Below are 72,089 nucleotides of genomic sequence, written 5' to 3'. Positions count from 1 at the left end.
TAAGGTAAGGCTGCAATGTTATGCATGATAATAAGCTGTTCTGAGCACACTGAACCTTTTATTTGTGTAAGGACACATAGGAATCTATTGTTAGTTCAACTAATGATTCCTCCAACTAATTAGCTGAATCTGGATCTTTAACAAGTAGGAACCTGTTAATGTGAACATAGTGTTCTGCTTGTCACTGGTTTTGTTTATGATATATCTAATATATTATTTTGATGAAATAGATATTGTATCATACTGGTCATACAGCTTTGTGATTTTAGTAACCAGTTGGCATAATGTTTTATATATACAGCTTCATTTTGTTGTCCTTTTTGGAATATTTTCTCTATTTCAGTGGTTTTCCAAGTGTGGTCTGGGGACCCCTAGCAGTCTCTGAGACCCTTTCAGGGGGTCTGCAAAGTCAAATAAATATTTTAAAATGTCTCCATTTTAATTTCTAATACAGTAACTATCAGTAGATATAACCCACATATACCAAAGCTCTTTGGGGTCCTCAATCATTTTTAAGAATGTAAAGGGGTGACCAAAATGTTTGAGAACTGCTTCTCTACTTAATTTAGAAAAAAAAATTACATTGGGTTTAGTAGCACTTGCAAATATATATGCACTTAAAGGAAAAAAAATTGTTTGGAGGAGTGAAGGAGTAACCAAGACTTTTATAGCTACAAAAACTTTATGCTATATTGTACCTTAATATATTGAAATTAAAAGCTGGAGAAGTAAATCAGACAATGCTAAATGTCTTGGGTTATACTTATTACTTATTGGAGTCATAAAGGATGCTTATAGTTGACTTCTTGTTACTTAAAAGCCGTCATAATTATGTTTTTAAAGAGGGACTCTAAAGGAATGGTTATTACAACCAACTCTCAGGACTTTATATAATAGCCTAACTTTTTTGCTTCTACTCAGTTTTTATACTAATAAGTTACTCTATAAAACTATGAAAATGGAAAACCTTCCTCAGGGTGGTTGACACCAAAGTTCACTGCTGCAAAATATGACTTTGCATCATTGCTAAGTGTGTCCTGTCTTCTTTGTGATTGAAAAGCTTGATTCACAGAACACTCTAATCAGCAATATGGTTAGTTTGGCTTTGACTTACTGTGTTACATAAACCCAGCCACTATAGTGTGAAAACCATAGTTCATGGCTTAGCCTATTGTATAGATTAATTCATTTGTGATTTATTCAGTAAAATGTGGTTAACCAGGGAGAAGCAGATAAGAGGTGTATCTGAACATGTAAAAAGGTTAGGCTTATGTATTTCTGGTGTCAGCAAAAACATAGAAATAATAGGGTTAAAAGAATATTAGAATGACCCTTTTCCATTTTGACACAGGACCTGTTTACATCAGAGGAGCTACATTAAGAATGTGATGGGACTGATGACACCATCATGTGTGTGTGTGTGTGTGTGTGTGTGTGTGTGTGTGTAAAGGCTCCTCTAGAAGTTGAATTTTTGCAAAATAAACCTCTAATTACTCGTCTTGTGTCACAAGAGAAGTAACTGATTTACCAGTTTAAAAGTGATTGAATAAATGTAATTAAAAATTCAAGACAAAAAAACTTCATTAAAAACATCTTATTTTGGAAGACTTAAAGGCAATAAATGAAGGGGTGGAATGGAGGAATCTAGCTGGAACATTGCGTCAAGAAGAGTGAGTGTACTGTATCCTTCTAATAGTAAAAGTTTTTGTCTTATGCATTCAGGACCTGTTTCACCAGTAGATGTCATTGTAGCAATGGCAATATAGAGATAACAGATGAACAATTACAGATATAAAATGAGCCTAGCAAAATCATAGGCCAAATATATTTTATATGTACTTTCTTTAAAATGCAGTTTACATTACTTAGCAACTTTTAATAAAGGTTTTAATAACAGTGTAATTCATACATTTGTAAATCCTTTTATTACATATAATGTATCTTTTAAAATCTAATGCTTGTTTAATTTGAGTTTATTTTTAATTAAAGGAGCAAATATTAGTTCTAACTGTCCTGTTTTATTGTATGTAAGTATGAATCATCAAAATGTACAAGAAAAATATATTACAAATAAAAGATCAAAACAGAATTGAACATATAAATGAACAATCAACTAATAATAGTAATTCTAATATATATGTGTATTGCAAATGCAACTTCATATTCAGTGTACCATTATCCTGCATAAATATAAAGAAGGTGAAAATGCAAGATATGGAATGATTTTGATCTGTAGAATTATTTTTCTTCTTTTAAAGTTCAGCACAAGGCTTTGAAGGAAAGGCAACAATATAGTAGTGCTATGGCAAGTATGATATTTATTTCATTTATTCAATATTCCATTACCAATTCAAAATTGTTTTTCCCTCCATCCGCTTTATAAAGTGACACAAGGAAAGTAAGTGTGTATTTTATACCTTAATTTAGAGAAGAAGCTTCTTTGGCTGCAGTCAAATGCATATTTAACATGGGAATAAATTTCACTATGATTATTAAATGTTACATATATCTTTGGCATTGTACAAGTGTTAAGTAATAATTTCAAGGTGAAAAGTGAAATCCTTAGAACAGGGATGAAGCAACAGTGCTCTTCTACATGTTGTCGAACCATCTTCCAGAAGCTTCAGCCACCATGGGTATTTGGAAGGACTCTAGGAACTCTTGATTGCCATACAGTATGTCCCTCATCTCTGTTTTAGAGCATGTCAGAAAAGGAGCTGGTCAGTGTTTCTTTGTGTATACACACAAGAACGAGCACTCAGCAAGAGCATTACCAAATAAGCCATTGCTGTCTGGCTATTATACAGAGAAGGAATGGGTTCCTGGAAGTTCCAAGTACAAATCGATACCGCATGACACATATTAGAACCTAATCTTCTAAAGTTTATTCTCTGTCCTGAATTCCCTCATAAGGCTGGGATCCAGATACTACAGATTCTGTGCTTTCACATCTACCCCTCTCCCTTGTTTAATGTTAATTAGATAAGTCCTAGAGAACTTTTTCAGAACATTGTGGTTAATCTTAAAAAAGATAGTACTGGAAAATGCATTTCATTTAATACAGTTTATGCACATTTATCTTAAAAGTTCAATTTAATATGTATATACTTGTCTCTATCATTATCATATTCTGCAGGCTGTGCATATTGAAAATCCCACTGTACTCCAAGGAGCTTACTCCTGAGTAAGCATTCACATGATTGTAACTTCAGCTACAGGTTGTAACTGTTCTTCACAAAATACACTGAATTAAAAGCATTCTAAAAATATACTCTGAAAATGAGCCTTCATTAAAATGTTTTTGTATGGTTAATAGTACACACAGGCACATACACCAATTTTCTGCAGAGGCAATCAAGCGGCCTTGTTGGCAGCTCTCTACTTCCTTTCCATAAGTCTCTTGGCTCAGTTTGGTTAAAAACTGGTTACGTAGGTCTTCACACATATTCAGAGTCTTAGAGGCAAATATTTTTCAAGCTAAAAATAGCAAGGGAGAAAAAGGCTGGGCAAGGATTGGCCCCAGAGTAAATGTGCAGTACTACTGTGGAAGGGAGAAAGCAACTATTACATCAAAGCAGTCAGATTTTAGAAAAATTGAGGAAACAGCCAGGTATCAATATTTTATGTATCACCATATAAAATCTTGTTTGTTTATTTATTTGTGCAAATGCATATGGAGCCCATCATAAGAGAACCATGGGCAGCTAAAAGGAATATAAACACAATGTAAAATAGGAAAACTACAACTAATTATAAACTCAGTTGAAGCACTTGTATAATAGCATAAAAACAAAACACACATACTAGGCTTCACTAACATACTGGCCCTAACACCAGAAGGAAGAGGTGTCCTGAAAAGCCGGTGGGACTGGGGCCATCCAAGCCTCTGGGGAAAGGCTATCCCATAGGGGCAGGTGCCGCAACAGAACATTCACCTCCTGGGTCCCACCAAGTGACTTTGGTTCACAAAAGGGACCCAGAATATGCCTATAGCCCCTTGTAGCCCCTTGGCTGATTTCAGACAGCTAAGCAGGGTCAGTCCTGGTTAGTATTTGGAAGGGAGAAAAAGCCCAGGGCAATAAACAAAAAACCCTGGAAGAATACATTGCCAAGAGAATTACAAGGACACGTCATGAAATCAGAAGCCAAGCTCAGCTGGAAGAAGACTTGACTTTTAGTGTAGATGAATGTGTATCTGCCTTCCCCAATTTATACTGACTGTGAATTCTGTATTTGCAATTTTAGCACATTCTGGAAGGGCAGTTTATAAGGTTGGAGCTTAAATGGGAAAACAGATATAAGATATACATTTGTATTAAGTTTGGATTGAACTATAACAAATACATTATCCATCCTCAACCTGAGGACCTCCAGATGTGTTTGAGACTATAATTTCCAATGTTTTTCATCAAGATGGTACATGCAATGTTAGGGATAAGTACCAAGGTAACTGCCCCCACCTCCTTTGTAATTGAATAGTATTTTTCATTGCAATGGTATTCTGAGAATTATAGTCCCAGCACACGTGGGTGGTGCCAGGTTCAGAAAAGTAAATGATATACTTTATGTACTGCGTGTGCACGGGTTGTTGATGAAATGCTTTTGTATGGGAGAAGAATCCCAGATCCAGTTTAAAGTTTTGGTTAAGACGTGCAGAGCCCTAAACAGCCTGAAGCCATAATACTGCAAGAAATTGCTGCTTCTGTCATTGTGTTTCCTTTGGTCTTGAGCTGTATCTCTGCTGGGTTTCTTTATGGCATGAAATGACGTGAGGATCTTTGCATGCTTTGTATCCAGACTTGAGATACAATCATGCCTGTCCCTTCATTCTTGCTTTCCAACTCAGTGTATGATGAATTACTATCTTATTCTCAGGATAAATATAGCACGATGCCCAGAACTAATTTGAATTCAGTGCTATGTTTCTCTTTGTTTTTAATTGGTTTTGCCTATCAGACTTGTTTTTATGACTGGATTTTATATATTTTTACAAATGTCTTTGTTAGCTGTCTTAACTGTTTGGCAAAACCTAAAGCTCAAACATAAATGTCTTTAGATTATTCCATACTACAACAGCTTCTATTCTTTTACTCAGTTACTTCTTTCAATGTGTGTTTTGTTATATGCTGAGGATTCTGATAACAGTTTATACATAGATGCATGGCTAGGACTGAATTGTAAGACCCATTCAGATAAGAGAGCATAATTCTGGGTCTTTAAAACATGGGTTGCATTTCTTAGGCTTGAAGTGCATCTTTCATTAAAGATGCAATTGCAACCAAAAATAAGCATGCTTTTAGTTCCCTCTATTTAATATCTAGGGCAGCTTATCTATATGTCAACATCACAGCATTGTGCATTTTTTCACTTCTGTACCAGCACTGAGTGGAAAAATATAAAATGTGATGTCCAGACTTGGAGAGAGAGATGAATTCCTGAGGAGATGGGGAAAAGAATAAAAATCACGGATCCTTAGAATGATATGAAATGTATATACCTAAAGCAAAGGGCTAAAAACCTGGAGCATTAAATCATGATTTGGAATTGATCTATCCTGACTCATTACAATGAACCTGTTTCAAGAAGCAAGTAAAAAATAGGGAGCAAATTTTCCCTTCCTCCCCCAGCCAAAGATGGTCTTCCCTATCAACTGATTGGTAGGGCATCCTAGAGCTTACAGAGGGCCACTCTACTAAGTGGCCGACTTTGGTTGTGCAATCCTGTGTTATAAATTCAAGCTGTGCATCTCCTTGTACTTGCAATTCAATCAGACTTGCTTAACAACTGATTGCATTATTAGCATGTTTTTAAGTGCTGTCACGTAGAAGATACAGTATCATTGGTCAAACCTTTTTATCTAAATTGGAGATAGCCAAATGATATCCTGCAAATTGCCTCTCACTGCATTCTTACTCTCTCCAAATACTCCTTGCAACAGATTGAATGTGCAGTGCTACTTTTAATTTTTAATTTTTTAACAAGTATTGCTAAATCACCTTGCAAATGCCAAAAACCATGGTCAATGAGCTTTATAAAATAAAACAATAATGAGCCACACAAAATAAGGTAATATTTAAATAATGTTATGCTGATAACATCATCAAAGAGGATTATGAGTCACAACTGCTGCTTTAACTCCATGGATGTACTGTTCTATTTTTTATATACTAAGTTGGATTTTAGATAGATATTTTACTGACAAACTCTGGTTAAACAAAAACAACTTTGATAAATATTTCTGATTCAGAGGCCTCACACAAATTATCGTGTATTGGTCTAGACATTCTGTGACTAAGGTTCTTCAATAAGAACTGGTCGAAAGGAATAATGAGCGAAGAAACATGGCAAATTATTAAACAAGCAAGGAAGTTAATTTTGATAGAAGACTCTTGTGTAAAAGAATAAAGCACTTCCAGCATTGCTTAATAGCTTGAACAACAGCAAATTACCTTTGCGGAAATTCAGCCTGCTCATGTGAGAGTTAAAAGTGGGGGAGAGATATGAATGCATTTGCAAATCTTTACTCCAAATATTTCTGTCCTCTCAGCATCCTATATTCTTCCCAATATTCCCATGATGAGCAGAAAACTCTGAAGAGAACTTCAAGTCTTGTTTGTTTGGATGCAAATGGAAGACACTGTCTATCAGGAAACTTGACAAAGAAAGGTCCTGTACAAAGACTTTTCCCATTCAACAGTACTTTTCAGTTCTTCCTTCAATATATGAAGGGGACTAAACTGGCTAGGATGTTGGAGGGTGGATCTTTGCAAGCCTTCACATGGCACATTCTTTTAGCTGTTATGTATAGCGTGGAGTTACAGACCTGAGGACAAACTCTGATTTAATCAACTAGGGAGTTGTATCAATTGTACATTCATATATGCATTAAGCCATGCATTTAAAAACATATCTTTCTCTTGTTTCAGAAGATGTTTGGACTTGACCTTTACCAATTGTTTTGGATTTATGCTGCTGTTTTGGATTGGGTGGCTACTTTTAATGTTGCTGTTTGTTATTTATGTTTTGGGAGAGATGCTCAGATGACACACTAATTTATGGTGAATTATAATTTATTGAATTAGCCCTGCTTTCTGAGCTAGCATGACATAGTGAACCATAAGCTATCCACAGAGTCTGAGTATGCACAAAGTGCTGGGCTGAATGTAAACACTGTGGATGTTTTTAAAGTATTGAATACCTTCAACTAATACACTGAACCACAAATTAGCTTATATTATTGTTATGTCTGTATTGCATATGGGTAGTGAGACTACGGCCTCTTTATGATAAATTATGAGAACCAAAACATCTCAAACTACACTGTTACTGTACAATCTGATGCATCTTTGCCCAGGAGTAACTACCACTGTGTTCAGTTGGGTTTACTTCCAGATAAATATGCTAAGAATTGCAGAATTACTGTATACTTTTACTAGTTACTGAGCTAAACTCAGTTTTTGGAATTTGTATTTTGATTGTCAACATAAGAAACTAGGTCATCCTGTCTACTTAGCATCCATGCTGTTGATTCCAATAGTTGCCCAACTTACCTTCAGATATCTCTCCATGCTTTGACAGAACTAGTCAGATGACTTTTCCTTTCCTGGAATATGAACTCAATTGATATATTAGCGTTCCTGTCCACTGGAAGAGTATCAGAGATTTTTCTCTTCCTGGTAAACAACAGTAATATGTAACAGTAAATTGCTTGACATCTTTGAACAGTTGATCAATCAGCATGTTTCTGAGCCCCTGGATAGGCATGCTACACTTAACAGAAGCCAACATAGGCCTCTCATCAAGAGTGCTCATGAATGGTTCCACTTCTGATTGGAGGGAAGTATCAGGTTGAGTGCCACAGGGTTCTGTTTTGAGCCTTGTGCTCTTCAATGTTTTTATCAATGACTTGGATGATGGAGGTGAGGTGACAGCTATAAAGTTTGCAGATGACACAAAACTGGGTGGCTATTACTTTAGTTGAAAGAAGATTAAAAAATGTAGATAGGCTTGAGCAGTGGGCTGAAATGGGATGGAATTTAACTGAGAGAAATGTAAAGTGTTTCAGCTGGGTAGGAAGGCATAAAGCACAAATATAGGATGGGGAAGACCTGGTTTAGCAGTAGTACATGTAAAAGGTTCTGAGTGTCTTTGTTGATCAAAGCTTTAACAAGAACCAGCAGTGAGATGCAGATGCCAGAAAGGCAGGTGCTATCTTGGGGTACATTAGCAGGATGATAGTTACTCTGTCCTGGTCAGAACCCTTTGGAATACTGTGTCCAGTTCTGGGTAGCAGAGTTCAATAAGGACAGTGACTAATTGGAGCAAAAACATAAGAGAGCTATCAAGATGGTGAATGTTCTGGTGTATATTCTACCAAAAGGACTGTAAGTGAATTATTATAATGAGTGAGGGAGAGAAGAGTTAACTCCAGTTTAAACAATGATCCTAGCCAGGATTCAGAATAGTAGCTATGGACACGTTGCATCTTTCCACTTTTGTGTCATGTATTAAATTAAACAAATGATTCATCCTCTTATTACTAATCCTCAAAAATCAGTGAGGGAATATTGAAAAGATTAGTGTACAAGCTTTTAAAACTCTTTGCAATATTTATGTAAGATTAATGGGTGTAACAATAATAATGTACACTCATGATAATATATTACATTTTAGAAATATAATAAATGAAAACCAACAAAGAGGTCAGTTCTCAATCTGTTTTTATGCAAAAATACAGCACTATCATTACATATTAGAGAAATCAATTAAGTCCATGGTAGGGGATGCCAGATGGTTTTTCTTAGTAAACTTATAATCCTTTTTAAAGAGTGTTGGCTTTTTTTCATTTCCAAAGAAGTTTTATACTGCCAGTTGTCAGCATTTGTGATGTGGAAGAGAAAAAAAGAATGGAGCTTTTTGGTAGAAACCAAGTATTCAAAATTATGAAAGAAAAGATAATATTGCTAACTTGTTAACATTTTGAAAGAAAAAAATTAAAGTCTGTCAAAATTAAGATTATTAACAATTTGACAAAATTATCTGAGATAGTGGTTGTATAACAATAAATACTTTGTCCTTCATGGGTTTTGGTTAATTTTAAGTTATTTACTTTGATTTAATTTCTAAGCAGATGCTATGGCCATAATTCTCAAAATGCAAGAATGGCTTTTATAAGAAATTTACCAATTGGTGATTCCTTCCTGATTTCTTCCTGTTTACATGCATTTGTATGTGCTAAGTAGAGGTGAAGCTTTACATAGATGATGTGTCCTGCTACTTATTTTAATTGATGCTTTGGATACCATGGAAAAACAACCTTCTATTCTCATATTGTCTTTTTTCAATGCCTTATTATGAAGCCAAGTGATCCTTCCCATTTATTTCCTGCCTGCCTGTTTCCAAAGCTGGAATGAGAATTTGTACTCTCCATTTATCCTCTCAACAAGCTGTGAATTCAGACTAAGAGATGTTGACTGAGACATCACCTGTTGAACTCTGAAAATGGATTTTTTAAACACTAATTTAATGCAATAGTATCCTGCACCATTTTGAACCACTGCTAATATGGGGTTGGGTTTACATGTTGTATGAATTGTTTAACCATGGTTTATTGACTAGCAATTATGTCAAACTGTATAACATGCTAAGCTATAAAGCATGATTAATAAGCTATAATGCCTGGATTTAGATATATGCCAAGTCAAAATCAAACAAACCTCCTGGCCTAGCCTGATGTATGAACTTAGCCTCAAACTCATGTGTCTTTTAATGTCAGAATACATTATACATGTATTCATGTTGGACATTCCAACACGAATAGTAAGGCTATACCAATTTGAATAGTAAAGGCTTAGCAAGTTAGAAAAAAAAGGCTTAAGAGTAATTTTCTTTAAATTTAGGAAACTTATAAATATAATGTGTTGTGTGAATCTAGCATAAACCAAAATGTGAACCCAGCCAGTGTGTATTATGACTTAGCATTATGTATGAATGCAGCTACTTATGATTTATTCACCAAACAATGGGTTAGTTCAACATGCAAACCTAGTCAATGGGGATAGGCATCCATGTCCATATTGGGGGGAAACAGCGCAGGATATTGTGTTAATTAAAAATTAAGGGAGAACCACACTGATGATCCAGCTGTATAAGACAAGGCTAGTTAGCATAAAAAATGCACATGGATTAGAAGTGTTTATTGCATTGAATCATAATGATCAGGTATAAAATGCTATATAACAGGCTGCATAGGAAAGGGCCACAATGATACATTGAAAATCATTGTGGGCTGCAAAGGAATAACTGGCCCACCAATCAGTTATTCTGTGGCTAGCAGAGTGGCAGCAGGGCTGGAGCTGGCAGCAACAGCAAGACTTGGAAGTACTTGATAGTCTTTCATGGCAGTGGTGAATTTATCACTTTTTTACAAATGCCGGTGGGCCTTACAAGACTGCTTGGTGGGCTGCATGCGCCCCATATGTTACACAGGCCTGCTACTGTATATAATATGAGATATAGAACACTGTGTAAAAGTTCAGCTACTGCTCCAGAGGAAAAATACACCCCAAGTTGTATACTACAGAACAAGTATTTTGAAATCAATTTCAGATGCTTTCCACAAAACTTTCTAGGCACATGATTCCAATATTGTATCTTTATTTCAATGATACTGCCAGCAATACATAATAAGTTCCTATTATATATAGACCTTCTCCAGGATGATCTGTCCTTATTATAGCCCTTCACATCTTCCAATTGTTGCCACCCATTGCCACTGTAATTGAGTCCTTCTGTCTTACTGCCAGTTGTCCTCTTCTCTTTGTCCACCTTTCCCAGCATCTCAAGAGAACTAGGTCTTCCCATGTGTCCAAAATACGATGATTTGAGCCTGGTCATTTGTGTGGGGAGAACTCTGGATTTGTTCTATGATCCATTTATTTATTTTCTTGGCTATCCATGGTATTCTCAAGAGTCTTCTCCAACAGCAAATTTTAGAAGTCGATACTCTTTCTGGGGGAAGGAGCCAAGATGGCAAGGAGTAGACACTTGTGGTTACTATATTTTTATCCCACCGTTTTTATATATAACTCAAGGTGGCAAACATATCTAATCCTCCTGCCTCTTACTTTCCCCACAACAACAATCCTGTGAGGTGGGTTGGGCTGAGAGAGAAGGACCAGCCCAAAGTCACCCAGCCGACTTCCATGCCTGAGGCAGGCTTAGAACTCACAGTCTCCTGGTTTCTAGGCCAGCACCTGCACCACTGCATCAAACTGGCTCTCTCTTCTCTTTGAAATGTTGCCTAAGTGCTCTTAACATTTTTAAATTTTATCCTACTTTATCTTGGTTTTATTATTTCATTTTATACTTTATTTTGACTAAAGACAGTAGGACACGCTGTATGGGTTCATCTTTCATAGTGAATGCTTTTAAACACTTTGTGGAACAAGGGGGAAAGGAAGAAGTGACATAGAATGAACTCAGGAGTGACTGTCACTTCAAAGCCTCCAAAACAACTGCAAATTGCCAACTATTTAGGACCCAAGTATGACTTACCAGTAAGTAAATCTAATAGTAGTAGTAGTAACAACAACAACAACAATAATAGAAACTTTACAAGCATGAAGTGACAGGAAGTTTTGGAATGGGATTTGCAAACAGAGATTGTTCGGTTCTTAGATCTCAGAAGATTACCAAAATGGTTTTACAACACAGTCCTTTCCTGAGGCTGCTACTGTCCCTCCAGCAACTCTTGCTTTCACTAGGGAGGGACAGGTCAAGAATCTCACAAAGGGAGTGCCTTGGACTTTATATCTAGGCAATGCCTTAACAGTACAGACAGTAATCTCTATTTTTGAATACTTAACAATAAACAACAATATGGATTCCTTAAAAGGTTTTTTGAGGCTTTTACCCAACAACAATTAGACAAACTAACTGCACTTATGGAAGCACAAACTAATGTTAAGAGAGAGCAGCCTGTACTTAACAGAAAGAGATATTTAAACACCAACAGAAGGGAAGACGCTCTATTACTGTGCGATGAAAAGAAGGAGAAGGGAATTAAGAATAATTGGATCCTTCCAACAAACCAGGTCTCCCTACATATTTACTTTGATGGAGCTAATAAAGGTTGTTTTGTCTAATAAAGAACTATTGTTTTGTCTAAGCCAACTTCTCTGTTCTTAACTCCACCTGATAGACTTACAGGCAGCCAAATGAAACTACCCAGTGAAAGAGGACGTAAAAGAGTTTTGCTGACATTCAAATGCCCTACAATCCCTGGCATGCTGCTCAAAATGAAACCTTTTCTGGCTACATTTCAAATATTCCCATTACATGTGTTTCAGGATGATAAAATACACTCAATTTTTCACTCCTCTACTCAAGCCAAAGGTCTCTCTCTAGGCACTAGGAATAATAAGCTGCCCGCTGCAAACAACCTTGAGAATTTAGCCTTGACAAAGAGCAGCTCAGATAAACACCTAGAGACAATTAGTGACAGAAAGATTACATATGAAGCCCTAGAAGTACAGCTGATTCATTCTTCTGGGGCACTGCCAAATTGTGAGCCAGATACAATATTGAGAAAACTAAGGAAGTTACAGTAGATACTGTTAACAACATGTATAGCAGCAGGACCTCTGGTTCACTTAATGGCAATACCTCCTAAAAAGGGTTGCAATAATAACAACCCACATACACCTCTGATGCATTTTGACCTGAAGATTCTCAACAGAAAAGTAACCAGAAGGAAGATGATGTCCAGCCCTAATAGATAAAGAGGAGGTAGATTTGCAGCATGACTATATCTCCCCTGATGTCAGATCTGGTCCATGGCATTCTAATGCTTTGCTTCTCTCTAAGGCTGCAGTTCCACCAAATGGACTTCAGGCTATAGGGACCCTATAGAAGACTATTTTCAACACCAACCACCATGAATAGTTCAGCAACATCTTTGTTCTGGCAAACTTAACCAACTCTTAGGGGCTTCCATATCCTCAGGTACACAGAACCCAAGATGGATGACCCAAGTACCAGTGCATTGAAGTGTAAAGTGAAAACTCACATGGATACTAGACAGAATATTACAACAAAAGGGAGTCAATTTGGTGATATGTCTTATAACCCTGGCAAGCTGTCTCAACCTGTAGTGACATCAAGGAAAATTCAAACCGCTAATCAGTGTGTATACCTCAGTACTTCAGATTCCCTTGACCTTATATCTGTAGATGAACGACTGAATGGGGTATGTTACAAGCCAAACCTCTTGTTTCTGTTCCTGCTGTCCTACACTTATGATAAATGATACAACTATTCAAATATTAACTTGGAATCTAGCAAGTTGGAAGAATGAATTATATGACATAGGATTTCTGTCCAATTTTAGTCTGATTGCAGTACAAGACACCTGGCTTTAGGTCCTGGGCCAACCTGGCATGGAAAGTAAAAGAGAAAGGCTGGGCAATAGGGGGATTGGCCCTATTGATCAGGGAAGAGCTACACTGGAAGGGCACAGAATTGATGCTGAATGTTTATATACTGTACCTCTGCAAGCATCTACTTATTATTCCTCCGATATATGGATGAACAAATCTTCATAATCACAAAAATTCTGGTGTGAGGCTGGGGCCTTCTATAAAAGAGCATATCAGTAACAGCAACATTCCTGAAGAATTTCATTCCATATGGTCATTTCATGGTCATTTAAGGACCAGGAAAAAAATGCTGCTGGTACACAGTTGTTAAACCTGATGTGCAAGTGTAACCTGCAAATTCTAGGGGGCAAGGACCAAAGAAATTACCCCTACTTACCACTGGGAGAAATCTAGACTATAGATTTCTATAGACTATAGATGTGTCTCAAATATAAAGTGTCTTTTCTTTTCTTTAGGATGAGATGTTCGAGGATTCCACTTTTCGTTAAGGATGTTCCACAGCTTGAGATGGAAGCATGCATATATTGTTTAAAAGAAAAAGAGTGAAGCAAAACAAGTGCATTGAATAGGACTGTAAAACTTTAACAGTAAGCTTAAGCCAGGCTTCCTTGGCCGAATATTGTTCAGCTACACTGGACTACAACTTACACACCAATTTACACACCTCCCAAACAGTACTGCTAATAGCCCTACTGGATGGAATAAGCCCATTGGGCAATGATTTTGGGAACTGCAATTTAAACCCATCTGAAGAATCAGGGGTTACCAGTTCCTGCCTCAAAAATGACTACAGTATCTTTGGAGGATTACAACTAATTTCTAATGACACTATGTGTTTAGTTCAGTAAAGTTTTACACATAGCTTAGAATCCCAAACACTCTTATCTTGGAATATTTCCCATTAAATACTGGGTGGCATTTATGTTGAAGTGCGCTCTGCACTGTTTCTACCACTTAACTTTACAAAAGCTACTTTTGTTTTCAAGAAGCCAAAGCGACTTTGGAGTTAAACCTATATTAATTAATGGAATGTAGTAATACGGAACCAGGCTAATAATTTTGCAAAACCTGAGGCCATAGAGAGGGGACGGATGAGGTTCGCCGCAGCATGCTATGATTCGCAGCGAAGCCGCAGCAGCAGGCCGAAAGGATGCAAACCTTCACCTCTTTTAACCTCCGCTAACTCAACTGTAGTCTTCTATTGTCAATCAGACGCTGACAGGACAAACAAAATCCCTCCCCTCTAGCATTATCTCCAACGGCGCGTCACAATTCATCTCTCTTCATGAAGCGGCGGGACCCACCCCCTTTGGTAAAGGAAAAAAAGGCGGACCCCCTTGAGTTCCCGCCTCTCTAACGAATTTCTATTGGTGTCGTAATTGGTTGCGGCGTTACTATTGGCTGACTCTGAGGGCCACTCAAACAGCGGCTCTTCTGGGCGGGGCAGGCATCCGTCGTGCCCCGAGTCTCTCCGTCCATCAGCTTTTCTGTCTTCCTCACACTTTTGTGAGCTCTAAAGCGAGTCGTGCTGAGGTCGGCGACGCCAAGGGGAGAAGCAGCGGAGCTGGAGGGGCCCTGGCTTGACCCAGAGTGAGCCAGGAGAGCGGGCGTGTGCTCTGAGGGAACTTTCTTTTCTGATAAAAGGGTAAAAAGGAACATCTCTCTTTGTGTGTGTGCGTGCGTACGTATGCGTGTTGGGATTTGGGATGGTTGCCGGAACAGGCTGTTGAATAACGGCTCTGGCGACGTGGAGAAGAGCGGGTGTCTTTTCTCCTCACGAGGTCGCAGCTTCGAGCCCCCCACCCGGGCGACTGGCCCTTCTAGCCGCGGCCCCTCGCCTCCCCGCCTTTGTTTCTCCCTCCCCTGAGGAGAGTCAGGAGGAGGCGAGGAGCCAAGAAGCGGCGTTCAGGGCGCGCCGATTACTACCCTCTGGTCCCGGCCTGGAGAGGCGACAGGTTATGCTGAAAACGGAGGGCGGCGGGCGGGGTGGCCAAGGGGGTGGCATGGCTCGAGCCCTCATGCTGGAGTGGGACTCGGTTGGGGGCGAGGGGAGGCGGCGAGGAAGGCGAGCTGCTGCCGGCGAAGAAAGGTTCTGGCGCGAGGCGCGATTCTTGGCTTGTCCCCGACTAAAGGTCGAGTCGGGATACTTGCGCTTTCGAGCCTCCCGCTCAGGCCTCCGAATCTGAGACTGCCCCATTCCTCTTGAATCGCTGGAGAGGGAGCTCCGGGGAAGTCAGTTGAGTCAAGTTCTGAGTCAACGTGCGAGGAATCGGGCGGCATAAGGTCAACGTGCAAGCCGAGCCTACCCTCGGCATCGCCGCTGCTTTCTCTGCGCGTTCCTCAACGAGTTAGCCAAGTTGCAGCAAGAACCGAAAAAAACAGAAGACAGAGAGTCCTGTGACCCTTCAATATGGAGCATTTTAAAACTTCCACCATAACTGAAACAACACCCCACCTTGCTAATTTTAAGAGTGGGGATTGACAAAATGGTAAAAGGACCATGAATCAAGCAGGGCTTTCTAGATTTCATATTTCTTATGCGGGCTTAATGCACTGCATGCATTGCAGTTCTTCTGCAGACACTTAACCCTAGTCACAGTTCTAATTTTAGACATTGCAGTGTCCCAGAAACAATTCAAGGGACCAATCTTGAATTTGCCTAATTTTTACATGGGACCTATATTGAATACCCACAGAAATCACATTGCATACATGATCCATCAGCATGCAATGAGCTATCTCAAACAATTCAAAGATTTTGTGCAGGTGGATTTAATATACCAAGTCATGAACCCACATGATTTTTGCATGGGATCCTTATAGAGAGATGAAATAACAGATCACATCTCTATTGATGTGTTGTGCTGCCACTTTCCAGGCTAGTCAACCATTCTAGGATCATTCCCTGGAGTTCTCCCTTTCAAATATTAAGCAGCCCTGCATGACTCTACTTATCTCCTGAGCCCAGGGAAGGACAAAGAGGTGCTGCTTCCTGCTGAGAGATATAAACAGCTTACAGTCTTTTAAATATCAAAAACACTCAGTGGAAATAGACTGTTAGTTGGTTTTGGAGACACAATTTTATGTTTAAGGTAAGTTCCACTTTTTTAAAAATACAGTTAGTTTAAAAGAGTAACAATTCTGTCATAGCTTCATGCAAGACGTAATAAGAATAGGAGCACTTCTAAGTATCAATGAATACATTGACAGATCCCAGTGGTACCACACCAACATCATTGCATTGGAAGCAGCTAAAGGGGGAATGGGAAGAACAAATGCAACAGGGAGATGGTCTGGGAGAAAAATTGATCTGTGAGTTATGTAACTATCTGTTGCAATTGGCTTTGAGGTATTTCCTTGCTTGTCTGCTAGAGCTTTTTCCCTGTCCCCTTTTCCTATTGCTCTGATATTGTTTCCATTTGGAAATCTGAGATTCTAAGGCTTGGTTACTCTTGATTTCACATGGTGTTTAGAAGGGAACCACATAAAACCAGCATAAATCATGTCTGCACAGAATGAACTATCACAGTTGTAGTTCTGGCTTTTTTGATGCTGCTAAAAATTGGCAGATCTGTGATTGTAATGGTTTATTGCTTGCAGACAGATATGTTGGCTCCATGTGGAGTCTAAGTAAAAATCATCTGGCTCCATGAGGCTCTGTAGTTCCAAATTTTTGAGCAAGGCAGTGCCAAAAAATGGTTAAATCTGTAATTGTAATGTCTCACTAAGCGCAGATAGGTGTAATCTGTAAAGTGAAAGTGGTTTCGTATGCATCCCATGTAAAAATTGTGTAGACCCATGCCTTAGATCCAGAATTTTATACCATAACTCTGCTGAGAATGGTCAAATCAGTGCTGATGATCACAGAAATATGTGGTTGGTGAATTAATTGTTCTGTCATGTGGATCCTATGTAAAAGTTACATGAAATTAAGAACTGGCTTTTAGCCAGATCCTGGAATGGTTCTGAAAAGAAGAAAAATAATTGCAGTCCAAAGAATTATCAGAGGCATGCATGAATTTTAAACTCAAGCTGTTATAGTAATAGATGCCTCTGTGGAATAGAATCTACTTCATAAAATGTATGAAGGATTAAGTAGACAAGCATAGGCATATAGGAGAAGAAAAAATATGGATATGGATACCTAGTTGGTTTTATAATATCCTGCCCTTTATTGAATCAACACAGCTCAGAACATGAAAGTGGATGAAGATTTTGTCAAAGGCATTTTGGATTCCTAGAAAGAGGTTTTTTATGGGCAAAGAAAATTAATTCTCTTCAAGGGCATCTGCGTTCACAAGTTAATTTGTATGCAACTAGATTTTCTGCCAGAAGAAATAAGACTGGAAATGTCCACAAGGGATTTATCTTTCAGGTTCTTCATTATTAATAAAGTGGGTAATTGTAAGTGTATGTTATGGAAATAATTTCTACTGTGATAATACTAGTATTCAGTTTCTGAAAGATACAAATTACACAGTCACTCTACTATCTCATTCTTGTCATTAGTAAGTATTTTGGCATTGACTGTTCCTGCTGCCTTCACTTGCAATGCAAAGCAATTATTGGTTTTGATCTTCTATTTTTCCACGGATTACTACCATGCATTTTAAAATCTAGATCAAGAAGATTTTTTTTTTAAATCAAAATTTATTTAAGTTATCAAATGCCACTTGAAAATTGCTTTAAAGTATTGCTTTTCTGTTTAGGTATTTGTAACTTTATATGTGTAGTGAAGGCTGTCATTTGAAATTTTCAGATTTGATCGGCTGGCTACATTAAAATCCACTCCTGTAGTTTTATGATTTAAAGATAGTAACTAAAAACAATTGTCTTAAAGGAATTTACAATATGCTTAACAGGTTTAGACATATATTCTGAGTTGCAGTCTTTAATCCCTTTTTGCTCTAGCCCTTTGTGCTACAAGTTTTTTTTTGCCCAAATCAAATGGATCTAGATTAAAATTAATATGGGTCAACCAGATAGAACATAATATTTTATGACTCATTAAAAAACCGAATGACAAATAACATGGTGTTAGTTTAATGGCTGCTTATCTTGGCATCAGAGTATGTGTTCATTTGACATGTCTACATAAGGAACTGGCATTTATAATATAGACTTCACTGTAATTCTGATTCTCTGTCTAGTAATTGTGAGCCATGGTGATTCCTGTTATAAAAGGAATCCAAGACTTTTTGACAATATTTTTAAGTCAGTGATTTTTTTTTCTTTTTTCAGAAAATGAATTTATTATATTGAATTAATTTCAAGATGTACACCTAGTCCACTCACTTTTTGGAGACATCCTTACAAAAATTCCTGACATATGCAGTTTCTCATCTGCTTCTTAAAAATGTTTGAAAATTGATTCAAAATGCAAAACCAGAAATTTGCTAATACAGGCAGTTAGAATTATATAACAGTGACCCAAGCAAGTGACTTTGATATTGGTTTATTTCTAGGCCCAATTCCAAGTAATAAGCTTTATATAACAAAATTTACCTGCCTGAAGTACTGCTTTCTGTGATACATATTTTCTCTCTAGGCAGTGGAGAAATTGTAGTTAATTAAATTTATATACCAACTTTCTCCCAAAGCTTCTGGTTATGTACATATTATCTCTTTCTCATCCTTCCCCCCATCCCCAATCTTGAGACTGGTTAGTTCAAATGTATTCTGTGAATTTTGTGACTAAATTAGAATTTGAATGCTTTCCTCCTAAGGCTTAATCTGGTACTTCAATGGTTGAACTTCTATCATCATGCTGTTTTTTCTAACTAGTGTCAAAACTAGTCAGTAATCCTTGAGAATCCATGAGGAAATGATTGTTTCCAAACTGACTAAATTGCAATGTATAAATATGAAAACCTTTTAATTTTTAGGAGCCAGGGCACTAATATATTTATTGACTAATTCTGTGATCCCCTTTGCCAGAAGCCAGTTCACAAGATCTCATGCCAGCATAAATTTACCATCAAAAAATCCAAAGCACAGAAATAACTAAAAAACATGAGACAACTCAGCAACAGCTACAGATGTGCCCACAGCATTCTTAGAAAGCTTGCTGCCACCCACCAATCTCATAACTGACCAACTGTATATAGCTTAATGTGGCATAATAATACAAATGTCATGATACTACTATTCTAATCAGTCCACCCCCTTCTGGTTTTCTATCAGCATCAAGTTTAGGACATAGAATAATACAGCTGGATTTTAGGAAAAATTTCCTAATGATAAGAACAGCTTGACAATGGAGCAAAATCCTGCTTTGCTGCCTCATCATGGCAGGGGAGTGTTCTTGTGAGGGATGAGTGAAGAATGCCTGGAGGGTATGCCAAGAGTTTGTGCTCTCATCAGGGCCACCCAAGGTGTAAAGGCTGTCCCAGCTGTCCAGCTAAAGCAAGCAGGCAACTATATTAGGCAACAGTGATACAGGAGGATGTGGAGGTGAATTATCACTTTAGAGACAAAAGCAAAGGCATCTTTTCATACCATGTGGGGGAAGGCAGTGGTAAACCACTCCTGAATTTTACCAAGAAAACCACATGGATAGACAAGAGAAAGTGATTGATGATATTGTGGATGACACTCACTGTGCTACTGAGGATCTGAAGATCTTTTGGAGTACTAAATGGTATTTTCAACCAGGAAGAACTCAGGATACCTCCCTTGGTAGACATCTCAGTGAATCGCACTTCAAACAGGATTTTATGGTTTCCACATAGAATCAGGAACAGAGCAATAGGAAAAGGCATAGTCTGCAATTGTTTTTCCAAAGAAAAATTCATAGTAAGAAATAATACAAATCAAAAGTTGGTAACAATTGAAGTGGCATATAAACCTAGTAAAATAAACACGTAATCCAGTTAGTAACTGTGGAAGAAGGTTTAAATTTGGTCTCGGATTTGTTTGGGGCTAAACTAACTTTCCACAGTTTAACATATCAACTCTTTCATCTGGGTGGTGGCAGAGAGACAACATTTTAGAATGGCCATTCCAAAACAAGGCTGCTCTAGGAATACAGATGCTCTTCATTTGAATGTTCAGCCTCAGCCATAACAGACAAGGGTATGGAACAGAAGCAGAAAAAAAGTAGGTAGGCACCAACTCTCGGTTATGTCATCACAGATTTTTACCTATTGTTTTCCAAAAAGCTTTTCAAACACTTCAGGAAATGATATTATCCCAGGCATCTTTGTAGTGGGAAGCTGTGAAGGATTGTTGTTTTTATCTGACTGGAACAACTGTGATTGTTCACTATCAATGCACAGAGATAAGCATTTGCCCCAGAAAAGCAGTTGTTTTGATCATTTCTGCTGTGCAAATAGCACATAATTGCTGCCATTCCTTACTTTTCCTTCACAGTAAGAGTGGGGAGCAGGAAAGAGAACTTAGATTAGAAAAAGCTTAGTTTTTCTGAGAGCATGCAGCAGAAATGGAGGATACACTTTTCTCAGAACTGATCAGTTTAGCAAACCATCTGATAATGTTAATCCCTGTCTGCTACTTTCTTGGCTGTGCTGGTCTCATTTGCCAAGTGAGTGTTAAGTGTTAAGAGTATTTAGTATTATTGCAACTGTAGATTCAGGGCTGCAAAAATCTGGATGTGGTTTTCTGTAAACACATAGTAGTCATCAGGAGTTTTGCAGCCCAGATCTGATTGGCCCTTCTGTAAATTTTAAATCCTTGTAACGCTATTTTCTTCTCTGAGATGGAGAAAATGACAGGCACTTTCTGGATTTAAAGGGCTCTTTGCACTGGTTGGTGATATCCAGAAGAAAATAGGGCAGCAAAGTTAAAAGAGTCCATCTGTCATGAAAGAGAATACAGACCACACCAAAAATCAGGATACCACCATTCATCAGTAAGGAAGAACAGTGGCAGGAGAGGTAGGGAACAGCAAAGGAGACTGCAGTTTTTCTGCTATACTATATAGATTTTTATCAACTGGGAGACAGACAGATTGTATTTTAACTGAGCTATGGAGAAAGGCTTTAAGAAATGTTTTAGGAATGAATATATGTTGATCACATCTATTAGAAAAGGCCATACCGGTGTTTTTCTGTCCTTTAGATCTTGCTGTTTAAGCAAAGACCTATACTATAAAGCAGGCCAGCTAGTATGTGTTGTAGCTGGTATGGTTGTGACATAGAACTTTTAAATGGTGTACAAAGGGATAGATAATTTGCTTGACCACATCTCTCCCCTTTCCTCTGTGCAACAGAATGCTTTTATGTAGTGTTCTTGTATCATAGAAGGATTTCTAAGATGATGTAGTGAGCAGCAGTACATAGAGAACTATTACCTTTGGTCTTTAAAATGGATAGCTCAGGAGCGTCTACTTGTTCTTTTTCTTCATCTCAGGTTTGTAAATGGCTAACCTAACATTGTGATCAAATAGGGAATCCCTGTTTTACTTTTATATTTAATACATATCACTCAACAGACACTTAACTTATATTAAGATAAGTTTAACTCAGTAGAGCATGATTTTGAGTAAATATATATGGGATTGCACTTCAGCGTTTGGCCAAGCAGCTTTGTAGTACTTTTTGAAGCTAGTTTTAAACCATCTGACTTACATTTTTGTCTATAAATGTGCTATACTTAGCCCATATACATTATAGAATTTTACTGATTTATTGAAAATGTTTCTATTGTCTATTATAGCTGATCTGCGTTTAACGATGACTCATTCAGTAACAGTTCAAACTTATGATGGTGCTGAACGAGTGGTAGTTACAACCAGTTCTTGTATTTATGGCTGTCGCAGCATCCCCACAGTCACGTGATCATGATTTGCAACCTTTCCTGCGGGCTTCCAACAAGCAAAGTCAATGGGGAAGCCCATTGCAAGTCACTGCTGCAAGTCACATTCATGTGGGGTCCTCACTTAATGACCTGTGCGGTCCTCACTTAACAATGGCAACTGGGACTGCCAGAACTGCTGTCACTAAGTGGTGCAAACATGGTTTTTCGACTTATGACCGTGTGGCTTAATGATGGAGTTTCTAGTCCCAGTTAGCATCATTAAGTGAGGACTACCTGTATGCTACTCATCCTTCATTGGTATTCTAACCATTTTAGTGGGCTGTCATAGTCCATTATGTATATCAAAATCTATAATAAATGTAACTTGAATCAATAAACAGGAAAACCATTAAATTAAATATCTGACAAAACCAAGCTTGAGCTTGAAAATATTGTTTCTAAATTGCATAAAATGACAAGGAGATGACCACACCATTTTTTTCTTCCAAAAACTGCTTCTAAGGAACCGTTTTATAAAAAAATCTTTTTTGTTCTGAAATGTGGTATAAGTCAGAATTGTGAGATGAGTTTATGAGCTTATGAAAGATTTGGCTTCCATTTATTTATCTTGACTAGGTATAATTTTTTATGTACAATACGGGTGTAGTATAATATGTGGTGTATAGTAATGTCCACTGCTGTGAAATATGAAATTGCATGAGATGGGACTAGAACAGATTTTTCTGAATTAGTTGCATATTTGTCCATAATTAAAGGAATCTGGCTAAAACCATTGACATCATAAGGTTATCATGAAAGCATTGTTGAACTTTGTTTTTAGTTCTTGTTTGGTTAATTCATAAAACAAGCTGTATATGGTCCTGCTGATAACATATTTTCTCTTGCCTTTTTGCCTTGATAGAGGGACATGCCCTGTAGCTTTCAGAATTATCTTGTGTTTTTATAACTTGTGGCTTTGCTTCAGGAAAGGGACACTAGCAAATACTCAATAGCATTCCAAAGAGATATTCAGTAAGTTTAAATTGTTTCAGTATCCATCAAATAGTTACTTAATAGAAAAAAGCATTCTAAAGACTATTAAATGTTCTTAAATGAGTCACTTGTTCTCTGTAGTTATAAATACACTGCAGAAAAACAGTCTTCGTTTCTGTACGGTCTTGACAGCTCAAGATAATGTACCCTGGATTTGTGGAAATAACATGTTATCCTTTCTCGTGATTAACTGGGATTATGTTGATAGAAATAATGAAAAGAGACCTATAAAGTTGTTAAGCTATAGGCCCAGATCCATCAACATGTAGCAGAAGCATTTTAGTGTTGATAAAGCTTGTATCACCATTTGCTAACTAATTAAAATTAATTTTTACAATTTGCTGAAATCTAACTTTGCTGAAATCTCCCAAGATTTGGCAATTCTCTTGACATTTTATGAGGTTTTGATATTCTAGTGATATTTTGAAGTGGGTTCTTCAGTAATTTATTTTATCTCTGGATTATTGCACAAGATCTCAGGTCTTCCCTTTACAGTGTTCTCTGCAAACATGGATGGAAATAATTTCAGATTATATATGATGACACTGATTAGTTCAAATTCAGTGTTTGAGTGTACAGAGAAGCGAATATGTTTTGGTCAAAATACATCTGTTCTCACTGGCCAAGAACTTGTGCTTATATTTGAAGATCTCTCCCCTTCACTCTGAAAATACCTCTGTCAGTGGTATGGTTTGTCTAACAGCAGACAATTGTGGAAAAATATATTTTATGGATCTCTCATTCTTAATGTATAGTACTTTCCTTATGCTGCCTCTCTTCTGAATATGAGTGGGCTTACTCTGTTACTGTCAAGTAATTTGTTCTTTCTTCCTCATATTTATCCAGCATGATTCAGACTAACAAATTTTATTAAAAGGCATAAGGCTTCATAGACTGTAGTATCTACTTTTAATAACATTTGTTAGTCTGAAAAGGGGCTGTCAGACTCCTCCTGATTTTTGGCTACCATAGATTAAGCCAGCAATTCTCATATTATTTAATTTTATACTTTGTCAAGTGTGGACAATATAATGCTATGTGTAGATGCATTTGAATGCAGCCTGTGATCATTTCAACATATTGCTTTGTGCATAGAAAATAAGAGGTAGAGGCATTTTAGCAAAAGTTCATATTTTCTTGTTTTTAGGTAATGGAAAATGTATATTTGAAATCTAATTATATAGTGCACTGGCTCAAGATTTGGATTATTAATACTGTATGTTGTTAATAAACTTCACATTTGTAATTAATAATTACATTAGTAATATTTTTGGTACTATTATTTTAATATAAGGAGATATTTGTGAATGAATATTGTTACCTTTCTGTGCATCTAACAGTGAGGAGAAAATTGGCTCAGACTGGGGATACACTGGTCATTAGTTAATCTAGGTATGCTCTACTTGGCTATATGATACTGTAGCATCTAAGATGAAAAAGAAGTTGCATTCACAAACACATACACAGTTTGGGAACAGAATGAATGCTTTTATTGTAATGCTATATATCTACAGTTCAGTGCCATTGGGCACAACCTCCAAATTTTGGATGTGGCCCGTAGAGCCCCTCTCATACTTGGTATTAAATTGAAAGAGAAAATTATCAGTTTTGTTCTGGTTCTGCTTTCTTTTCTGCATCCATTCAGAGGGCAAGTGCAGTTCTCCATAAAAAAAAAAAAAGATTGCAGAGTCTTGCTGTAGTGGTCCCAGCTTTGTAAGAAAAAGGTATTAGAAAATTAACATTTATCTCTTATGCCCCTTAATTTAAGGCTGAAGATTAAGAACACATTGAAATATGTTGGATGCGGATACAGGGATCGTAGAAGATTGGTTATCAGAATTCAAGGTAATCCATGACTTAATTTACAAGAAAGTTTGAAACTAAATTAGTGAATTATAAAATATTTACTATACTTATTTTTTTCTTAGAGATTACAATATAACATTCTAGAATTAATACTATTCCAACCTCCAAGAGTGATGGTGGAAGAGGGCCATTGCCCCCTTGCCAATGCTTGTAAGCTTTTTGAATGTATTTGGCTGGTCAGTGTTTGATATAAAGATATGTTTAATTTAGCAGGGTTTTTTTTATTACAAAGATGGTGTATATTAGATGATGTATTAAGCTGCATATCTTAAATGTTTTTTGTTAGACAGTGCCAGAAGCATCTATAGCAAGTTATGCTAAAAATTTGAAAGACAAGATTTCCCTGGTTTCATCTCTATATAAAGTTATTCAAGATCTACAAAGTGAGGTATCTAAATATTTATTTATTTATTTATTTATTTATTTATTTATTTATTTATTATTGGAGTTGGGATGAACATTGGAATAAATCGTATAGTGACATGTTGACAAGAAGTAAGAAAAAAATAGAATGTAAAATTCTGTTTCCCTCTTCAAAATGCTGTTTTTAGGTCCAAAGGATGTCTTTAACTTTTTGTAGATACTGTTCTATGAAGACCAGAAACTTAATTTCTAAGCAATGTGCTTTCTTCTCAAACTAATGTGAAGTTGAATACAACTTTGCATGTGTACCTTTTTTAAAAAACAAGAAAAAAAGTAAAATAGTCTTCAGGAAGGATAATACTTCTTACAATTTTAGGTAATGAGGATTCCGTTCCTTCTCTTGCTGTGATTCTAATGAAAGGCAAAAATTTAAAAAGAGGATTTTTTCCCCTTCTGTGCAAGGGTTACATCTGTTGAATAAGATAAACAAATGAGGTTTACTAAATACTGGGAATTAATGTAACATTTAACAAATGGAACCTCTCGAAGTAATGAGAAAATGCATCTTAAAGTGACATGTTAAACACGCCAAATATTTAATGCTTGTTTTTCTTTCAGCTGCTGGAACCAGTCTGTCACCAGCTGTTTGAATTTTATCGCAGTGGTGAGGAACTTCTGCTGCAGTTCACACTTCAGTTTCTTCCAGAATTGATATGGTGCTATCTTGCTGTTTCTGCTAGTAAAGACCTACAAAGCAGTGGCTGCATAGAAGCACTTCTACTAGGAGTTTACAATTTGGTTTGTATCTAGAGTTAAGAATTCATTCATTCGTTCATTCATCAATTTAATTGAATTACTTAATTCAAAAAAAGGCTCTAGGTGGCAATGAATTTCATTGTTTGACATCCTTAGATTCTTTTAATCTGATGTACTGTATCTACAGCAATTTACTGTCATTCTGACATTGGTAGAAATGACCATATTTTTGATGACAAATACAGTGGTGCCTTGGGTCACGAACGCTTCTATTCACGACCAATTCGGGTCACGAACAGCTCCGGTCGCAAAAATTTGCCTCCGTTCGCGAACGCTGGATCGGGTCACGAACAGGATCTGAGGCCATTTTCCCTCCCGTGACCCGGTCCGCGGCCATTTTCCCGCCCGTGACATGTGGTCCGCGGCCATTTTCCCGCCCGTGACATGTGGTCCGCGGCCATTTTCCACCCCTGACACATGGTCCCCGGCCATTTTTCCGCCCCTGACATGTGATCCGCGGCCATTTTCCACCCCTGACACATGGTCGTAGGGAGGGGGACTCTCCCTCCAAGCAATAGGCGCCTCCCTGTCCTCCACGCGAGAACGGATTAACGGTAATTACATTGAACCTTATGGGAAAATTTGCTTCGGGTCACGACCAATTTGGGTCTTGACCAGAGTTGCGGAACCAATTAAGTTCGTGAACCAAGGTTCCACTGTACTAAAAATCTGGAATATGAACACATCCTGAATGGTGTTCTCTATGCTGCTAATTGCCTTTTCAATTTTAGTATAGTTGGATGAAGGAACTAGCTTAAAATAGTTGGGTATAGAATATTTGATTATTAATCATTCTTTGTGTTACATGGTTACCCATTAAGATCTGAAAATGGTGGGATAGTTCATATGTGGAGCTATGTTGAGTATGCTTATGATATATAAACTTAGTCCAGAGCCCATGGTTGTGTAAGAAAATGTGCTACAGTCTTATTCTGGAATGAATGAGTCCAGAGATAGGCTTCTGTTTGTTTGTTTGTTTTTTGCAGACTTTCTTTCCCAGTCATCAGTATTTCTGTTGTGTGGAAAAAAAAAGATCAGAGGAAAATTGGATGTTCATGGGTACAGCACTATAGTGGGATGCATATGCATATCTTCCTTGCTTGCTTTAGGAGTACTCCTAAGTATATAGAATATGTCTTTTGCTTGAAAGTGACAAACTGGGTATGAATGCAGATGAGTATATATAAATTGATTTCTAGTAATAGGTATGAATGAAGAAGAATGGATTCATACCAATGAGTCCTTTGCCCACATTTTCAATGGCTGTAGTCTGTGGTATATATTCAGTAGATTTCATTTTCAAAGTGGTAGGAAACACAGCCTCTTTGCTGGCAATTAATTTTATCTCTGTACTTTATTAGCATGTTTGTGTTCAGAAACAAAAAATAATTATACTACTAATAGTGATAATACTGTGTATGATACTGTGTATGATAATGGCCTGGATAACACCCATGAGAGCAGTGTTATGTATTTGATACCTTTCACCAGCAGTATTTGACTATACCACTGCATTTGGCATATATAAGGTTTAAATGTATAATGTTTTGATTTCTGGGGAAAAAAAGGAAATTAAACTGGTATTTCTAAACTTTTAGTTGTACTTACAACAACATCATTTTAGTTGTACTTACAACATAAAAGCTAACACTTTTACTGGGGCATATGCTTTCTTGTGTCGGAGCTTATTTTATCAAATACATGAAGTTATTATCTATGTGGTAGGTATATATCATGAAGGGAAAGACAAGATCTCAGAAAGTCTAGAGGTTCAAGAGACAATTGCATTAAAGTGCTAGGCAGAGAATAATAAATATCAGTTCCTAGAGCAGTGAGTTTAATTAGTAAATGGTGAATACACCTAGCAGAATTTGTAATGTCACTAAAAAACCTAAAGACCTAAATATTCCTATATTATTGGAATATACTAATTATTTAACGCATTTAATTACTCATATAGATGTGTGAATGGTCTCTACATTGACTCTTATAGAACTATGTATATTGTTTTCAAGAGTGCTTCACAGTAATAATCCCCAATTTTAAGTGATATATTTTGTGGCATTATGGCAATTTTTATTTCATAAGTAAAGAAGTGAAAACATATATTGCAGCCATTCTCAAATTATTTCACACAAGATTATAATGATTTTTAATGAGTGCTTCCAAAGTAATAGAATACTATATATGACTCAAAGAGTGTATTGTAGTTAAATGTCCTGGATGTAAAGAATTAAGATATGTTTGTTTTATGTTACGTCTACCCATACTTATAAATGTCCATCTTTGCATATAATAATATGTTTTATGGCATTATGCCATGGGAGGCTTATATCCTGCTTTACCTTTGTTGATGTGCATTTTATACATTTTGAGAATATGAATAACTTGATTATTTTCTCCACAGGAAATAGTTGACAAACAGGGGAACAGTAGGATCCTAAGCTTTACAATTCCATCTTTATCTAAACCTTCAGTATATCATGAAGTAAGTTTTAAAAGTATTCTTGTTTGGTATTATCTTTATAGCTTTGTTCTAGTCTCTCTTAAAAGAATATAATCTGGCCTTTTGTCATTAAATTAGTGGTGGGCATCCTTTGGCTGCACTTACAATTTGGGAAAAATAAGTTGGGCCACATCACAAAAGCCAGTGGAACTTCTTTTAAAATATAGGGGCTTACACTATAATTTCCATCTCCAACTGGGCAGGGGAACAAATTCTTTCTGGGTCTGAAGTTATACTTGGTTTTTGATATGTTGGTGCTATGCTTCAAAAGGTGGGCAGAACCAGGCCAAATAGTAAATGTGATTAGTATTCAAATACATTTAAACATACATTAAACCCAATATAAGATTTTACTACTCATGTATTTATTAATTTTCTGTGACATTAAAAATGATGGTTCAGCAGCAACTTTTGGAAAGGAATTGTGTGGTTCTTTATTGCCACTTTATTGGGATCTGTCATAACACCTTACCATACCCTAAGACTGCTGAAATGGTAGATGGCGGTTTATATTATTTTAGTGATATTGAATCTTGTGTCCTTTAGAACAAATGTCCTACTTACCATATATCCATCAGTATTACGTATACACTGACATTAAATGTACACTGATAATTTATTAAGTATCTACCAAGATTTTAAATATCTATATTCATATTACTCCCCAGAAAGACATTTGTACTGTATAGACAAACATACTCAATTAGGGAATATTTTGTTAATATAGTTAAAAATGGAGGGTAGATTTAATAAAATATTCTTAGAGAACACCTTTTGAGGTATTTGAAAGCTCTTTGTTGTTGTATTAAGTTTTCATCAGTGGTATTTTCCACACTTTGAAATATGATCAATTAAAATAAAGATATGCAATACTTTTCTTGGAAGTTTGTAACTCTTGGGAAACATATATTGTATAATAAACACAGTATGACCTACTGCCATAGATTTACCTTAAAATTTTTGACCAAAATGAATAATTAAATGGGTATTATCCAAAATGGGCATGTATGCCAATTTAATTACAACAAAACTCTAGAAAGGTTTCAGTTAATTCTATTTCAGAGGGCTGTATTACTATCTGGAATATTTCTATAAACAGTTCTTAATGATAAACAGCTTTCTTGCTTTTGATTTTTTTTTTAAAGATCACTAATGCTGTCTTAAGTGACATATTGAAAAAAACTATTTTGTTTAGCCTTCCAGTATTGGTTCAATGGCTCTTACTGAGGGTGCTTTATCTCAACACGGCTTATCCAGGGTTGTATATAGTGGACCTCATATGCAGAGAGAAATGTTAACAGCACAAAACAGGTAAAATTTATGATGTTACTTTCAACTTTAGAGATTAAAGAAGCAATCTTTGCATATTTCCAAATTATCCTTTTCTCATAACTTAATATTTCACAATTACAGTTTTTTTAAAGCATGGGCTAGATATATGCATTGGTGATATGACCAGTGATGACAAAATGTTTATGTTTGCATGATTAACAGCACTTTTGTGAGTTAATCATAATCCTTTATTTATTTACAGGTTTGAAGTATTGACATTCCTTTTGCTGCGTTACAATGCTGCCTTAAGCTATATGCCTGCAGTTTCTCTTCAGTCGTTGTGTCAGATCTGTTCAAGGTAATTTTTTTTGAAGGGATTGATAATGATTAATTATGGCTGCAATCATATAAGAATACATTTCACTGAAAAACAAAAACATACATTGGAGGGAATATGAAAACATTCATATTCGGGTAGTTTTGACATAACTGCAGCTTACCAAATCCCTGTTAAATAAAACATGTCAGAATTCAGATCTTCCCAGAAGCATAAGCTCTTTATATCCATATTGTGATTCCTTTTCAGTTTACTAGCCACTCTATTATGCTATATTGATACAATGTATTGATACATTGCTTCATGAAAATGGTTAATGTTTATGGATCCAGCAGTTGTGGTAATTTCTGTGACTCATTGGAAGAGATTTGTTTTGTCTCCAGTACTGTTCTTTTTGACAAGTGGAAGAGAACATTGAATTTTTATCCCCCCCCCTTTCTCTCTCATGTTGGTTTGGATCAAAGGATCTGTATGCAGAAGGAGAAACTGATAAATATGCCATAAACATTTTTTCACAAGCCAGCTCATTGAGTAAGGAAAATACAACATAAAATGAGTAAACTCCACTGGACCATATAAAGATTATGCAAAATATTATATAAGGAAGAATTTCTATAATTACTTTTTATATATTTTGAAAGCTCATAGATGTTAATTAGACTCAGTCCTGAAAGCAGAAAAGGATGTAATGCATTTACTCAACCTCCTAAGTACATTAGTAATTTTGATTATTAACACAATAAAAATACAATTGATTGTTTGGGTTCATAAATCAAATTTCTAATGCCACTGCGTAGAGATTACATTCTATATTATTTTTTTAGTAGTTCATATATAGGACCTCTGTGCCAAGAACCTCCCCCTAAACAAAGGGGAAAAAAGACACAGAGACTCTTTCACAATTGATCTCTCCATGTTTGAAAGAATGAAACCACTTGAGGTGCATGAATAATTAAAGTGGCTATATAATTGTGATGGGATCATTTTGCAAGTGATGGTGGTGTCATAAGAACTGTCTCTTTCTTTATTACACTTTCACTATCCTTCCTCCCAGTAGCTTCAATCATATGCATTGTATGATTCTTTTTACTGTACAGTATGCCTCCCAGAGTCATTACAGAGTTGGGTGGCCTTATAAATTTCTTAAATAAATAAATAAATAAATAAAATAAAATATAATATACAGGTCTTCTAAACTTAGTGAAGTCCAGAGTATGAGAAGCCCCTCTGGAGAACATCGTTGAAATAGGGTGTGATACAATAGAGTAATTTTACTTATTGTAAAGAGAGAAAAAATGAAGACATTTTATTATTGTAATAGCAATACTTATAAGGCTTTGGAAAGAAGATGTTCTGAAAAAAATTCTACTCAGATTGTTATGTATTTGCTGAGATAATTTATTCAGAATGGAAACTATGAGATGACATTAATTGGCATACATGTAGTCCTTGGATTACAATGGCAACTGGGACTGGAATTTCTGTCACTAAGCAATGCAGTCATAAAGTGCAATGTCATGTGACTGCATTGCTTAGCAACGGCAATCCTGCAGTCTTGGTTGCCATTGTAACCCCAGGACCATGCGGGTCATTATGTGGGAAGAGGTGGGAGACCCAAGCAAGCAGGCCAGTGGGTGAGAGCTGCAGGTGAGACTTAAGCTAAGAGTTAAATGTAATTGAAGTAACTGTATTATTATTTAGTCAGTTGCTAGCTGTTCTTTGGTATAAAACAATCTGAGTTTACAAAGGGACTGCATTAATAATAATTTATTAAATTTATATGCTGCCCAACTCCCAGCAACTCTGGGCAGTTTACAAATTGTTAAAAACATTAAAACAAGAAAACAACACAAAACAGAAAAGAACAAAATTGGCAGAGATAACAAACACAGATGGGAACAAAGAAAAAGAAGAAAAGGGAGCTTCAATCACACCCACCAAAGGCCTGGGCTAAGAGCCAGGTGTTCAGGGCCCTTTGAAACAGCTGTAGGGTGGGGGCCATTTGAATCTTGGAAGGAACTTCATTCTAGAGGGCAGGTGCTGTTACAAAAAAGGCACACTTCCTAGGTCCCTATAGATGGCATTGTTTAATCAAAGGAGTGTGCGAACCCTGCCAGATCCAATCAGTCAGGTAGATTCTGTGGGAGGCAGACAGTCCTCAAGTATCCAGGCCCTGTGTCATGTAGGGCTTTATAGGTAGCGACCAGCACCTTGAATCGCACCTGGAAGCAAACTGGCAATCAGTGCAGTTTGCAAAGCAGAGATTTTATGTGAGCATACTGAGGGATGCTCATCACTGCTCGCACTGCTGCATTCTGGACCAATTGAAGCTTCTGGGTGGTCTTCAAGGGCATTCCCTTGTAGAGTGCATTGCAGTAATCAAGCCATGCGGTGACCAGGGCATGAGTGACTGTCTGAAGGGCTCCCCCAATCAAAGAAAGGGTGCAACTGGCACACCAAATGAAGCTGTGCAAAGGCCTTCTTGGCCACAGCTGTCACGTGTTCTCTCCTCACCTATCAAAACTGGCCTCGGAGAAAGGAAGAGAACCACTGTAAAATGGTACCTTCAATCCCCAACCCACAGAGGCGGCTCAGAAGGATACTGTGGTTGACAGTATTGAAAACCACAGTGAAATCAAAGAGCACAAGGATGGATGCACCACCACCATCCTGGCTCCACCATAGGTCATCAGCCTGAAACATGACTGAAACAAATCTAGATAATCTGTTCCCCCAAGGTTCCCAGAAAGGGAAGGTTGGAGACTGGTCAATAGTTATAGAAGACCATTGGATCCACCACAGCCTCTTTCAAGGCTGGGAGCACCACCCAAAGAGGCCGACACTACAGCGTGGAGCCAACTGTGGGTCACCTTCCTGGCCACTTTCATGACCCAGGATGAACTCAGTAAACAACTGGCTAACAGCACAGAGAGCCTTGTCTACTTCCTCAGGAGTCACCAGCTCAAATGCATCCCAGATCATATCACCAGACCATGCCCCAGGCACTTGGCCTGCCCTGCCCAGCCAGAGTCCAAGGTGGAGTGAATCTGAGCAACTGATTATTCAGATAGCCTGAATAATCCTCACAGCGGCCCAACAGATATTCCGAGGGAACCTTCCCTCCCCAACAGGGACTGAATCACAATAAACAGGACTGCTGGACGGCCATCAGCAGACGCAATAAAGGTGGAGAAATATTGATGTTTCGCCACCCTTATCACTACGAGGTAACCTCTAATATGGGATCTTACACATGTCCGATTGGACTTGCTTTGAGTCTTCCTCCAATGGTGCTCCAGGTGTCTCTTCTTGCAGTTCATCTCCCAGGGCTGCTCGGTAAACCAAGGTGCACTTTGGGATCTGTGCACAGAGAGAGGCCGCATAGGAGTAATATGGTCCAAGGTCCCAGCAACCCACCCATTTGAGGCAGCAACTAAGGCCTTGGCTAAACTGACCACCAGATTCTCAGGGAAAATCCCAAGCTCTGTCTGGAATCCCACTGGGTCCATCAATCACCTGGAATGGATCAATCAAAGGGGCCCTGTCTCTTTGCAGGGAGGGGTGACACTAGGGAATCGAAAGGCAAGCATGGAGTGATCTGTCCACAGCAATGACCTGATGTTAATGTTCTCCATTGCCAGATCACATCTCAAGTGCCCCAAGGCAAAGACCAGTTCTAGCATATGACTTCTGGTAGGCCCATCAATGACTTGGGACAGGTCCATGGTTGCCAAAGCATTCCCTAGCAATTGGAGTGGAGAGCTGTAGAGTATGTCAGTATCCTAAGTATGTTTAGTTAGCTCCTCAAGTTTCTCTACTGCCATAGTGTGTGTTCTGTATTTTATTAAACTATGAGACTTTATCAAGCATCAGATTATCAACTCTGTTTTCTGGTGTAATTGTGCTTGATATAGCTTCTGTTTCAGTAAAAATAAATGCCCCTGGTCAGAATGAAGTATAGTTTATTTTCCTCTCAGCCATTTCTGTTATCAGTTTTATCCTTATCAAAAGTGGTAATCAAGACCTCCATCATGCATGTAATATAATAATTAACAGTTTTAGAATTAATAATGGCTCCCAAGGTTTAAAGAGAGATTTTTTTGTGTCATCTTAAGAGATATCCAATTTTGCGAATACATTTTTTTCCAAAAATTGCTGTACTTGATTCATTCTTTATTTAAAAGAATACAGTATATGCAACCTCAAGCTATTATATTTTTGAGTTACTGCATATTGATTTATAATTTGACTAGTGAAATCTGCATTACTTATGTCTAATATATTTTGCCATCTTTTCCTTTCCTGCATTTGCTTATTATGAACAAATCCTGTGTCAATTTTATAAGCCAAGGAATTCATTACCAGTAGATGTAATGATAGCCTCTAATTTGGATGGCTTTAAAACAGATTGGATAAATTCATAGAGAACAGGTTTATCTACAATTATCTGTCTTGAACTCTCAATTTTACCTCCAGGTTTGGGGCAGCCTGTGTTTAAATATTACTTGCAAGAAAACAATAGGAGAGGGTTATGTCTCCATCTGCTACTTTTCAGCATCCTAGAAGCGCGGTGTAAGAAACAATATGCTGAATTAAGATGGGCTTTGGTCTGTTCCAGGAACTATTCTTAAATTCTTCAGATTGTCCATAGTTCAGAGTATCCGTAAAGTTAGCTTATGGTTTAATGTGTTGTATAAACTCACCCATTATGGCATAGTGTATGTGTTAACCAAACCATGATTTTAAAAATCCTTACTCATTGTTCTTTGTAAAGTCAGCTTTTGTCTTGCACCACTGGAGCTATCTGAATTCAGAAACTGTTGGGATTCATGCCCACTAACCCTTTTTACTTATATGATTAATTAAGATTAAGGAGCCACATCTAAGCATCTGCCTCTAATTCTTAGAATACTTTGGTATACAGAGGAGTTCATGGTCGACTCAATGACTGCAAGGTGCCCAGGTCCTGTGGCTGCAAAACAAGCCCAAATCATCACCCCTCCACCACTGTGCTTGACAGTTGGTATGAGATGTTTGTGCTGATATGCTTTGTTTGGTTTTCACCAAACATGGCACTGTGCATGATGGCCAAACATCTCCACTTCAGTCTCATCTGTCCAAAGGACAGTGTTCCAGAAGTCTTGTGATTTGTTCAGATGCAAATTTGCAAACCTAAGCCATGCTGCCATGTTCTTTTTAGAGAGAAGAGGCTTTCTCCTGGCAACCCTTCCAAACAAACCATACTTGTTCAGTCTTTTTCTAATTGTACTGTCATGAACTGTAACATTTAACATGCTAACTGAGGCCTGTAGAGTCTGAGATGTAACTCTTGGATTTTTGCAATTTCTCTGAGCATTGCACGGGCTGACCTTGGGGTGAATTTCCTGGGACATCCACTCCTGGGAAGATTGGTAACTGTCTTGAATGTTTGCACTTGTGAATAATCTTCCTCACTGTAGAATGATGGACTTTAAATTGTTTGGAAATGGCCTTATAACCCTTCCCAGATTGATCGGCAGCAACAATTGCTTCTCTAAGATCATTGCTGATGTCTTGACTCTTTGGCATTAACACACATCTCAATGCTCAAGACCAGCAAACTCATAAAACTTCAGCTTTTATAGAGGTAGTCACACTTGCCGATGATCAATTGATCAAGGGCATTTGATTAGCAGCACCTGGCTGCTACTTAGCCTCTTCATACCTATGGAAGCAGTAAGGGTGTATTTGGTTTTTCACACATGGCTTCTCCATTTTGGCTTTCTTTTTGTAAAATAAATGATGACATGGTATAATATGTCATGTGTTGTTGTTTATCTGAGGTTGTATTTACCTACTTTTGAGAACTGCTAAGGACCAGATGATTTTTATTATGTCCTGATACATAAAACCATAGAACTCAAAGAGGGTGTTTCTTTTTCACAAGACTGTATGTATGCTTTGCTGACCCACCTATTTGGCTTACAGAAGAATTACTTGTTTCTTGATTGTTTTAGGGATACTTCTTTTTGATTTGGGAAATCCATAATATTCTTAAGACTGTGTATGTTGACAGTATAGTACAACTATTTTAAAATAGCAATGCTAATTTTAATATTTGCATTTCTTTTAGAATCTGTGTTTGTGGGTACCCTCGCCAGCAAGTAAGAAAATACAGAGGCATAACCAGCAGAATTCCAGTCTCCTCTGAATTCATGGTGCAGATGTTAACAGGGATTTATTATGCTTTGTAAGTTCAGTAAATGTATGTCTTGTATATACATGTAATAGTGCATTTTAGAACAGATTGTATGTAATACAAAACAGAATGTTCATTTACATGATAGCAGAGGGAGGCCCCAGAGATCTCACACTTGACATTGCAAAGGTAAGAATCTTTCAGCATTCTTGCTGTTGTTTTATAAAATGTCCAGAGTGGCTTCCTGAGTGACAATCATCAGTTCATGTTAGCCCCATAAAATGGGGGGAAAAAAATGTCTGTCATTTTATGTTAAGTAAATCCAAAGCAGACATGTAGTTGCATGAGGGTAAAAAGTGCACTATCTATAGTAATCTTTTTAGAACCAACCAGATGCTATAAAAAAAGATTCTTTAGAATCTGAAATATTACCCCTCCCCCCCAAAAAAGCAGAAGATGAAAAAGAAGCAGAAAAATTTAAAAACCAGACTACTTGTTACAGTATGAGATTGATAGCTCAGGATGACTCTAAAGATGCAGACTGCTGAGTTAAATGCATTAGTTGCTAATTGGTTAAAGAGGTATGCTGGAGTTGGCTCCTACCAGCTCACAAGAGCCGTTTGTTAAATTTTCTGGAATTTTGTGTGCTGGTTGAGAACAGAGCTGAGCCATGCTACCTAACTTGCTGATAGCTGTTTGGTGACGTGGGCCAGTGGCAGCAATGGAGCTGGCAGAGCCAGTTGTTGAACATGTACCAGCAAACCACTGAATATACCTTACCATGATTAAATATCATCCCCCCAAGTTCTGAAAACACAAGCTAGTTATTCTGAAATTAGTAAAGGTAGTCCTCGCTTAACAAACATTTGTTCAGCAGTGCTTATGCCTGGTCCCCGAAGTTACAGCTGTTGCAGTGCTGCCACAGTCACATGATCAAAATTTGGGCGATTGGTAACCTGCCCACACTGACGACCGCAGGGGTCCTTCAACTCCAGTCACCTGCCTATCTCCCCCCATCTTTGCCCTTTTGGCAGCACTGCACAGCAACACTTCCTGGTGGCAGTGGCACTGGGGCTGAAGTAGAGGCCCAGGGCCTTCAGCAGTCTCAACTGGCTGCCACCGCCCTGGGCCTCTACTTCAGTGCCAGCACCACGGGTGCCGCTGCCAAGGAGTGCCGCCTCAAGCCCTGCACCACGGCCAGCCACTACAGCACAAAGTCGCAGCCGCCCCGCCACCCTGTGCTCCTCAGACCCTGCCATACCCACCTGCCCTTCGCCATCTTCTGCTACTGATGAGGCACGCCCGGCCTGGCTCTATGTGAGGCAGCTGCTGGCCACACCAGGCCTTCTTCCCAAGGCTGCACACACCATTGTCCAAATCATGTGCCGTTCTCACAATACTTCAGAAGGTCTCAGAAGCTTTCCAAAGGGTTTCTGAAGCATCACAAGAATGTTGCATGTGATTTGGAGAAAGGTGGGTGTGACCTTCTTGCGAGGTTTCAGAAGGCCTCAGAAGCCTTCTGAAGCATTGTGAGAATGCTGCACACTATTAGGAGAATGGCACGAGTGGCCTCAAGAAGAAGGCCTGGCACGGGCAGCAGCTGCCTCACATAGGGCCAGGTCTGGGTTGCCTCAGCAGCAGCAGGAGGAAGACAGTGAAGCAGTTGGATGCAGCAGGGCCTGCAGAGAACAGGGCAGCTGAGGCTTTGCGCTGTAGTGCTGGGGTGGCTGAGTGCAGCACAGGGCTTGAGGAGGCACTCAGTGGTGCTGGCAGTGCTGGGGCTGAAGTAGAGGCCAGGGGGCAGTGGCAGCTAGGTGAGACTGCTGAAGGGGCCTCTACTTCAGCCCCAGCGCTGCCATGCCGAGGAGTGCCACTGTGCAGAGCAGGGATAAGGGGGGAGTTAGGTGAGGGGGAGTTACAGAGGAGGAGTCCCTTACGTTACCGAGGCTCAGGGCTGGGAGGGACCAAGCTGGGAATGGCTTGGATTGGGGTGGGTCCTCACCTAACAACCGGTGCAATTCAGTTAACAACGGCAACAGGGACTGCTGGGATTGCTGTCTCTAAGCAATGTGGTCACGTGACATCACAATTTACAACTGCATTGCTTATCAACAGAAATTCTGGTCCTAATTACTGTTGTAACTCAAGGACTACCTGTACCTAGATGAACACTGGGTAGAAAGCAAAGCTTTAAAAATCAAATGACAGAAACACATTGCTAAATATACTAAATCTTGAATGCTTTAATATAATCCTATGGAATTTGTGGTGGTGTTCCTAAATCTTCAAATTTCTCTTATAGAATAGCATTCTGTTTGAAAATTATCTAATCTAGTATATTAATTTGCAATTTTAGAGAATTCCTGGTGGTTAAGATATTACTGTTTACCAGGAACTGTTAGGAAACTATATTGAGAAGGCAAATTTGCATTCTGGTACCAAAATAGACTTGACAAAAGCACTGTGACTAAGGTATAGCATATGTTTGTATCTTTTAAAATTAGCAGACCCTTATAGCTGCTTTTAAGTAATGATGTAGAGGGGGATATTAATTTTTTTCCCTATACATAAATTTTATTAATGAACTCCTGCCACTAATGCTTACATGGGGAAAATATCCATTGTTCTATATATTTCCCACAAGCTAATAACTTTTGGGAGGAGGTGATGGGTTTAGATTGGAAAGAGTTAAAGCATGAATATCCATACAAAACAAGCCACTTAATAGATTCATAATAACAGATTGAAAATGTAGGAGATTTGAACTACATCTATACTTTATCTCATCTATTTGATACTTGGTACTGCGTGTGTAAGAATGATGAATCTTTCTGGAAAAGTGTTGAGACTTCTACTGTTTGCAGAGCAGTTTGAATGAGAGTAACTGTTATAAATCTATTCAGTGAGTTGAGTTCATGGCCACCTTTAAATCAAAACAATACAGACAGGAGTAGATGTCAAACGGGTGGAATTCCATCATGCATGAGGCAAAGCTAGGTATTTTCAGTCTTTCTGGTTTGGATAGGGTTGGAGCATTTTCCTTTTTTTCTTTTCCTTTTTTCCTTTACTATTAAACTTAGAGTACAGTGCTGTTCTTTGCTGAAAATCTCAGGAAACAAAGCCACTGAATTTCAGTAGTGTGGTTAGAGAGGCTCTTGGGCTATAAAAAATGGGTATGGGGCAACAAATAATTCAGACCAGATCTGTTTATAATGTGCTACTTTTAAGTACTATGAAATATCATATCCTAGTTCTGTCATAATGGCCCATCCATTTCTATTGAATTCATTGTGGATGGGAATGTTACAAAGAAAGTCATAAAGAATCAATTGCCAATCCGATTGGAAGAAAAACATTTTTATTTTCCAAAACACTATAGCAGTTGCAATTTTATATTTCTTACCTAACATTACAAATGGCAACAAAATAAGATGACCCAGACTTGGTCAGATGGCTAGAAATAAAATATATACTTTAATCATTGAAATAATTTCCAAATACTACTAATTTTTTTCCTGAATGTATAATTTTTATATTGGTAATATCATAAATCATTTACTAAACATCTACTCATCAATAATATGCATGGCTATGATAATGAAAGAATAATCACACTATATTATAGCATGCAGTCAGTTTTCATTTTTTGGCTTAACATTCTAGTTATAATGGAGAATGGGATCTGGCTCGCAAAGCAATGGATGATGTTTTATACAGAGCACAATTGGAGTTATATCCAGAACCACTATTGGTAGGTGTTTTGTGTCAAATTCTTCTTTACAGTCATGTTTTTTCAATTTATTTTGATTATTTTTGTATCTTTAACTTATATAAAGTAATCAAAGTAGCTTATAACAAAAATATTTAAAATGTTTAAATAATTTAAAACAAAACACAGTCTCTGCAGATCAGAGTCTCATGGGCTCTGCAGCAGTTATAGCATTCCAGAAAAAGAAAAGAAGAAAAAACAGCTAACAAAAACAGATTCTTGATAGGTTGGATTATTTTTGTAATAAAGTATTTAGGTAGTGTAAAAATACAAGAACTAAATTGATATCCTAAGGCTGTGGAGTTTTGTATTAGACATCACTACCAGACTATCTGTGTCTTCTCTTGCATCATCACCACCACAAACTCTGATGTCACCATGATGTGTAAAGGGCTTTCCTGAATGATTTCTGTGGACAGGCTGTTTGTGTAGGAGCTGCCAGTAATTTAGTAACCCTGATTCTGTGCTGTAGAGGGCCTTAGGGGAATAATCACCATTTTAAAATGAACCTTGAACTGACTGGAAGGTAACGTTGAAAGAATAAAGCTAATCATCCCAACATATTTTTGCTCTGTTAGTTCACTGAGTTTGTCTACCACCTATATATTAAGGCAGCCAAAGAATTTTAAAATTTAAAATGGGAATGCAGAAATTATAAAAGAATAAATAATACATAGTCATTTCAAGCAACTCCTGGCCTCTTTAGAATGATGGCCAAGGTTTTTAATTCTTTTATTCTCCCTCTTAAATGTAACTGGTCCACCAGCTGCTCCTTTTGCTTTTAGGAACATAGGGCAATAGGGTAAAGCTGAATAAATGTAGTCTTGGTAACAGCTATCCCAAATTGTGAACCTGATTTTTAGAGAGAATATATTTCTGTCCCTGGGTAAGAGGTCTTATTGACCAACAACACTGTAGTGTTTTCTAGATTAAGATCCATTTGGTTAGCCTACATCAATGCTAATCTCTGATAACAGGTCAGAAGCTTAATTCCATTTAATGCAGGAGTGAGAAACGTGGCTCTCTGGGTATTGGGGAACTACAACTCCAGGAACCCCAATTATCATGGCCAATAATGATGGATACTGGGAGCTGAAATTCAATAGCATCTCCAGAGCCTGAAGTTCTCTGTCCCTTCCTTTGTGCATGTCAGAAGAGTGTATGTGTATATACATGTAACACATAAGAGAAACAACATATATGTCTTTAGCTGCCTTTGATACTTTTACTATAATTAATACATTGAACTTTGGGATATTAGTGTTGCCCAGAAAAAAAAGCTCCTATTTCTTCTTTATTGTTTCGTTCAGTATTATTAATGTAATAACTGTAATATGTAAACTGAAAATATATATGTGATTCATTGGCAAAATTGATTCCACTGTATTGAAAATTGATTCTACTGCATTTAAAATTGATTCTGGTTTAGATTGTTCTGCTGATAGATTAAATAGTAAGGCAAGTTTCTAAATGTCAGTGCCTTGTTGGTAGGAATAGTTTTTCACATAATTTCCCCAAACATTATGCAAATATTAGTGAAATAAAAATCTGTTGTTTTCCAAAAAGTAGTAAACTCTATCAGTGCTTTAAGAACATAGAAGAGGAAGGAAAGGCTATGCTATTCATGAACCTCCTTCTCGGATAACCAGCCATGTCCTAGTAGAGAGGTGGGAACATGCCCATAGGTCCTTTATAGTAGTAATGAACAACACGATGAAGGCTGCTGAGTATTTTCTGAAGACACATTTCCTGATTGCCCCCAGTCTTAGTTTCTGAGATGTAAAAGTTAATAGAGCAGCTGAAGTCTGGGAAGATGCCAGGAAGTAACCACATTGTACCAGAGTTATTTAAGACAAATGTGAAGTGGTAGGTTCCAATTTTGGCTTCTCTCTTCATGGACAGCTGTGATACCCAGTGATTGGGGTTTGAGTATTATAATTCCTATTTTTAAAAAAGGTGCAAGAAATAAGCTTGACAGTTACAGACCAATGAGTTTGTTGAGTATTACCAGCCAACTCTATGCTGGGCATTACAATGGAACCTTCAGATTGGATAGAAAATGAGTCATTTTTAGGTGAAGAGCAAGTAGTGTTTAGGGCAGGACATTGCCTATCACCAAGATTGTTCTAAAACCTAATCAACACATACTCCTTGGTGTTGACATCCTCTCTTTGCAATGCATTTATGGATTTTAGAAATGCCATTGGCTCTATCTCCAGAGACAAACTCTGGGCCAAACACAGGTGTACTGGCTCTTTCATTTATCAACACATTCCACAATAGCACATATGTGAGAGTTAGATGTGATCTGAATGGGGCAGACTGCAATAGCTATCCAAAAAGTTGTAAGACAGGGTTGTATTTTGGCATCCTTTTCAATTTCTAAATCAACACTTTAGCCAAAACTCTAGAGATGGTGCAACACCACCACCTAAAGTAGCTGATCTAAGCATTCCAATATTATTGTATGCTGTTGTAGTGTTGCTCTCAATGTTTTTGGCTTTAGGAAGGATTTGAGGGCATAAGCCCATTATTTTAGTGAATAACATTTAGATGTTAATTTTCAAAAGACTGCAGTAATGATATTTGCCAAAAAATTGAAGCTGCTGAAGTGGGTTATCAATCTTCAGATACATGGGGGTGGTATTCCATTCCTCAGGCAATATGAAATCAAAAATAGAGCACGTGACAAGGAGTGCAACAGCCATTTTGAATTATTTGGGAGTGGGGGAATTTCAGCAGTCATTATATTGTTCTAGGCAAAATCAACTTTTGTATGGTACAGAACTAGGCCCTTACTGTAATTACAGAGTGCTTAAAATCTAGATTTCTCAGAGCAGTTTGGCAACTTTTGAGGTGTGCATCAAACAAAGCTTCATAATTAGAGGCTTGAACGCTGAAGGTTGAAAGTGAAGCCTGGTTTACGTTTACCAATTATTGGTCGAAAATAATTTTGTCTTGATTGGTCTGATGCCTCACCTATTCATCAGTAATTTTCCATCCAAGAGTTAAAGCTGCATTCGGTAGTCTTTCCCTGACTTGCTTTTTTCCTTGTGCTATGAGTAAACAACAGTATCTGTAAGGCAACAATGTGAGGATATTGATCTTCAGCAAGATTTCCCCCTTATGTAGTGGACTCAGAGACTGATATTATACAAAGGACAGTATTTATGAAAGCACAATTTGATATGTTACAGTTCTACAGGGCAGATGTAGTCATATTGTACATAGTGTCTCTGCCCTTGTAGATCATGAAAATGTTTTCTGTTTATGTTGCAATTTTTATAGATGTGGTATAAATACATTACTCCAATTCTATCAAAATTCCTAGGCTGTTCAGGCCTGTGTTATTCTTTTAAACTTTTATCAGATAAGTGGAGCGTGACTTGAAGATGTGTGTGTATGTGTGTGTGTATTTACTGTCAAGTCAGTTTTGACTTTTGGCGACTGCCTGGACAAATCCATGCAGTTTTTCTTGGCAACATTTTCAGAAGCGGTTTGCCATTGCCTTCTTCTTAGGGCCAAGAGAGGGTAACTGGCCCAAAGTCACCTGGTAGGCATTGTGCCTAAAAGAGGACTAGATTCATGGTCTTCCAGTTTTTTTTAATGGGTGTGTATTAAGGATTTTGTTTGTTAACAATTAATATGATTGGCTTTTGGTTGTAATGTCTATCTATGCTATTCAAAGATATGGTTCATTAGTCACCTCTTTGTAGATTTTTGGAGAATTTTCCATTAGTTGCAACAGTGATGTTAACACTATAAGGAGAGAGATATGTTGGTCTTTATAGATTGTAACTTGGAGAGCTGTATACTAGGGTTATGCAGTGCTTTGGATTCAAAGGCTAAAAGATGCTTCAGAGTGCAATGGGTGTGAACACAACAGGTGTCTACAACTTAAACCAATGTTTTTTCCCCATGGGAACATGTCCTAAGGAATTGTAGATGGATGTTGTGTCCATACCATTGTTTTGTACAGTCCAAAGCACCTTTTTGCCTTCAAAATGGAAGCTTTGCTGTGTATATCTGCAAAACTCGATTAATCAGAAGCCAGAAATATTCCATGCTTCAGAGAACCAGCAATTTTTAGCAGGATTATTGAGAGCTAAGAGAAAGTTTCATCAACGGGAAACCAGCAATCTGTTTCTATTAGCTTGTTCATCAACTAACTAGCAGGAAAGTGTTTTTCTGGACTGCATGCAGACCACACATTTCCTGTAGTCCAAAGCATTGCTTTGTTATTCTTCCTAGTCTCAAAGATTTAAGTTGCTGAAAGAATGATTGCACAGAGGAAATAAATTGTCAGGAAAAAAAAATTCTGTATATTGTTTAGTGGGTGGCTAAAAAAAACCAAGATGAGAAAACATGATTATTAATGGCTTTGGCAATAGCTTTTAAGGCAAATGTTTTCTAATTGAAGTGTGTAATCATCTGAACTAAAGCCGTAATTATGAACAGATGGAAGTCAAATTGCTACCTCTCATGATTTTTGTCATATCTGACATAACGTTTTACGTTGATGCAATTCTTGATGTATGGTAAATATTGTTTCAGTTTGAAATCTGATGGTAATGTGACAATCTCACCCACATTTTATTTAATTATTGTTATTTTCTTTAGGTAGCTAATGCAATAAAAGCTTCATTGCCTCAAGGTGCCATAAAATCTAACAAAGAAGGTACAAAATGTATTCAGGTTGAAATTACTCCTACTGCATCTAGAATATCAAGAAATGCTGTGACCAGCATGTCTATTCGGGGCCATAGATGGAAAAGGCATGGTAAGAAGTTCAGTTTTGAAAATATTAGTTATAGCTAATTTTGTAAACATTGATATTTCAAGAATCGTTACACATGGAATCTCTTATAATTAGTATAAGAAGGCAGATTAACTTTTATGTTATTCTGTTTCTCTACAAAAAAAGTTTTATGGCTTTCTCAGTTTTCATTAGATAAATAACCTTGCAGTGCTTATTTTTCAGTTTACTGTACAGTATTTGTTGTACATTAATGTATACACATTATATTGAAATCCTGGTTTAATATATTCATTGCAATTTTGAGCCCTCATCATCTCATATCTAGAATTTGATCATAACTGTTTTATTCAGGTTGAAACTTTGTATCATCTTCATAAGAAGTCAAATATTACATAGATTTCTAGAGAAAAAGGGTAACTTAAAATGCCTTGTTTATCTAAAACTCCAACTTTCAAACACTACCAAATTATAATTATTCTTACTTTTATTATAATAATAGCTTAGCATTGATTATCACTATAAAGGTAGCTTAGTTAAGAATATACTGTACACCATCATCACCCTCCCCTAGAGTGTAAAGCATCTTGCTTTCATTTGTTAAACAGCACAATTAAAATTTTTATCAATATTTTGATTGTTAAAACGGATCCTCAGCATCCCCTTTTCTCACCAGATTATGACTTTAACTAATCCTGCAGAAAATTATATCATAATTTCATATTAAATAATCTTTTCAAAGTAACTGTTGATATGGTTGATTAATTATGTTATGCTTCTTAATCCAACATAAATATACATTACTTCAATTTTTTTATCACAAGCAGTATTTATAAGTATGCTGCCATTAATGAAAATTTTACCCTGATAATTTCACAGTGCTTTTGTTCTTAATGTACTATGTTGTGTACATTACAGATACAGTAAACATGTTTTCACTATGGAACTGCTAAGGTTTTTCTATTTCTTGATATAAAGTTCAGTACTAGAAAATGGATTCATAGACCCAATAATGATTTTGTAGCTTTGTAAGGTTTGTACAGAGTGGTTAGTAGTAGTAAATAACACTATCTGTTACAGTTAATTTGAGCACAAAGAAGATGCAGTTTTCTAAATAAACTGCAGCAGAGTTCTTTCCTTTTCCTTTTCTTATATTTTGATAAGTGATATGGCTAGTTGCTGTTTCTTTTTGCTATCTTGTTAGAGCTTATAATGGAATTATTGATTTATTGCTTAAATTCAGTAACTAACCTGTAGGATGACTATAGTCTTGTTTTTGTCTAGCTAATATAGTTTCCGTCATTTTATATAAGTGTAAATATATTGGTAGTCCAGAAAACATAAATATCTTGCACTTTTCAGACACACTTTTCAATGTTACCTTCCTGCAGGAGTCATGCTTGATGATACAGGTGCTGAAGTTCACGAGGCAATGGTTAGGACAAGTGTTTGCTGCAGCAGATAACAATAAGGCAAGAGGCTTGATAGTATTAGTAAAGCAACTGACTGCAATAAAGATGAACAGTTACCTTGTTAAGAAGAAGGATAATTTGCAAGGTATGCAAGCGTTGCTGCAGATTCTTAAGTATCCAATATACTGGGTGCTTTTCCCTTCAGGAAAATAATGTCATAATGGGACAAAATGAAGGGGAAATGTAGCACCATTTTGGCTCCTAGAGGAGAATTTTAGATCTGTACTTTATAGATCAATTTCCTATCAAACTACTCTAATTTATTATAAATACATATAAGAGCTGCTACATACTTTCTAATCCTGCTGGAAATGACCCTCCATCTAACAAGTTATTATCTAAGAATCTGGCTTCTTAGGAGAACAAGTTTAGAATTCTAGTTTAGCTAAACAAATATTGACTTGTTGAGTGTTCTGCTGGCAGCCCACTGGGAACAATAGGAAAATGTGCACCAGCATACTTGTCTGATTACTATATATCTACATTTTGAAGACTATTAGTTATCTGTGATATGTGAACCACAATGTGGAAGGAAATGAGGAGAGTTTTTTTTTTTAACATTGTTTTTAATTCAGAAGAAAGCAGTATTTTGCTTCAAGTTAAACTATAACCTAAAGGAGATTAGTATTTTCACTGTTAAAATTGTTTTCCACATTTACTACAATTAATGTGCTATTTATTAATGTGAAAAGAGGTGGCATCCTCTTGATTTTTCAACATTGCTATCTCAGTTTTTGAAGTTGCCTAGAAGGGAAATAGAAACCTGGTATTCTTCAGGTTCTTTGGACTACAGGTCCCCTAATTCTTTGAAACTGGCTATGTTGAAATCTTAAAACTTCTGGAGGTAGCAGGTTGATTACTTCTGAACTAAAAGGCCCTGATCACTGCTACTGCAGCTTAATCTAGCTATGCAGTTGTGAGATGGAATTATTCATTGACATGTATCATAGATATCCAACCAAAATACGAAGAAGCATCTTTAAGAAAATTATGACCCTGTGGAGAAATTATGTTTTGAGAAAAGGATATAGTTTCCTGATGTTTTCAGAAACATGCTTTATGCTCTGTCTTATTCAAAAGCACTGGTCTCAACTGATCATTCTTCAGTCAACTGAGTTCATATAGCTGCTATCTTAAAATTAGAAAGAATACTTGATACATTGTTTATTTTTCCTTCTGGAATATATTATAGAATAATTATTAAGAGTTTTGTGAGAATCTCTAGGAGGTTTAATTTTTTGCATCTACAGTAGCTGAAAATTCATGTTATATTATAAGATAAATTAATGCACATGTTGGTAAGGACAAAATTGAACAGAATTCTTAGATTATCTAAAATTTGTGCTTTGCCTTGGAACTGTGACACAAAGTACAGTTTGTAAGATATGGAAATCAAAGGAACTGTATTTAAATTATAAAAGTATACACTAGTGAGAATTTCATGGTAAACAATGATAATGTTAATTGAATCATTTTTCAGTACTTAAAAATGGTAGATAATTTAGTCTTTGTCAGTGTTAATGTTAACTAAAGAAAATTTTGAATTTCTGTCTTATTCATTATTTAATTCCAGTGGAACCATAAAATATATATTCTAAGAATATGAATATATATATATACACACACACACACACACACATATACATACACACACATACGCTATAGCATAGTGAGAAAAACAACTTAAATATAAATACCATCTGTAAGTTAAATGCTGTTAATTAAAAAACAAGTAGGTAATAGTTTCCTCCTGCCATTTGGCACTCAAATATTTACTTTTTTATTTCTATGTGCAATCTCAACAATTTTGTAAACTATGGTTTATGCACAATGCCTGGATTTGTACATGTGTAGTATGCGACCTCACCATTGCCTCAAGGCAGTTTCCACTTTGTCTGGCGTAGTTCAGTCATAGAAGAAGAAAAACATCTTTCATAATGCTTCCCTTCCTGTCCATTTCATAATATTCTGCAGAAAAGGACACAACTGAGACCTTACAACAGAAAACCACAACCCCTAAGGGTTATGAGGTAGACTTCTGTTAAGAGATAAACCAACCTTCAACAGTGGATGGAGATTTCAGGGAGAAGAGAGGGCTTTAAAAGAAGGATAAATACACTTTATTTCGGGAGGATGAGAAAGATGCCCTTTTCATTTTCTTCCCTAAAACATCAGGCATTTTGCAGTGTGGGACATGTCCACCCTGATCCCAGTCCTGGATTAACCATTAAGCAAAATAAGCATGCACTTAGGGCACCAAGGGAAGGGGGGCACTACAGAGTTTTTTTCCTCTAGTTATCATGCCCTTAACTTTTTCACTGCCACACTTGACTTCAATTTTCAGCACTTACTGAGTCTTAATGTCTTGTCAGTTAAGCAGTGGAGGAGTCGAGAGGCACCTATTGCCTATTCTCAAAATTGAAAGGCAATCAGTAACCAAAATGGGATGTTTATGGATATACTGTATCTGTTCTTATTTAATCAATTAATTTCAGATTCTTAAAAATCTTCCTAAAATATTTTCTCCTTTTTTATTTGAATTCTGTAACTAATATGTTAAGTCATTATTTTTCCATTTGATAGTCAGCTTAATTTGTAAAAATGGTTATGATGACTCAATACTTTCCACTTCCCTTTTCCTTTTCCTTTAAAAAGTGCTTTTGACTGTGTTTATATAGTCTCTATGCATATTTTTAATTTGGCAGAACATTCCATTTTTTAAGAAGATTTATGTTCTTGCTACAATTTTCAGTTTGTTAGAGCCTGCTTTGTCCCAAACTTTAGCCTAACTCATTGCCCCATTTATTCTTTAGCTGGTTCAGCTAAATCATCGTATATACTCAACTGTCTTTTACACTCTTGGTTTGCTTTACTCTTTTTTCCTCTTGCCATGTCCTTCTATTGTATATAATGACTTAGAAATCAATAAATTAAAAGTAATTTTAAATGTTCATACCTTTACTAGGGATGCACATTGGATTTTGCACCTTCATAGAAAGAAAAAGAAGTGTTGTGATGCTTTGCACTATGAAGCAATATAGAAAGACGGTTTGCAAAAAAATAGATAGCCCTCTGCCTAGTACTTTTAATTTTTGTTTCACATAAAACCCTTGAGAGAGGAGAGACAGGAAGGAAAGAATAATAGAGATGTCTATGCTATAAAGAAATTTCTTCAGTGGCTCCTCAGTCACATTAGATGTTCCAGTTTTGTATGCCACCCAGAGTCCATTGGAGTTAGGGTTCTGCTTACAAACTTTTCGGATTACAACCAGCTCTGGCCGCAAAAATTTACCTTGGTTTGCGAACTCCACCTCGGGGTACGAACCGGATCCGCGGCCATTTTCCGCCCTGCTACGTGGTCCGCGGCCATTTTCCGCCCGTGCCACGTGGTCCGCAGCCATTTTTCCGCCCGTGCCACGTGGTCCGCAGCCATTTTCCGCCCGTGCCACGTGGTCCGCGGCCATTTTTCCGCCCGTGCCACGTGGTCCGCGGCCGTTTTTCCGCCCTGCCGCGCGGTCCGCGGCCGTTTTTCTGCCCTGCCGCGTGGTCCGCGGCCGTTTTTCCGCCCTTGACGCGTGGTCCGCGGACGCCGGAACGGATTAACGGTAATTACATTGAACCTAATGGGAAAATTTGCTTTGGGTTGCGAACAAATCGGGTTGCGGCCAGAGTCACGGAACAGATTAAATTCGTAACCCGAGGTACCACTGTACTTCTATTGCAGTACATTAAGTATACAACTCTGAGGTCATTGTAACTAGCCAAATGTGTGCTGAAAGTAGCAACCATCAAGCATTCCATAATGTGATATGTGAGATATAGATCATATGTGTAAAATGCACAATGCCTTCATGAATTAGGGCAATAATAATATAATCTATTTATTTCAAAAGAAGTGTTTCTTTTTCAATAGTATCTTCCTATAAATCAAACTCAAGAACTTAGAGATCCATAACAGAAAGGACTTGTAATATATATTTAAAAGATCTATTATTTACAATATTTTATACATTTTTATTGATGCTTATTGCTTGCATTGGAAATTGTGCTATCATTAGTTAAGCTACTGTGCAAGTTTTATAAGACAAGGGCAGGATATGACTGTTAGAAGTAACTTTCTAGAATTTATTGAACAAAAACAAAGTATTTTGGAAACTGTATTGATTTGATTAAAGCATTACTTTGTTTAATCTGCAATTTATTTGATAGTTGTATTTATTTCTGATTGTTTAATAGGAATAGAAAGCTATGGAGGTATGTGGTATAAAGTATGCAGCACTCACACATGGCCTGATCCCTAGTCTCAGTAAAGCCTTATTTGTCTTTCCTACTTCCCAGCATATATATGGGCAGTTCACCAAGAAAGTCTGGGAAATGGGAAAATTGACTGCACATTCTCATCTCTGTAGTTTGCTGCCACTGACAACAAGATAAATGATATGGACACTGGTCCCTGTGAGGAAGCACTGCATTCTATAGTAGAGCCTAGAGAGCAAGAAGGGGAGGTTTTACATCTGTTGGGATTCAGAGAGATAGAAATCCTTGAACTTTCAGAAAATTATTTTTCTTTTAAAATGTTTAGAATTTGAATCTGCATATTCTAGAAAATTGTCCTATTTTTATAGTGTAAAAATAGTTCAGAAGCAGTGTTGAACGTGACACAATTATTGGTTTGGTTCTGAGATATCAGTGTATATTTTACCAAGTAAAATATTTCTTATACTGATAGTGGATATATTTCAAAAGTAACTTTGGAATAAAAGTAAATTTATTTATATATTGAGCTACTTTAGTATGTAGCAGGTACTTTTTTTTTCAGTTGTGCTCAACTCTAAAGAGTTTCATTTTCTATTTTATTGTGATAGAGTATTTATTTATTATTTAATGCAACCTATGTGCCACTCCATTTTCAGAAAGACTGTATGGTTTATAGTATCTCTATACTTATCATAATATAAGAACTTCCTTTTTACTAATAACAACAGGCCAGGAAGTTAAACCTCTGACTTTGCAACCTTCAGACTATTAGTTTTTTGTCCGATTTGTGTCTTTTTGTTTGTCTCCATGGTTTTTGTTTCAGCCATCTTTTTTCTTTCTTTTTTGTCTTATCCATCTTTAATTCTAGAGCAACCAGATAATACTAATGACACTACTGAATCGGGCAACTTTGTTATACCCGAGATTAGTGTCACAAATGTGGCTGGAGAGAGAACCGGGAATGGGGAAAAAAACAGAATACCAGGAGAGAGTGATGGTCAACATATTCAGGGTGTGCAGGAAATTCCTACAGAGCCTAGAGTTGACAGCAAAAGCTTGCCAGAGATCAGGAGGCAAAAATCTGTAAGAAAAATTATGGAAGATGGAATAAGCTCACCTGGCAGAATGCAATTTTAGCAGAGCGCTTTGTAGCTACATTGAAAAGGTATCAGTTGAAAGGGTCACGGCTGCATGTTTTGAGGATTTTAGTATTCAACCACAGAAATTTGCATGTACTTTTAGTGAAACACAACTGCATGCTTTGCACATAGAGCTGATCTCTGTGCTCTACACATTGATAGCATGCTGAGAGCAAGTAGATTACCTTAGCTTGGGAAACCACACTGAGAGACTTCAAATTGCCATAATGCTTAACTTGGGCTTTTCAGTTCTGAATCATTCCAACATTTTTATTTTACACATTTGAAATAACCCTTTCTTCCAAGAGTACATAAATAATGTGAATTTATTTTAATGTTTTCCCATCTGTAATGTTATGAACTTATGCTCCAGTGTGTTAGGTTTCCAGACTCATCACCAAATGTAACTCTTTAGTGCAGAATGTGACCATTCAATCCTTAAAATAGGAAACACCACTGGATTTGCTAAAAATGTGACCACCTGCAGGTGATGCCCTATTGGCTATTCTGGTGAATATTAGAATTCTGGCTATTCTATTTCCATGATTATTTTGCTGTTCATAGTATATAGATACCTTTGCTCATATCTGGGTTTATTCCTCTTTCTAGCTATTATAGATCTAACCTCTTCTGAATCTTGCATGAATAACAGGCGCTTTTAAAAAATCACTACAAAATGAGATTGTAAGCATGCTTTTTGGTTTCATTGTATTTTATTGTTGTGATAAATTACATTGATTATAATAGATGATCTTCTTGCCTGCTCTTAAATATTTTGCTTTGTGCTTGAATAGAAAGATCTGTCAGGATCCAGTGAAATATATACAGCCTTCTTTCTCTATGCAGGTAACGAATTAGGAATTCCAGAAGAAGAATTAATAGAAGTATCTGAAGTTGATGAAGGTTTTTACTCTAGGGCTACTTCTACTACAAGTCATTCTACTTCATCAAAAAGTAGCAACAACACCAGTAATAAAACAATAATGGGCAAGAGTCAACGAAGGCCTGGAGGAAACAAAGTTGGAGGAAAAGAAAAAGAAACGACAGCTGAATTCTACAAAGAACATTTATCTCGCAAACAAAATCAAAGGGCAATGAGTGAAAATCTAGAGCTTCTCTCTTTAAAGAGGCTGACCCTAACTAGCAGCCAGTCCTTGCCGAAATCAGGAAGTCATAGCTTGGCTAGAACTAGCACCACACTTTTTAGTAAATCCTTTGAGCAGGTCAGTGGTGGTGTTATCCCAAGTAATCACAATGGCACAGAAACAAATAGGCTTTCAGTGTGTAGTTTGCAAGAAGGGAATTTGATATTTGAAACTGAAAGAATAGACCTTCCTGTTTCAAACAAACAGACTAATCAACAGCGGTTACCTACTATCAGCATTACTCTCTCAACAGATTAATAAACACCTAGCAAATGTTGCAGTGTAAAAGAGGGGCCATTCAATGATGGTACCACATGTTAGGATCCCTCAAGCTCTTTTTTTAATCAACTAAATTGTTTCAAAAGTTACTTTTATTTTAAAATAGTTGCCTAAATTGTTTGATGATTAAATATTAAAATGGAATAGCATGGATCATTCTGTAAATACTTTACAGTATTGATGTTTCAATATGTGGGACATTTTAGGAATTAATTTGCTCAGCAGATAAGTTGTACTGGAAAATGATTACATGATAGACCTCTATCCGATGAAATCTTTAATATTGTGCTATTTCTGGATTCTGAACTTTATTTCAAAAATAATTGGCTGGGGCCTAGAATTGGTTTGTCAGTTCCATAGTCACAGCAAGAACATTCTTTCTTTGGTCCCCTGAAAAGGGTTATTCTAAGTGGCAGCTAGTATCTGGAAAACAATATTCAGTTCTGTGCACATAATCTGTACCTAAATAAAACAATGTGCCACTATTGTGCCATTACTGAACAATGTTCAGACTACTATTTTCAAATTACAACTTAAATTACTGCTACAGTATTCAAGTGTACGTAAATTTTTTCTGCCCTGTGTAGTAACCGAGCAATGAATACTTTTTTAGTATATAGTGTGTACATATTATTATTTTCTAGAGAAGAGAATAATAATATTTTTTTATCTTTTCCACCATACCAGCCCTGGACTGCTAATACTTTGTGCTGGCCTATCTTGATATGATTGACTCAGCTGCCACCTGTATATTGGGTGTCACATTTATACCATGACTAAAATGGGTGTAATTCAGTGTTTGTATAGCTTTAAGTGTACAGCTTGTAGTGTTGTAAAATAGTACTTTGGGCTTAGGATATGGGTCTCTGTATAGGCCTAAAATCTAGTGCACAAAAGATGGAAGAGGAAAAAGTTACTAATTTCTCCTTTTCATCTGTAGAGGGCTACAGTTCTACTTTTATAGTGCCGGTAAGTTCAAAATGATTTGAGGGAAACTAATTTTTCGGCCCTGGAGTCTGTAAACCCAACCAAGAAACAATAGTGGCTTCTATTTTCTTCTGAAAATTGAATAGAGAGATTCATCTTAAATATTTTACTTTTTTTTAATTGAACAGTAGCATGGACTAGAAATATTTTTTATTTTACTCCTTTCATCAAACTAGTTTTAAAATTGCATCACATTTAAGTAGTAAACTTTACCACTATATGGGAAGTAGGTTATGGCTGTGGCAAACGTTAAATACTTTGGAAGGGCAAGATTTAGTTTTGTCTTCTAAAAATACAGTGTGGCATTTCTTTTGCATAGCCATGTTAACAATTCTCCCAAATTTGTGACCTCTTCCTCCCCTAGTTTCAGCAATTAGATACTCTAGAACAACTTCTAGGGGATTACTGGATGCATAAGAACAGGGGAGAAATTAGCATCACACTCTAGTGTGAACAGAAGTGCTTCCTGCTTGTTCATGAATCGTTGGATCCGTAGCATAGCTGCCAAGTGCAACAGTAGCACTGCTTATTTTTACTCCTCCCACCTGCTGCATTTTGCAGTGTTGCTTTTCAATCAAAATACTTTCTAACAAAGGTTTTATGCTTCTCTGGCTTTAAGCAAGAAGCAGCTTGATACACTGCTTTTATATTAACTATACCATGTAGTTAGAAATTCTATTTGTATTCAAAGAGACACTTTTCAAATTTCCAGAGATCCAATTTTTTAATAAAAAGTAGCTTTTTTGGTAATTGTTTGTACTGTATTAGACATTTTTGGAAACACTTTTCCATTTTCTGGAATATCTGAAATTTAAAATGGACAGAACCTAACTGTAACCTTAATTTAATTTTATGAAATCTCGGGGATACCTATTTCAACAGTATTAATATGCTTTATCCTTAGTAATTTACACAATTTTCTATACATTTTATGGTATTCTAGCATTGTATTAAAAATTTATTTGATATAAGTAGAAGAAATTAGCTTTTGTACAGGAATATACAGCCATTGTAGATGAAAGCTATTTAATTTTTTCTTACAGTTCATTATTTACAATTCCACATGATGGTTCTTTAAATGTTTACAGTACTAAAGTTTTAGGACTATAGAAAGCATTTTTGTTTTAATAAAAACAGCTTGTTCTTTTTGTACATTCAGATAATTTAGACTTTCCCCAAATGCTGCAACAGATAATGGAATAACAGATCTATAAAGTTAAGTTGCTTGAGTGTCTTTGAATAAGGATATATGACAGTTGTCTATTCTACATGCTGATATACATAAATGTATTGTGCATATGCACAGTTAATTATTTTTATGCATAATCAAAATATGAAGCTAGAGTGAAAACCCAGAAAATATGCAATAGTCTTAACATATACAAAATGAAGAGTAGATTTTCCCAGTGCATTATTCATAAATATTGATAATTTCTTCAAACGTTAGCTACACTTGCTAAACCATGAGTCCTTTATACAATCCTATCACTGAACAGGAAACCAGTTTGACATACATTGTACAATTCTTATAAATATAATTGTTACCATTTTAAGAATATGAAAATTGTGCAAATTTCACACTATAAACTAAGATGAGGAATACTGTCTTGAGCTTTAACTTTCTATGCTCAAAATGCCTGTGGTAGGCCTAAATCTGGAAAAACTGTCTGGTGTTAAATTTCAGGAACAGAAGACTCCAGTAACGGCAGCTTCTGTTCTGGAAAAGGATTGTATTATTCATACATTATTATATTTTAAACCTACACAGACTTCAGTGTTTGAAGTCTAGTTGTATCACATCAGCCATGGAATAGAATATCATTTTGACTTTGATAGCTAATTGTGTTTGACTAATAATTATTTATAAATATAAAAATCTGGATGCTTGGGTAATTGGAAACCTGGCTTCAAAAAGCTTTGAAAATTGCCAGAGGCCATAATTGGTGAACATTTCAAATTGTCTTAAAAGTTGTTTCATTTTGAGTATTTTCTATAACTTAAGAGCAATGTTTTATTTATTATTTACAAAAATAGTTGTAAACTCAGTAATCTATTATTGAGTTGTGAAATCTGGTGAACTTTTTGTCCAAATAGTTTGTTTTATTATGGACTAAAATAAGCTATCAACAAAGGAAAAACATAGAATGCATTCAGTGATCAACACAAACTCAGAATAGATGCATATAGGAATTTTGAAAAAAGGAAATTATGTAACAAACATAACCCCAAAGTTGTTGATGTATTGCTTGAAAATCTTTTTCCTTAGGTTTTAAAAAAAATGTTGATAAACAATACATATCAACAATCCATTACTGGCAATCAATTGTTGATTTCTCTTTCCAATGTAGTATAATAACTTTTAGCCAACCTCCAAAAAAATGTATAATTTCTTATATTTTGATAGATTTGAAATTCATGGGGATATACAGTGGGGCAAAAAAGTATTTAGTCAGCCACCAATTGTGCAAGTTCTCCCACTTAAAAAGATGAGAGAGGCCTGTAATTTTCATCATAGGTATACCTCAACTATGAGAGACAAAATGGGGGAAAAAATCCAGAAAATCACATTGTCTGATTTTTAAAGAATTTATTTGCAAATCATGGTGGAAAAGAAGTATTTGGTCAATATCAAAAGTTCATCTCAATACTTTGTTATATATCCTTTGTTGGCAATGACAGAGGTCAAACGTTTTCTGTAAGTCTTCACAAGGTTTTCACACGCTGTTGCTGGTATTTTGGCCCATTCCTCCATGCAGATCTCCTCTAGAGCAGTGACGTTTTGGGGCTGTCGCTGGGCAACACGGACTTTCAACTCCCTCCAAAGGTTTTCCATGGGGTTGAGATCTGGAGACTGGCTAGGCCACTCCAGGACCTTGAAATGCTTCTTACGAAGCCACTCCTTCGTTGCCCGGGCGGTGTGTTTGGGATCATTGTCATGCTGAAAGACCCAGCCACGTTTCATCTTCAACGCCCTTGCTGATGGAAGGAGGTGCTCCCTCAAAATCTCACGATACATGGCCCCATTCATTCTTTCCTTTACACGGATCAGTCATCCTGGTCCCTTTGCAGAAAAACAGCCCCAAAGCATGTTTCCACCCCCATGCTTCACAGTAGGTATGGTGTTCTTTGGATGCAACTCAGCATTCTCTCTCCTCCAAACACAACAAGTTGAGTTTAGACCAAAACGTTCTACTTTGGTTTCATCTGACCATATGACATTCTCCCAATCCTCTTCTGGATCATCCAAATGCTCTCTAGCAAACTTCAGACAGGCCCGGATGTGTATTGGCTTAAGCAGGGGGACACATCTGGCACTGCAGGATTTGAGTCCCTGGCAGCATAGTGTGTTACTGATGGTAGCCTTTGTTACTTTGGTCCCAGCTCTCTGCAGGTCATTCACTAGGTCCCCCCATGTGGTTCTGGGATTTTTGCTCACTGTTCTTGTGATCATTTTGACCCCATGGGGTGAGATCTTGCAAGGAGCCCCAGATCAAGGGAGATTATCAGTGGTCTTGTATGTCTTCCATTTTCTAATTGCTCCCACAGTTGATTTCTTCACACCAAGCTGCTTGCCTATTGCAGATTCAGTCTTCCCAGCCTGGTGCAGGTCTACAATTTTGTTTCTGGTGTCCTTCAACAGCTCTTTGGTCTTGGCCACAGTGGAGTTTGGAGTGTGACTGTTTGAGGTTGTGGACAGGTGTCTTTTATACTGATAACAAGGTCAAACAGGTGCCATTACTACAGGTAATGAGTGGAGGACAGAGGAGCCTCTTAAAGAAGTAGTTACAGGTCTGTGAGAGCCAGACATCTTGCTTGTTTGTAGGTGACCAAATACTTATTTTCCACCATGATTTGCAAGTAAATTCTTTAAAAATCAGACAATGTGATTTTCTGGATTTTTTTTCTCATTTTGTCTCTCATAGTTGAGGTATACCTATGATGAAAATTACAGGCCTCTCTCATCTTTTTAAGTGGGAGAACTTGCACAATTGGTGGCTGACTAAATACTTTTTTGCCCCACTGTAGCCTAGAAGACCATAACCATCTTTAACATGATCATTTGATCCAGAGTTAACTATCTTGTTAATGTCTGCCCAAAACAAACATTAATAAGACCATATAGGGTAATATTCCAACTCCTGAGTTACATTTCCAGTAGCAAAGTGACTGTATCCAATACTGAACATTCTCTGGGGCATTCAGTAGAAATGAACCAATTTCTTATAGTATTAATGGCGTAGTATCATTTAAGATAATATGAAATTAATTTCACACTATTTAATGCAAGTCTGCATTGGTTTACTAGGCAGGACATTCCAACACATTATTCCAGAGTCACATGAATAGTATCAATTTCATCTGCTTCCGTTAAAGAAGTGTCAGAGTTAATGGAACTCAACAGTGTAGGGAGTAAGTTAATCTACAGTAGGGGGAAAAAGGCTTGGATATTTTTGTTAGCTTGTTTTGTTTCCTTGTGATTAACTTTTAACAGTAAAATTAGTATTAATGAAACATTTCCCATAACTTTGGAAGAGCACAATGTATTGAAATATTTTAGCAGACTATTACTAAGGTATGCATATTTTGATTTAGTGCAAAGAATATATGAATAGATCTTTTTGTGACTGACATTCTTAGTTTTCATATTTTAAACTTAAAATGAACTAGACTTTTCTGTGGTTCAGTAACTGTAGCCTTTTGTAAAGCTCCATTTTTATTTATTGAATATATGTATCAATTGGCTGTGTGAATTTTTAAATAATTTGCCCTTTATAAGGATGGATGAATGCCAATTAATAAACTCTATTAACAGTATGAAAGAATAAAATGTGTTACTCACTTTTATAGTGTACATTTGTGAATATATCCTGTTTTATTAACAAGCTGTTTGTTTTCTGTATTTTAATAAATGAACTGTTTACTTTGAGTTTGTATTTCTAAGATAAAGCTATCATGTGAGAGGGCAACATTGATTTACTTGGTTTGAAATACTATTTCTAGCTGCTGAAATGGTTTACATTTACGATGATGATGATGATGATGATGACGATGATGATGTAAGTAGCTGTCATGTTGGATTATGAGCAGCATTGGAACTGCAAGAGGTGGTAGACTAACCCAGCCAGTCATGGTCTCAATAAAAACCAGACCTCTGTTTTTGTTTGCTTTTTGTTTCATCCATAGCTTACTGCTTATTTATTTCTATCCCTCCTAAGGTGCCAGAGCAAGGTAATAACCACAAAGCAAAAATTAAACTAAAACCAACAATAAACCAATCATATTTTAAAACATGAGGTACAAAAATCAAAAGAAAAGCTCATTAAAGACACTGAAAAAAAGAAATAGGGAAATTGAAATAGTTACTCCATAAATTCCTGATTAAGCAGGCATGTCATCAGCTACTTTCTGAAAGTAAATTGCATGAGGCAGTTGAACCTCTCTCAGAAAATAAGTTTCGTAACTGGGACTTTCACTGAGAAGGTCCTATTCTTGGTTGTCACACTGAGCCAACTAACTACCAGTGGGACATAGATAGGGCCTCTGGCTTAGCTTAATGCACATGGTATTGGGGGAGATGATCTTTTCAATAGCTGGGCTTTAAGCTATTCAATATAAATTAAATAAAATGGTACTGACAGCTCATAGGACACCAGTGCAGCACTTTCAGTAGTGGTATATGACCCCCATTTAGTCACCCAACTTAACTGGGCAGCTGCATTGTCCACCAGTTGCAGCTTTGAACTATCTTCAAGAGCAGTTTCATGAGAACTGCAGTGTGCTATATTAACACGATCAAGAAATACAGCATTGAGGCTATATCTTAGTCTGGGAAAGGCTGTAGCCTCTGCACCCGAGCTTACCTCAACACTTGTGCCTCTAGTGACAGATTGGAATCATAGAACCCTAAGCTATGTAGCAGCAGCTTTGCAGAGAGGACCAACACACTGATACGGACTTTACAGAAGGCTCTGACTAGGGATAATTCTGTGTGGTACAAAGTGGCTTAGTAGACCAAAGGCTAAGTCATGCAAAGGGCAGAGTTGTGTGTGTATCATCTGTCTATCTAGAATTGTAGCACAATTGCTCGGTTGGTCACTGTACAGTATAAACTAGGAAAGGAAGAGTGGCTTACCAAAGGGTAGTTTCTAATGTGCAGTTAAATAGAGGTGTTCAAGCAAATTAACTGCCAATATCTGAGATCTCTAAATCTGTGTTTTAAAAGAGCTGCACTAAGGAGCCAAACTATCTGGCTGGAAACAGAAATGTGATGTAGACGCTGCCTGACTCCAGAGTGCTCTGGATGGCTTAAAAAAACAACATACACCTCATACATCACCTGATACTGCCCTGCATGATCCCTGGCTCCGTCAGCCCCAGATGCCTGATTGCTAGTCTCCTCCTGAGGCTGCTGTTTGGGGCCTCTGGAGTGGCGCTCTCCCTGATGTTTGTCTGGTGTATCCCAAGCAGCATCTTCAAGCTTGGACTCTTCCAAACCTGAGCTGGCCATGACAGTCTTCTTTCAAGTTGTTTTGTTTTGTTTTCTTCCCTGTCTAGCCTATAGTCCTGGGATTTCTTGGTCCTCCTTCCAGGTACTAACCAGGTCCAATCCTACCTGGCCTTTTGAGATCAGCCAATATCATAGTATTTGTCAGCCCTTCAAGGTAAGCCAGGTCAGGAAAAGACACTACAAGAACTACTGGGATTCTGTTGTTACAGGGTAAGGAGAAAAATCTTGAAAGCCTGACACAATGACTCTTTCCCTCCCTCTTATACCAAAGAAAGTCAACACAGGGCAATCTTCATCTTCATCCCCTCCTGTCTTTCTGGGCTAAATTGATGTTTTCATAACAGCTGGCTCATTCCTCATTCAAGACTGTCTCCATACTCCTGTACATGGTGGTGTTCAAAATCAGACAAGGTCAGTGCTAGAGATATAATGAAAAATGTATCCTTTGACTTAAAGGAGGGATTTGAAGCTAGTAAGAGCTGGCATCATAGAAATGATCACAGAAATAAGCAGCTTTAAGCATATGAGGCAAAAAAAAATGTGTGCAGAAAATCTTACATGGTAGAGTTGGAAGAGGAAAGAGACATGTAAGAGAGAGGTGAGGAACCATGGAGAGAGAGCAATAGAGCAGAGAGAAATCTACAAAAGAGCAGAGCAGAACAACAGTTTCACTGTCTTTTAAAAAGAGAAAATATACAACTTGGTAACAGTATAAAACCATGATGATGTCCTGTTGAATCGCATGGAAATTGGGTTGAAACTAAGAAAACAAATCCAGTTGTGAACTTTTACATTGGGGAAATATACATAAACTGCTTTTATAAATTATAGACTGACTTGGCAATGTTACATGTAAAGGGATTATAGGATTGCAATCTGTAATAAACTGAACCCAAATTTGTAATGTGATTCATTTAAAAAAAAAAAGCCATTTTGGGCTGCATTTAGAAGTTTCCAAGCCTTAAGATCAGTTCTACTTTATTCTGCAAGGCTCAGGGTTTCAACTTGTCCTGAGCACTCTAAGGAAAATTAAGACAAATTAGGGCTGATTTCCATGGTCAGAAGTATGTTCCAAAGAGAGAGATGTCTATAAGAAGTGGATGTGCTTAGAGATAGAAGTTAGGTTTTTCACATATTGAATTTGAATTGACAAAACATCCTTACAAAACTTTCACATCCCCTCCATCACTTCTGAAGTGTACCATTTTCATCTCATATACACACACAGGCTGGGATAAGCAGAAAGGGGGAGGCCCTGAGATGCTTGCTGTAACTAGGACAATTATTCCTAGCGCCAGACTTGCAGTAGGAGTAATTTATCTTTCTGCCAGACTGTTGGTTTCTAATTAGTAAAGATACATTTCTCCCCCATTCTGCTTTGGAATTATGTTCTTGAATATATACTTACATTTGAAACCATTAAATACACAGAAAATAATATCAGTTTCTCATATTTTAGGACAGTGTTTTTCAAACTTGGCAGCTGGCTGACTAGGGAATTCTAGGAGTTCAAGTCTTAAAATTGCCAAGTTTAAAGTTCAAGGAGTTCAAGTCTTAAAGTTGCCAGAAAAACACTGTTTTAGGACTTTACATTCTAACCACAGGGTTAGGTTTGGTAACATGCATATACAGTAACCATTGCTTACGTATGGTAATTGGGACCAGAAACTCTGTCAATAAGTGATGTGGTTGTAAAGCGCAACATCACCTGACCGCATCGACTTACAATGGCAGTTCTGGCAGTCCCAGTTGCATTGTTAGGCGAATCCAGCATGGTTGCAGCATCCTGCGGTCATGTGATTGCCATTTGTGACCTCCTGGTGGCTTCCCTATTGACTTTGGTTGTTGGAAGCCAGCTGTGAAGTTGCGATGGATGCAACTACAAGGACCGATCATAAGTCGTCCTCATTCAGCACCATCGTAACTTTGAACAGTTGCTGAATGAGTGGTTGTTAACTGAGGACTACCTGTATTTCAAAAGTAATACAGGTAGTCCTTAACTTACAACCACTCATTCAGCAACCGTTCAAAGTTACGACTGTTGAAAAAATGGATTTACAACTGGTCCCCAAAGTTATGGCTGTTGCAGCATCCCTGCAGTCATGTGATCAAAATTTGGGCACTTGGTAGTTTGCCTGCACTTACAATCTCAGGGGGACTTCAACTCCCATCTATCCCCCCCCATCTCTGCCCTTTTGGCCACCCTGCACCCTGCCTTGCAGGGTGGCAAGCAGCCCCAGAAGTGTGTGGCTCTGGGGCTGCTCACCACACTGCAGCCCAGGAGCTTCTTGGTGTCCCAAAGCCGCAGCCACCCCTGGAAGACTCAGCCACCCCAGCCCGCCCCTGCAAGCCCCAGCACCTGGAAGCCCCAGCAAGTGTCAGCAAGCATTCATTTGCCCAGCTGCCTTTTCTCCCACTTCCCTGCACCGACCTTTTGCCTTTTGTGCCTGGCTGCCGTGGCCAAAGCAAAGTGCCTCACTGCCTTTGCTGTCTCCTTTTCGGACCCAGCTTCTCCGGCGAACATTTCCTACATGTGGCTCCCTGAGCCTTTGGAAATCTGCACTGCCTTCAGAAAGCTGTGCTGTCTTTTTGAAGGTTTTCCAAAGACAGAACAGCTTTCCAAATACAAAGTGGAGACCCATCTAACAGTAATGACAGAGTCTGTTCTCCTGTGAGCGCTCACATGGCTTTTGGCTAGTCTCTCAGATCTGTGAAGTTCAGTTTTCTGATCCTGGATCTTCATTAAGTGCATCTGCCCCAGACTAAGTGACCACCCTGAATTACTGTCAGTGGGTATCTGCTCCACCACTATTTTCTTTCCTGGTTCCACAGAAAGGGAGACCCAAAGGAGCCTCAGTCAGCACTTTTGCCTTTCAGTTCCTTTCAACTGGAATCCAAACCAAGTTCCATGTATGCACATTTTTTTCTCCCCTTTGCTTGTACTGTTTTCAAAGGATTGGGCTGACCAGCATCTTGTTTTTTAAAGGGACTTCTTTCTTTAAAGTAAAGATTGTTGATTGTGGAGAAATACTCACACTGTAAGATCAAGAGCTCAATTTTTTCCTAGTCTTTCTAGTCCATCCTTGTAAACTCACGCTTTACATCCCGAAATCCTCTTTAGATCTCATGGTCAATGAAGTCACTAGAAGTCAAGCTTGTACAGTATTAAAGGATACTTTACTTAACATCAAAAATCTAATCAATATGTATCCAGTAACTATCTGTTACTCAACAGAAAGTTCACAAGAAAAGTTTGAGCTATTAACTTACTGGATGCATTTAATACAAAAGGATATGAAGAAAAGGAGAGAGCATGCTTTGATCTGACAATTGTTTTCCCAGAAATTTAAAATATTAATAATTGTTTCTTAAAGAAATACTTCTAATACTGCTTCTCCTTTTAGAAAATCCCAAAGGAATGATAAAGCTGTCCCTCCATTATACTTTAAATATATAGTAACTTTCTTGCATTTTTGTAATTTTTATTCTGACTTTATTATTCTTTTTAATTTACCTTTGGATCACACGCCCATGCATACACACAAACACACACCTTGAAATTCTCTGCAATTATAAGTAGCCAAACATGATTTGAAAAATAAAATAACTGGGGTTTTTTTGCTATCAATTATGTATTTATGGGGCTCCCTGTACAATAAATGCAGAGTTTAATTCAAGTCTGCCCTCCAGTGGTTCCAAGAAAGAGTTATCTTCTATTGCTTAGAGCAGTATTTCTCAACTTCGGCAGCTTGAAGATGTGTGGACTTCAACTTCCAGAATTCCTCAGCCAGTATGGCTGGCTAGGGAATTCTGGGAGTTGAAGTCCACACATCTTCAAATTGCCAAGGTTGAGAAATACTGCTTTAGAGATATATAGAATTATAATTCTATCAAGGAGATTGGCTGACAGACTTTACATTCCAAAGCATCTCTGGTGTATACAATATTACAGTTATGAGATACTTATTAAAACTGTCTTCATTCTTCTGTAGCAGGATTTCCAAATACTGTAATTTCACTAGCTGAAAGTAACTGATGAACACTCAAAATTCAGAACTGTGTCCTTTAATTCTATGTAATATGACACTTATAAAGAGTTGCCATTTCAACAGAACATATATAAATAAGTAAACTTTATTTACAGTCAAAGACCAGCTGTTACACAATATAATCAAAAGAACAATAAAAGATAAATATAATTGCAGACAATAGCCTGAATATTATTTAGCACTGATTAGAATTAGGAAAACAAAAACATGCATTAAGCCCAGAAAACAGAGAAAGTGTGAGAAAGAAGCTAAAACTGGCTCTGTCCTAATTCCTTGGGTTATAACGAGGGAAGAGAAAACACAGTCAGGCTATGAAGTGTCTGTTATTACAGCCCATAGCAAGAAAATATAGTTCTAGTCAAACTAGTAGAATCTGTTTCCTGACCTGTCCTACTCAAAGGGTTGACAGGCATGTCCCCATCAGGATTCCATTTTGCATGCATTTTTTTTTCTTTTTTTCTTTTAGTTTTGGTTTGTTTTTGTTTTTTTACAGTAGTTGTTTATTTATGATGCCGAGTATGTAATTTCTCCCTGAGGAAAAACATTTTGAAAAGAATCTGGATCAATCAGAATATATGGATATTCACAATTTGCTAAAGGAGTAGTGATTTGAACAAAAGCATCTTCTAACTTTATAGCTGAACAAGAGCTTTTAGGTTTTAAAGCAGGGTTGCCCAAACTGTAAGGTGTACTTCCCTTGGGAGATGCAGAAAGAGTCCAGGGGAGGCATGAAGATTTTTATTTTTTATGTCTTTATTAAAAATAAAGTTTAATTGTATTGTTTTCTTTGTTCATTTGCGTTCATTTTGGTGTTTGGATTTTTAGGGGAGGTGTGTAGATTAAGATTACACTAAAGGGCAGTGTGATTTTTTTCCCCCCCATCATGGTGCCAAGGTAGTTTGGTAGGCTTGCTTTGCTGGGAATTTTGATGTGGATGGTGTGTGGAGATGTTTGGTGATCCTGGTCGGTTCGGTGGGTGGCCAGCAACTTTAGTGCCAGTTACCTGGGCCAGCAGGAGGAACGGGAAGAGCGGCAGTGGCAGAGGCAGCTGGTGTGGCAGCAGCGGACCAAGCAGCTGGAAGGGGCCGGTGGAACCCCACTGACATTTCCCTGAGCAGCAGCCAAGTGGGACTTTATCGGGTGGTGCCCCTCTATTGCAGAAACTCCTTGGTGAGCGGGTGGCAGGCAGCAGAGCTCAGCTCAGCAGAACTTTGCTCCAGCTGACTCCAGAGGATGCAGCAGCACGGCAGAGTGAACAGCAACAGAGCAGTTTAGCCTGTCCTTCATCTTGGATCTGCTGCCACAGAGAATATAAAGACAGGCTGGGCTGGCACAGGACAAGGAAGTGGCGGTGGCTATGGGGTCCTGGCCACTGGAGTCCCAGGTGGAGTGGAGGGCTCAGGTGGCCAGGCAGTTTGTGACAGCAGGAGGAGCAAGGCAGCGGACCGGGGGGGGGGGGGGGCTGCCTTGTGTCTTGCAGCTGCCGCTCAAACGGCCACATGGTAAAGCAGCCATTTCGGTGGATTCCCTTCCCTGTCTGGGAAGACTTGGGACTGAACTTGCTGGCATGCAGATTAAGGACGTTTGTACGGACCAGGAGTTTTTACGTGGTTCGGTAGTTGGAGTGGGAGCTGAGTGCGGCTGGGACTTTCTTGTTCCCCTTGTTAGAAGTTGGGGTGGGCTGGGGGTGCTGCTGCCCAATCTCTTTGGGGCTGCATGGCTTCTCCACTGCCCAGGTGAGAGTGGGGGGTGGGAGTGTGTGAAAAAGGAAGGTTTGGTTTTGGGAGCTGGAGAGTTGTGTGAAGGAAGGTTTGGGTGAAGGGTTTGAACGGAGGTAGAGGCTTGAGGATGTAATAGAAGCACCGGAAACTGAGCAAAGCCTGTTTAAATAGTTTAGTTGCATGTGGATGGCTGTGCCCTCCTAGGTTTAAAGTGTGGCATCAACTGAGACTCCAGGGCAGGGATGGGGCTGTGGTTGTTGTTATTCGTGAGTCTCTGGTGGCCTCCAGGGCCCTGCCCCAGACATCACCAAATTTGAGACCCCTCTTTGTGAGGCTGGGTCATAGGGATCTGTGGAGATTACCTTCTTCCCTGCAGTGTAGTCGCATCCTTGCTTGTGCTCCTGGACTGTCTGAGCTGGCGATGGAGTTCCCCAGGTTTATGGTCCTGGGGGATTTCAACATGCTGCCTCTGGGTCTGGGGTCTGAGGCAGCACAGGAATTCATGGTCACCATGGCAGGCATGGATCTGGTTCAACTTATTCATGGCCTGACTCACATGGGGGGCCACACACTGGATCTGGTGTTAGCCTCGGGGCAGCGGCTTCATGATCTGGATTTGGGGAGTGTTAATATCAGTCCCTTACCATAAACAGACCACTCCCTGTTGGGCCTAGAGTTCTCAGCAGCTGCTCCTCACCACAAGGATGTGGGGCCTATTAGACTGGCCCACCCCAAGCACCTGATGGACCCAGTGTGGTTTCAGAGGGAACTTGGAGTTTTCCCCGAAGCTCTGGCACAGAGTTTGGTCGATGCCCTCATTGCTGTTTGGAATGCGAAGGTGACGGGGGCGCTGGACTGAATTGCGCCTCTGTGGATGCTCTGTGCACATGGATGTTGTAGAGTGCCATGATTTACCAAGAAGGTCTGAGAGATGAAGTGACACGAGATGCCTAGAGCACCACTAAGACAAATAGTGAAGTTGACCAAGCACAGGTAAGAGCCTATATTAGGACTTACCTTGTGGTGATAAGAGCAGCGAAGCATACTTACTTCTCCACCCTTATTACATCTGCAGATAGCCGTCCAGCAGCCCTGCTTTGGATGATCAGGTCCCTCCTGGGTAAGGAGGCGCTAGGGCAACTCCTGCAGGGCTGCTGTGAGGAATATTCTCAACATCTGTCAGATAAAGTTGTTTGACTTTGCTCTGAGTTGGACTTTGGCTGGGCAGATCCTTTGAAAGTGACTGAGACACGTCTGAGCCCTGCTATCTAGGAGTCTGAGCTGGCTGATCCTGAGGAAGTGGACAGGGTCCTTGTGGCTGTGAGTTCGGCCACCTGTGTTCTGGACCCATGCCCCTCCTGGTTGGTTAAGCCTCCTGGGAAATGGCATGTGGATGGGTCCAAGCGGTGGTTAATGCCTCTTTCCAGGAAGGGGTGGTAATGCTTGCCTTGAAGGAGGTGGTGGTGCACCCCCTTCTCAGGAGGCCATCTAACCCTTCTCCCAGGTGATTTGGCAGGCTCCCACCCTTTTAGCCTTTCAGAAGGTGCTGGGATAGGATAGGTGCTGGGATAAGATAGAACTGAGGCATTCAGATGGGATAGGATAGAATAGAATAGAAAGAATGGAATGAGGGTAATTGGAGCTTGCTATGGGGCATCCCAAGGGGATGATTAAGGTGCAGGGTTTTTGTTTTTGTTTGATTGTTTTACTGTTTTATAGTTATGTTTTTTAGTTACTGGTTTTACTGCTGTTGTGAGCTGCCCAGAGTTGTTTAAGATGGGCAGCCATACAAATCTGATAGATAGATAGATAGATAGATAGATAGATAGATAGATAGATAGATAGATAGATAGATAGAAAGAAAAACTTTAGGAACTCCTGTTCTAAAGGAATGATTTGGTAATTAAAGATGGAGTTGCTGGATGACATATCTTTTTATGGTCCAGTTAGAAACATTTCATTTTGCATAATTGTTTTGCAAATCTTTTGGGGGTGCAGGTTGGCCAGATAATTGTTGGTGGAGTGTTTAATTTTGGAACCATTATTAGATCACAATAAGATGTCAAGGAAAAAACACAAACCCCCACAGTTGAACGTTCTCCATGCATATATTTGCCTTAGGCACAAAGCCATCTGGGTGACCTTTGGCCACTCACTCTCTCTCAGCCCAAGGAAGAAAGCAATGGCAAACCATTTTGGAAATCTTGCCAAGAAAACTACTGGGACTTGTCCAGGCAGTTGCCAGGAGTCAATACTGACTTGAAGCAGCAGAAAAAAATCAAATATACTTTATATTTATATTTTATATTTTTTATATAAAAAAGTATACCTTTTCATCTATTTCACATGAGACCCATTTCAAGATTAGATTATTTTTTAACATATTGACTAATGGTTAATTTAGTTGAATATATAATACTGGTTCAGATTTAGACACCTCTAGTCATATCACTGGTTTAAGGGGAAAAATCCCAACTAGTGGGAGGCAATACTTTACACTAGTTGCAAGATTCTCAGGTTTTTGAACAAGAATATAATCATCAACAAAAATATAAAAATCTATGGGAAAATTTACAACTAACCTTAATGGGGAGAATTTCTACAATCAAAATGAATATATTACCTAGAATCCTATTCCTATTCCAAACTATACCAATATTAATAACAGATAAAACCTTTAAAACATGGCAAAAGGACCTATCGAAATTTATTTGGCATGGGAAAAAACCAAGGGTAAAATTTAAATTATTACAAGATGCTAAAGAAAGAGGAGGATTCGGTCTACCAGATTTAAGATTATACTATGAGGCTTGTGGTTTTATATGGTTAAAAGAATGGATCACATTAGAAAACCATAGGTTATTAAAATTAGAAGGATATGATTTAAGATTCGGCTGGCATGGCTTCCTATGGTATGATAAAATCAAAGCAAATAAAGACTTCAATCATCATTGTATTAGAAGATCCATTTTTAGAATTTGGGGAAAATATAAACCAATACTAACACCAAGCCTCCCCTTCTGGATATCTCCCCAGGAAGCTTTCTCCAGGTGAGAAAATATAGAAAATTATAAATGGTTGAAGTACAGCGATCTACTGAAATATGAAGTGTTTACGTGTTTTCATTTCACGTAATGAAAACAAGGGAAGAATTAGAGAAAAATGGGCACTCTTGCCATTGGTTTACGTATACACAACTAAAGGAACAATTTAAATTAGATGTGAAAAGATATAGATTTACAAAAGAACCTGGTGGGATAGTCAAATATGTTTCGAGACTGATCACATAATTGCCAAGATATATAAAATATTATTACAATTAAAATGGAAAGATGTACAAACTAAAGATTGTACGATCAAGTGGGTAAACAATTTTGGATATAATATTGAATATGACCAATGGGAAAGGATGTAGACTAGGGAACTTAAATTTACACTGAGTTACAACCTGAAAGAGAACTTTTATAAAATGATGTATAGATGGTACATAACCCCAGGCAAACTATCAAAAATGTTTAATAATACATCAAATATCTGTTGGAAATGTGGAAGGGAAATAGGTACATTCTATCACACGTGGTGGTCTTGCACGAAAGCTAAAAATTTTTGGACATTAATACACAATATCATCCAAAAAATGTTGGCAATAGATATAGTTAAAAAACCGGAACTATATCTACTGGGTTTAATGGACAAAGAACTAGAAAAGAAACACGGAAAGCTCTTGCTGTATTTGATAACTGCGGCTCGGATTATTTATGCTTCACGATGGAAGGAAGAAAATATCCCCACAATTGAAGAATGGACTATTAAGACAATGGACCTAGCTCAGATGGTTAAACTTATGGATCAGTTAAATGACAAGAATATGGATGATTATAAGAATGATTGGTGACCTTTTCTTAGATACATGGAATTAACACAAAAAATAACATTGTGTATATAAAATGTAGTTGTCAAATATCTAATTAAACAGAAATAGAGGAGATATTTATCGGCATTAGTAAAGAGGTGAAAATAATATATTTGTAGATACATTCACCGTTCAGACAGTTAGAAACCCCACTTTTAAAATGTTGTTTTCTTTCTTTTTCTTTTTTTCTCTCTCTTTTCCTTTCTCTGTATTTTTCCTTCTTTACTATGTTTCTTCTTTTCTATGTATATATTGTCTTATACTTTTACGTATATATTGTTATATGTTAATGGTGTTTTGTATGTATTATGCAATGTCTTATTCATATTTATTTGTTATTTTTAATTAATAAAGTTTAAAAAAAATAAACAAAAACCAAAAATATAAAAATCTGTGTTTCATATAAAGAGAACTGACTAATCTGAGGATTGTTTGGGATATGTTTAAAGCCTTTATGGTAGATACTCATGGTAAATTTATGCCCCCTGATGGAAAAAAATGTGTGAATTACAAAAGGGAAAATTAGAAAAGGAAGTAAAAAAAAGTTTTAAATGTAAGAAATCAGATTCTGAATGCATGACATGCTTTTAGATCAATTATACTGGAGTTTCACCTATTTATATACACTGAATAAATAATATTTTCTTGTATTGGGATCAGGGAGAAAAAACTGGGAAATTACTGACCTCTACTTTGAAAGATAGTAAGTAATATCTACAATAAGGGATTCTGTGGAGATAATTGATTATAATGAAATTAATTTTTAAATGCTTCATGAAGTTGTATACTCTGCAAATACCGACAGAGCAAGTGAAGGAGATTTTTAAAAAATCAAATCAAGCCAGAAATTTTGGTTGCACTCAAGAGATTCAGCTGCACCCCAACACTACAGGAAGTTAATGACACTAGTTACGATAAAACCTCAAAAAACCTAGGGCCAGATGGAATTAACTATAGAATGGTACAAAAAAAAGGGAGGCAGTATCTCTAATACAGTTGGATATGTATCAAGAATCTTATGGAAAAGAGGTCCTAGCCTTGCCAGCTTCATATGAAGCTTATATAACTGTAATTTTGAAAACTATACAAAGATATTATGTTAAATAATGCTGCTAAGATTTTAGCAGTCACCTTTTGAGAAATTATAGAAAGTAGAACTCACAATGTATTGTCGAAGGCTTTCACGGCCAGAATACGATGGCTGAAGGCTTTCATAGCCGGAACTGCTCCTGCCCTCTGAAAATGCTGGTCACAGATGCTGGCGAAACGTTAGGAAACAAAACTTCCAGAACACGGCCACACAGCCCGGAAGACCCACACCAGCCATAGAACTCACAATAATTCACCCAGCAGAATCTGCTTTTATGAAAGGGTGTCAAGCCTCAGGTAATATTAGATTCCTGGTTGATATATTAGTTTTGTACCCTGATAAATATGAATCAACAATATTGGTATTTCTGGATACAGAAAAAAATCTTGATTTAGCTTTATAATGAGAAGTTAACCA

The 72,089-nt window shown here is 37.5% G+C and overlaps 1 protein-coding gene across 2 annotated transcripts; it reads left to right on the top strand.

Annotated features, from left to right (window-relative positions):
• Positions 1–14,889: 14,889 nt before the first annotated feature.
• HYCC1 (hyccin PI4KA lipid kinase complex subunit 1) lies at positions 14,890–54,482 on the top strand. 2 transcript variants are annotated; one of them, XM_088150682.1, is made up of 12 exons: positions 14,890–15,084; positions 25,018–25,094; positions 25,402–25,503; positions 26,097–26,276; positions 28,702–28,782; positions 29,996–30,111; positions 30,335–30,430; positions 36,522–36,638; positions 40,251–40,342; positions 44,981–45,136; positions 51,710–52,006; positions 52,827–52,964. In XM_088150682.1, exons 2-11 carry the CDS (start codon positions 25,044–25,046, stop codon positions 51,976–51,978), a joined length of 1,260 nt encoding a protein of 419 aa, XP_088006808.1. In that variant the 5' UTR covers positions 14,890–15,084; positions 25,018–25,043; the 3' UTR covers positions 51,979–52,006; positions 52,827–52,964. The 2 variants fall into 2 exon arrangements, with proteins under 2 accessions (XP_088006808.1, XP_088006807.1); XM_088150681.1 differs by lacking the exon at positions 51,710–52,006 and having other exon boundaries at positions 52,827–54,482.
• Positions 54,483–72,089: the final 17,607 nt, after the last annotated feature.

Source organism: Python bivittatus, unplaced genomic scaffold (assembly GCF_059951505.1).
Source record: "Python bivittatus isolate LINGU-HERP-01145 unplaced genomic scaffold, Pbiv_v1 ctg000610_np1212, whole genome shotgun sequence".
In the NCBI taxonomy this organism is placed as follows: Eukaryota; Metazoa; Chordata; class Lepidosauria; order Squamata; family Pythonidae; genus Python; species Python bivittatus.
Note: the sequence above shows the minus strand (reverse complement) of the source record. Positions and strands in the feature narration are given on the sequence as shown.

Coding starts and splice junctions, on each gene's coding strand:
- HYCC1 (XM_088150681.1), top strand. CDS start 25,044: ATGTTGGATGCGGATACAGGGATCGTAGAAGATTGGTTATCAGAATTC. Junction 30,431..36,521: donor TTGTGTCAGATCTGTTCAAG/GTAATTTTTTTT, acceptor CATTTCTTTTAG/AATCTGTGTTTGTGGGTACC. Junction 40,343..44,980: donor TCCAGAACCACTATTGGTAG/GTGTTTTGTGTC, acceptor TTCTTTAGGTAG/CTAATGCAATAAAAGCTTCA.